General features: G+C 45.2%; 1 protein-coding gene across 1 annotated transcript; it reads right to left on the reverse strand.

The window, feature by feature from the left end:
* Positions 1-5,570: 5,570 nt before the first annotated feature.
* Positions 5,571-39,697, reverse strand: LOC142496738 (uncharacterized). The gene is made up of 9 exons (XM_075603602.1): positions 39,484-39,697; positions 26,863-27,045; positions 26,306-26,454; positions 20,850-20,945; positions 15,105-15,171; positions 13,819-13,976; positions 10,809-10,932; positions 9,517-9,624; positions 5,571-7,219 (listed from the first exon to the last, which is right to left on the reverse strand). The coding sequence occupies exons 1-9, from the start codon at positions 39,671-39,673 to the stop codon at positions 6,603-6,605; spliced, it is 1,692 nt and encodes a 563-aa protein (XP_075459717.1). The 5' UTR covers positions 39,674-39,697; the 3' UTR covers positions 5,571-6,602.
* Between the last annotated feature and the right edge of the window lie 32,392 nt (positions 39,698-72,089).

Consider the following 72,089-nt stretch of genomic DNA (forward strand, 5'->3'; position numbering starts at 1 on the left):
AGCCAATCGCTGAAGAGCTGCATAGCAGAAGCTGATATTGGAATCAGAATCCTGATTCGTTTCTGGGTGGGGTCTGCATAGCAGGCACTGATGAGAAACAGAAAAGACACAGCGCACAACGCTCATAGTGCATTAAATGATATATTAGCATATACAATAAGGTAAGGTGAGTAATGTGCGTACATCAAAATAATTGAACAAATGCAGTTAGGGATAATGTTACCCAACGCCTCAGGAAACCGGAACAAGTGTCCTCACAGGGGTTTTGGCGCTGGTACCTCGGATGCAGGATCCCAGTAGTTGAAAGGTAAGTAAAGAGTCTCTACACAGTTCTTTTACCCACAGGGCACGAGTCCAACGTCTGCTGCTGCCGCATGCAGTTGTTTGCCAGTCCACAGCTCCACGCCGGCTGGATTCTCTCACTCCCCTCCGTGCACAGCACTTCCGGGTCAATGACGTCACCGCGGGGGAGATGGCTGGTATTAGCGCCGTGTAGACTCGATCAGCTCGCGTAATGGGGTGATGGTTAGAGGTAGAGGTTAGGATTGCAGTTCTTGACCAGTCATCCAACGCGTTTCGAAACCCGTAGGTTTCTTCTTTTTTTTTTCCCTGAAGAAGAAACCTACGGGTTTCGAAACGCGTTGGATGACTGGTCAAGAACTGCAATCCTAACCTCTACCTCTAACCATCACCCCATTACGCGAGCTGATCGAGTCTACACGGCGCTAATACCAGCCATCTCCCCCGCGGTGACGTCATTGACCCGGAAGTGCTGTGCACGGAGGGGAGTGAGAGAATCCAGCCGGCGTGGAGCTGTGGACTGGCAAACAACTGCATGCGGCAGCAGCAGACGTTGGACTCGTGCCCTGTGGGTAAAAGAACTGTGTAGAGACTCTTTACTTACCTTTCAACTACTGGGATCCTGCATCCGAGGTACCAGCGCCAAAACCCCTGTGAGGACACTTGTTCCGGTTTCCTGAGGCGTTGGGTAACATTATCCCTAACTGCATTTGTTCAATTATTTTGATGTACGCACATTACTCACCTTACCTTATTGTATATGCTAATATATCATTTAATGCACTATGAGCGTTGTGCGCTGTGTCTTTTCTGTTTTTATCTGTTAGCTTAGGGGGTCCCTGAGCCCCCCCTCCATCGCAGCTGCAGACGCTCAAATTAAGGTCACGTTATTTTATCTAATCACATTTTATCACGTTATTTTACCAGTAGTTGCGCACCTTATTTTCTTTTCACTGATGAGAAACCAGCAGCAGCCAGGTCTGGATCAAACTCTGGAGTGGAGCCTGCGCACGATCCTCACAGGGTGTATCTCAGGTTGGAATCCATTAAGGTTGGAGGGAGAGGGGAGGGGAATGTTATATAAGGTGGATATTGGTCCCACCACACAGCTGGTTCCAATGGGGGGGAGGGGGACGGGAGTTGGATGTTAGAGGTATAGCAAGTAGTCTTTCTTGGAAAGGTGAGTTTTCAGGGAGTTTTTAAACATCTGAAAGCTGAGTTTTATGGTGCGTGGAAGGGTATTTCAAAAAGAGGGGGCAGCACATGAGGTCTTGCAGGCTGGAGTGAGAGGAGGTAAGAAGATAGGAAGAAAGGTGGTTGTTGTAGGCAGAACCTAGGGGGGTGTTTATGTATGTATTTGGGGATGGGGGCTGAGATGTAAGTGGTCAAAGATGACCCCTAGACAGCAGGCTTGAGGTCTTGATGAGATTGTGCTGTTATTGACAGTGAGGGAAAGTGTGGGTGTAGCAGTGGCAGTGGAAGGGGAAATGAGTATTAGTTCAGTTTTGGACATGTTACGCTTCAGAAAACGGTGCGACATCTAGGAGGAGACTGCAGAGAGAAAATAGGAGACACAGGACAGGAGAGAGGGGGAAAAGTCAGAAGAGGAGAGATACATTTGGGTATCACCGGCAAATAGAATATATTAAAAGACAAAATATTTTATTAATTCACCAAGAAAAGAGGTGTAGAGTGAGAATAGCAGAGGGCCATGGACAGAGCCATGTGAGACTCCAGCAGAAAGAGGGAGTGAAGAGGAGGAGACACCAGAGAAGAAAACACTGAAGGAGAGGTTTGAAAACTGGACATGAGCCAGGAGAGGGCTGCGTCACGGAGGCCAATGGAGTGGGGAATGTTCAGGAGAAGGGGGTGATCAACAGTGTCGAATGCAGCAGAGAGATCCAGGAGAATTAGTAGAGTGAAGTCACCCTTAGATTTAGCTGTGAGTAGGTAATTGGCCACTTTTGTTGATGCTGTCTCATGGAAGTGTAGAGGAAATCAGGGCCGGTCTTAGGGCAAGGCAGCAGCCTTTTGCCCTGCACCGGCAGCGGCTTATTCTCCCTTCTCTTCCTCCTCCTATCAGCACTGGGATCCAACTTCCCCCAACTTCTCTAATAGCGCGCCTGAGATCAGATGCATTCTAAGGAACTCTACCCCTCACTAATAGCGCGTCTGAGATCAGATGCATTCTAAGGAACTCTACCCCTCACTAATAGCGCGTCTGAGATCAGATGCATTGTACATTTTCTGTATTTGATACAATATGCAAATAACCTAAAAATTGCAGGAAACCATTTAGGAACCCCTGTTGAAAAACACTGGTGTATCCAAAAAAAATGATTAAAAAAGTGTATTTAAAGAAAAAATCCAAAATGCTTCCCTCTGAAGCAACCTATTGGCCATGTTATCAACCCCTATGAAGTGGTGACACTTGTTCAATCTCCATGCGTCGGATTTCAGAGAATATGTGTTACAACTCAAGTTAGCGCTTTGCCCAATTTAATTGTGCGGCTATGTTCTATCAAACGAGTTTTCAACTTTCATGTTGTTTGACCAACGTACATTAGTCCATGTGGGCATTTCAGGGAATAAATCAAAATGTTACTCATACATGGGATATTATCCCTAATCTTAATACTGTTCTCTTTGTGAGGATGGTAAACACTCTTCCCCACAATAACACCAATACAGATCGAACAATTATGACATTTGTAGCACCCAGGTGTTGATGTTTATCCCCTAAATTTGTTGAATGTTTATATACTATCATGGAAGGATTTCGTGAAGCGTCCGCTAAAGTCGTTTCAGTGGCAACAATATCCCAATTCTTGAGAATCGCTTTCTTATTATTCTAAATAGATAGACTATTGTGTTCAACATAGATTAATCTGATTTATGTTCAATGTGTTTATCCTCCAATAATTTATTCTGATCTAATTTCGTGGCTTTCTCGGGGGCTATATCCAAGAGATCTTTTTCATAACCTCTCTCCAGGAATTGTTTCTTGAATTTAATAAGTTCAATATCCCTCTACCTTGGATCACTCGAAATCCGAACAATCCTCCAAAATTGTGAGAGAGGCAAACATCTTTTGCATGCTGCGGGGTGGAAATTTGTGCCATACAGGTATGTATTGCAATTCGTAGATTTAACAAATATATTGGTGGAAAACTTGCCATTCTGTTTCTCTGCTTGTACATCTAGAAAATGGCTGGTCTCCTTGCTCCAATTTGTGGAAAATATGATTTTGGTAGGTAAACTGTTGAGATAATTAATACAATGAACATGTTTCCTCAGTTTGTGTCTAAATTAACAACACATCATCAATATACCTCCACAAGCAAAGTACATAATGATGAAGGGGATGGCTGTAAACAAATTCTCATAGTGCCCCATAAAAAGATTTGCGTACGAGGGAGCAAGATTGCTCCCCATCGCTGGTCATTAAATTTGGAGGAAAAAAGTTTTTCTCAAATGTAAAATACCGTCGTTTTTATGGAGCACTATGTCCAATAGTTGTAGTAAATATTCAGCGGGTGGGTCTCCCCTGTGATGTTTCGTTAATACATCAGCTATTGCTTCTCGACCTTATTCATGAGAAGTATTGGTACTGTATACAGTGATGTTCTATGAAGAGTGACCAAGAGGTAGTCATTACCTACAGTACTTCTTCCAATTGCTCCAGTTTATGTAAAAGATCTGATCTATCCTTAACATAAGAAGGTCATATTTGGACATGTTCCTTTAGGAAATCTCCACAAACTGAGAAAGTGGTTGACGTAGTGAAGATATAATACAGTAGGTCTCCTTGGTGGATGGGACAATGTTTTCTGTACTTTCGGTAATGTATATATAACTGGAATTCTGGGGTAATCTTGTCTCAAGAATTTAGCAGTTCCCTCATTAATCCAATTATTAGAGGTTTCCATGGCTATTATCATATTTATTTATTTCTTGAATCTGATCATAGGATCTGACTGTAATGGAAGATATGTGGTAACATCATTAAGTTGCCTGAAAATCTCTAATTTATCATCAGAATAATTCTGAACTATAATTGCCCCATCTTTATCTGCAGGCTTTATTATAAAAGACGTATCCTGTTGTAAGTTTTTAATTGCCATGAGTTCATCCTTATCAAGATTAGAGAAACGATCCCTGCTTGCACATTTTCTTAATTATATGTATTTTAACCATCCTCATGGTTTATCATTTGGGGCATAAATGTACTTTTTAAATGGCACTTAGGTTTTCAATACATCTCAGTTAACATGTTGGAAGTAGTCACAATAGATCCAAAAAGAGATTGAAGCAGCGCACAGCCAGACAGAGATGGGTTAGAGTTGATAAAAAATATTAATTGTCCCATGTGCATATGCCATGGATAAAACAGGGGCACTAGAACTAGTAACTGCAGCAACACAACCTGCTCTAGCCAGGTAGGAAGCTTGTTGAGAAGACCAGTTTTGTAGGCTCTGCCTTCTTATAAGTCAATGAGGTCAGGTGTTACAGTCAGCACAGCTGACTGATAAAGGGCTGCCTGAATTAAGCAATCCCTGTGCGTAGGTCCTGTCAGAAAATAGGGATGGTTGCGGCAACCTAAATCTTCGAGTGGTGTAGCCACAATCAAAACTACCGGGTCCCTTTGGATTTTGATCTCAAGTACGGTTTCTATGAGGGTAATGACCTGGGCTATGCCATTTTTAAGGCAGAAATTCTCCGCAACTCTAGGTAATATGTTTAAGGGGTTATTCAGAGCAGATCCAGAAAACTCCTGTTTCTGGAAAATTGTAGTGGTCATTTTCTAGTTCAGCGCAGGAGGAACAAAAATAATAATTTGGCATAATTGCTCCTTTATAACAGCCTGCTCCAAACTCAGTCGTGAAAGACACCAAACATGGCAGGTTTTCCTGGCAATTAATACATAACCAAACTAACTTTGTGCTAGTGAGCTAGAAAACTTGGCTTCTTGACAGCCCTTGTTGACAAGCCCAAAATGTTAACGCCTACTCTAGCCCCTTTGCTGGCAAAGAACAGGTTAATGCTCATTACATTAAAAGCCTCTCTGTAAAACCCAGAAATGTCTTGCATAGGATGGGCAATTGCTTTGCAGGAAGTGTGTGAATAACGGCCCTGCATGCAGCAGCTACAGCACCAGGTGAGTACGCTGTTGATTTTGCTGTCAGTATTGTCTTAGTGTTCCGAGTCTGGACACAATGAAGGAACATTGGCTTGGCAGGTTACATCTGATTTAATAAGCACAGAGAAGATCATTTTGATATTATTTTAATGATAATTTGTTAGTAAATCTGATAATCCCAAAACAGTGAAATAAAGTAACAGATAACGCAAGCCACAGAGGCCGGAATTTACTAAACAGCGCAAAACCGTAAGGCATCTTTTGGCCCACTCACTTCAATGGGCCACATGGGTTAGTACCGCTTAGGCCTTTACTAGTTTGAACCCATTAAGATGTAAAGGTGGTTGAGGTCAACTTCCTTACTGCCGGAAGGACCTGCAATACAATGCAAGGAGAATCAGTGTTGCAGGCTCCTCTGAGGGGTTGTGATATTATATATATATATATACAGTGTTCGACAAACCTATACATTTGCACGCCCCGGGCGAGTGGATTTAACATCGTGGCGAGCTCCTATTGGCCCAAGCAGGACACGTGTTTTGTTCGGCGAGTAGATTTTTTGGTGATTTGTCGACCACTGTGTATATATATGTATATATATATATATATATGTATATATATATATATATATATATATATATATTATCCAATGCAAAAATATAAATTGTGTGTTGAAAAAATAACTAGCTGTTATAGGAACAGTGTTGAGAGGTCACGTATGCCTCCCGCTTCCAACTCCTTGCTCTGTTAGTATTTCCCTGAAAGTATATTCAGAAATGCAACCATATAGTGGGATTCTGGAGGATTACTGCATTGCAAGGGGATTTAGATGTTTTAATATTTAAGCAAATAGGTTATATTAATTATTCAGCACAGTTTCTGTAGGTGTCTCTCAGGTGTAAGATGTGGCAATATTCCCTGCAGTGTAAAAGAATAGAGAGTACATCTGGGGAGCCGCTATAGTAGACCTCTTAAACTCTTCAGTGCTGGAGGGGTCAGATGCGCAGAGTAGCTGCGTGCTCCTGCAGCACTGAGGGGGTAAAGTTGAGGCGACGTACCTTCTGTAAGAGTCCCGCCGATGTATACTTTATGGAGACATTATCACTTAAGGGAAGGGATGGCCTATTTATACACGTGTTTTTCTGGTGATAGAGAGTTTGGGTCACCGACAGCTGTTATCTGGCTCCAGCATGACTCCCCCTGAAACGATCATGGGTGTATGTCCCCACCCTACCACATCCCCCCTGGGATGTGACAAATGGCACTGGCTCAGTGACTTGATGTCGTGAGCACTGAGTAAGTGGCTCCAAAGGTTGAGGTGACTCATCCATCCGTTGAAGCCATTGGAGAATAGTCCCAAGAGATCAGCACGATCTTTCCCCAGTAGGGTCACCCCTCCAGCTTTGATCTCATACCCCTGCTGGATTTTCTTCTCCTTTCCAGGCAGACCGCTCACCCACAACTCTGCAGCTCCACTACTGGAGTCCCAGCGCACGCAGTAATGCACCCAGTCTTCCGATGTGTGGTACAGGTCAAAGATCAGATTCATCCCTCCCACCCATAGCCCTATGTCAGCCCCCACACTCAGCACAAGCTCATTGTCCCTATCATGGGTAGAGTAGGAGAAGACAGTCTGGCTGCCCTGGTTCTTGGTTCTCACCCAGACGCAAAGGGTGAATTTATGCAGATGCAAGGACTTCAAAGGACGGACTTGTACGTGAGCAGCCGGGTGATCGCTGGAGAAGTAGTAGGAGGGGTAGGAGGGGAGCTCAGATGAGTCTGTTCGGCACAGGAGAAAAAGGGGTAAATCTTTGTTCAAGGAGGATGTATGTACAGTAACAGCAGAACAGCGGAAAGTCAAATGTGAGGTATAAAGATAGAGAAGCTTTATTAAGGATCCACTAGAGAAACCAAGAAGTGATTAATGAGGTTAGAGGTAGAAAAATAAATAAAAGAACAAAGAAAAATATCTACAGTATACACTGAACAAAGCAGAATGACAAAGGTAATGGAGAGCAATCCCATTGGAACAGCACAGTTTACATTGTCTATTGTAATTTTTTTAGGGCTTTGTAATCTAGCAATACAAGTGTAATAATACCAAATTTGTAGTGTAAGTGGTATGTACAGTGCTATATTTCCATATTATGAACCAATATATTTAATTGGGTTTGCCTATGTAGCAGTGCATGTTTGATTTATAATCTAATAGCTTTGTTATCTATATAGTATGCAGATTAAGTAATATACAGTATCTGCTAGGCAAGTCCCCTTCTATATAACATTGTTATTTGGTATCTTGAAAACGAATATATTTATTGTTAATATTGCTACACAGTAGCATGAAGGTTTTCATAGTGAATGCACCATACACGCATTCACTATGCATCTTCTCTACATATCATACAGCCCGGACAACGGTTAACCCGTGCTGCAGTCAAAGCGTGTAATTATATCATTCTAGGCACCACTGGCCTCATGCTGTTGAGGGAGAAGCATAAAGGGGTATAACCACACAGCTGTAATAAAAGTGTTACTCACGTTATTGATTTCATTATTACAACTCCAACATGCCTTCCTAGAGGGGGGCTGGACATGAAGGACTGTCCATGATACTTTATGAAGATCCTGATGGTCATGGCATGGACATTTGTCACTATGGAGGCCATTTATTAAACAGTGATAGTGCATATCATGGCACTATTAAAGTCATTGGGCGTTTCCGTGCTATTGGGCCCTGATCGGCACTATTGCAGTTTAATGAAGACTCCCTTATGCATGTTTTTTTTTTTTAAAACATCACAAGTCATTGTTTTCTGGACAATTGATTACGACTTATGGCTTCAAGGTCATCGTGTCCTCTGATCATTCTATTTTACATCACCCTGGTCTTCACACTTCACACACATCCCCTTCTACAGAGATGTGTTTAGCTTTCACTCGAATGCGCAAACCATACGAAATTAGCTTTTTTGTATTTGCAGAAACAGTTGCGAATCAGCCAGAGATGAGTCACCGCACGGTCCGAATTCCATAAACAAATACATGAATGACACTCACTCCCTGTAAGGAATCGGGGAGCGTGTCCCCCGCGTCGCACTCCCTCCTTATCTGCTGCCTCGCACAACTCCGCTATCCTTACAGTGCGCGCCCTCACGCAGGAGCTTTGTGGACATTGCGGAGTGTGGCTCTGCCCCCGGTTACGGTGCGCATCAGCGTCGCGCGGTGCGTACACGTGACACGTGTGCACGGCACCCCAGCTGCGCGTCAACAACCCTCACAACGCCCACCTGTCTCCTGCATCACTCCACCTATCCTTGCCTCTGCTGATGCCGCACCTCTACTCCTCCCCTCCCTCTCATTGGTCCTGCTCTCCCATATATGCTCAGCTGTGCCACTTGCACTTTGGCTGAGCACAGTTCCAGTTAGCGTTGTTCTCCCACTTCTTGGTTCCATGTCTTGCCTTGTCCCGTGTTCCTTGCCTTGTCTTCAGTTTGATCTCCAGTGTACCGACCTGGCTTTACCCTTGGACTCCACACTTCTGGCTTACCGACCCAGACTTACCTCTGACCTTCCGCATCTCTCCAATCCTGACCACGGTTTACGGACCTCTACGCTCCTACTGGCTCCAACCCCTGACCACGGCTATCGGACTCCGACCTTTCTACCGGCTCCTACCTCTGACCTCGGCAAGTATCAAGACTACTCTAACCTCTCCATCCCGACCCGACTGCCTGACCATCCACTCTCCAGACGTACCCCTGTGGCTGTGGGTGGCGTTTATACCCATTCCCACCTCTGTAACGGGGTCCCGCCTTGTTTGTGGTGACCACAGCGTTACACTCCCTTCAGAGAGAATGCTAATGCTAACTTGGATAAGCATAAGATTGAAATTAGCATCTCTCGCACAAATTGTGAATGAGCTGTGATTTGTTGGCGAAACAGTGAGTTCATGGTGGAAATGTGGAACTTCTGAGAAACGTTTAGCCCTTCTAAGTTCTGCAAACTGGCAACAAAATCACAAAAAAGTTCACAAATGCATTTTGGAAAGTTCTTGCATATCTTTACTCTCCTACCTCTCAGCTGCATACTGGAAGATCTTCCAGTGTCCACCTGCTTTTTCACATCCCGAATATCTGTCTCAATCTGTTTCAGCTGAGTGGTGATCTCCATCTGGCAGGTGTCTGAAAAGTAACATACCGAGAAGCGGCGCTCTTAAAGGCAACAACAGCAGCACTCCTTGTACTATGAGGTTTTAAAATACGCTTAAAACTGGGTGAATTTGCCATGGATTACATGTATGTGCCTTAAAAGGTAGCTATCATTTATAAAATAAGATCTCTTTTGAGCCAGTTAAAGCCTCATTCACAGCTAACTTTATAGCAGGAAAGTCCGAGATGTGTTAAGAGAACATCCACTAGAACGAGAAGGTTCTTGCACCACTGACTCTCCATGTCACTTTGGTGAAATCGATTAATATTCCTGTCTCAGGTTCCTAACTTAGACTATAAAACAGTGGTAGGCCACATATACTTTAGGCGATCAAAAGGACCATACATTACCCACGTAGGAGATTCTCCCCGACCCCTCCAGTCAGCTGCATAATGCCGTCGAGCTGGTGAATCCTGTCCTGCTTCTCTTCTTACACTGGGAACTGGTGATGAGCACAGGAGAGGAGCAGGACAATATTTATCAGCGCACTTTCATTAAGCACCTGAGGGAGCAGGGAGAAGCGATGATGTCATCAACATGCTCTGCTTCCTCTGCACTGGGGGGAGAGGGGACTGCCGGGGCCGCCAGCAGTTAGGGCCACAGGTTAGACCTCCAAGGGCCACATATGACCCCCAGCTGTCTGGTATCCACCAATGCTGCTAACGCTAAGGCTGCAGGCAGGGAGCTGGTGCTCGTCCGCGGTGACGTCACGCTCCCTGCTCAGCCGTGAGATTTGTGGGCGGCTAGGTACATGCACGGGGAGTCGTATCGGGGGGGCGCGGCAATTATATCACGGAGCTGGTTCGACCTCATTGGGCGAACCACTCGTGATGCGCCAGCGAGAGGCAAATTCAATTTTGCTTGCTTCGACAAGCAGCTAAGCGCCGAGCCAGCGCTCACTCACGCTGGCCGCACACATTGCTCTAATGTCTTTCATCGCGGCCAGCGTGAACGTGAGCGCCTGGTCAGCATCACCCTGGCCACAGCCTTAGTTTATCAAGTGGGAGAGTTTATTTTACAGTCCTTGTTTTCTAACTCCCTTGCAGTTGTGATCCCACTGCATCCACCTTCTGAAATATTTTGTCTGGTGCGTGGCCCAGAGCAGAATGCATCATCCAACCCTGCGTGTTTCATGCCCCACGTACTTTGCACTCACCTTTGGGTAGTTTTGGGTGGAAGGAGGCTTCTACAACACGGTCATTCAGTGACTGTGCGTGACGATAGTCATTACGTAATGTTTTGTTGTTCCAGTCCAGCAAAGTGTTTTCCAGCAAATTTATCTACAGAAAACATCAGCAATATTGGTGACAAACAGCACTAAGTGTAGTATTGCAGATATTGTTTCTGGTATTTCATAGAACCATGCTCTATTAAATGATACATAGTCTGGCTGCCAATAGGTGTGATGAAGGGGTCCAAGTGGCTTAAAAGAAGTAATAGTACGGTGCTTGATTTGGAAAAACTTCTACATTTATTAAACATCGGAACAAAGCTCTTTGGCCTGTAGTTTGCAAAGATTGCAGCATTATTTATGCTGTAAAATAGGAAGCGCAGATGTTCCATAGCATAAATTGGAATTTCTTTACAAATATAGCAGAATTGTACATTTGTATATAAAAAGTAAAGGTTCTCTATACCCCCTATTACCAGCACAGTTAGTCCACTAGTCCGATGATCATTTGCAGTACTGCCACATTATCTCCCTGTCATCCCGAGAAGCTGAGATAGAATTGTTATGGGGATACTGATACATAGGTCCCTATTCAATATGCTGTGAAGTTGTCTTGTGCTTATGAGGAAAGATGAAAGACATTAAAGCCCTATTTTCGGACTAAGCGCAGATTACTTCCGGCAGTGCTAGAATCCTAAACAGTGTGTGTGTGTATATACGGTATATATATTCTCTCTGTGTCCCCTTGTTTGTCTCTCTCTCAGCCCCCTTGTCTCTGTCTTTCTGTCTCTCTGTGTCCAGCTGTCTGTCTGTCTCTGCCCCCTTGTCTGTCTCTCTCCCTGTGCTCCTTTGTTCTACCCCCTGTGTCCACTTGTGCATCATTCTCTTTTTGCCCCTTGTCTCTCTCTCCCTCTCTCCCAATCTCCCTCTCTCCCTCTCTCCCTCTCTCCCTCTCTCCCTCTCTCTGTCTGTCTGTCTCTCTCTGCTCCATTTCTGTTTGTCTCTCTCCCTGTGCTTATTTGTTCTACCCCTGTACCCACTTGTATATCTTTCTCTCTGTGCCGTACAGTTCCAAAGTGCGGGGAAACAAGTTCAGGCGAGGAGCAGAATCTGGCTTGTGCAACCAACATAACATAGACAAACAAATTCTTCAAAGTGCAGGTCTCCTCTAGGACAGACATACAAAGTAGATCTGTGCTCACAAGTTCATAATGCAAGTCTCCATTTAGTGTGACACCCAAGAACAGTGGAAAGACAACATTTCAGGTCCCATATGGACCTTTCATCACCTTCCTCTACTTTGTATCTCTGTCCTAGAGGAGACCTGTACTTTGAAGAATTTTATTCATTCTCTCTGCCCCCTTGTCTTTCTCTCTCCCTGTGCCACCCTGTGTGTCTGTTTCTCTCCCTTTGCATTGTTGTTCGACCCCACTGTGCTTCCTTGTCTGTTTGTCTCTCTCTGTCTGTCTGTCTGTCTGTCTCTCTCTCGCTCTCTCTCTCTGTGTGCTCCCTTGTCTGTTTCTCTCCCCCTGTGCCCCTTGTCTGTCTCTCTTTCTCTGCCCCCTGTCTGTCTCTCTCTCTGCCGCTTTACGTGTCTGTCTCTCTCTTTGCCCCTTGCCTGTCTGTCTCTATCTATCTCTCCTTGCTCCTTGTTTGTTTATTTATTTCTGTGCCCCCTTGTCTGTCTCCTTCTGTCCAATTTTTTATTTGTCTCTATCAGTGCCTAACTTTCTCTCTATGTCCCCTTGTCTGTCTCTCTCCCTGTGCCCCCTTGTCTGTCTGTCTCCATGTGCACAGTTGTTCTACCACATTGTGCCCATTTGCCTGTCTCTCTCTTTGCCCCCATGTCTGTTTTCCCTTTCTCTCTCTGTGCCCCTTTGTCTGGCTCTCTGTCTGCTGTCTTTTCTGTTTGTCTCTCTGTGCCCACTTGTCTGTCTGTCTCTATTCTCCCTTGTTCCTATGTCTCTCTCTGTGCCCTCTTATCTGTCTCTCTGTGCCCTCTTATCTGTCTCTGTGCCCTCTTATCTGTCTCTCTGTGCCCTCTTATCTGTCTCTGTGCCCTCTTATCTGTCTCTCTGTGCCCTCTTATCTGTCTCTGTGCCCTCTTATCTGTCTCTCTGTGCCCTCTTATCTGTCTCTCTGTGCCAACTTATCTGTCCCTCTGTGCCCTCTTATCTGTCTCTCTGTCTCTGTGCCGTCTCTCTGTCTCTCTGTGCCGTCTCTCTGTCTCTCTGTGCCCTCTTATCTATCTCTCTGTCTCTCTGTGCCCTCTTATCTGTCTCTCTGTGCCCTCTTATCTGTCTCTCTGTCTCTCTGTGCCCTGTTATCTGTCTCTCTGTCTCTCTGTGCCCTCTTATCTATCTCTCTGTCTCTCTGTGCCCTCTTATCTGTCTCTCTGTCTCTCTGTCTCTCTGTGCCGTTTCTCTGTGCCGTCTCTCTGTCTCTCTGTGCCATCTCTCTGTCCCGTCTCTCTATCTCTGTCTCTCTGTGCCGTCTCTCTGTCTCTCTGTGCCGTCTCTCTGTCTCTCTGTGCCGTCTCTCTGTCTCTCTGTGCCGTCTCTCTGTCTCTCTGTGCCGCCTCTCTGTCTCTCTGTGCCGTCTCTCTGTCTCTCTGTGCCGCCTCTCTGTCTCTCTGTGCCGTCCTTCTGTCTGCCCTGTTTGTCTCGTTTGCTCTGTGTGGCACCCCCACCCACCCCCATTCCCCTCTGAAATCTATTATATGTTATCCTGCAGTGAATCTTGTTAACACATATTATTTTTGTTACATCGAAGAATAATGCAGATCCTTTTCTCACTTACTATGTAGAATGTGCAATCTCATTTTGGTGCCTAAACCTGTGGCACAAAGATAAAGACCTGAAGAAGGTCACACGGAGCTTTCACTGGGTTCACCTTGCTTGATAAGCTACAATGTTACCACAAGCCTACTCTTTATCCCTCACATCACAGTCTTGTCTCCCAAGGTATCTGGGGGCGCGATTTTATGAGATGTTACCTGGGTGTGAGATAGGGTGATCGGAGAATCAAATATCGTCCACAGCACGTTCTCTGTGCAGGGAGGGGTGGTGAGGGAGCCCTGGTAGCGATAGAAGTTATCCAGGTTTTCGGGGAGCATGGCCAGAACATCAAGGGTGTGCAACTCTGTCTCCTGTCCTGGGAAACCACATGGCAGTGACGTTAACACAAAAAGCATCATTCAAAGTTCGCTCTCTTATACTAGGACATACTTCAGCTTAACCATTTGGACTGTCATCCTTTTATTTTCTTATTAGTAATACAATACAGTATGATAGCTGTGTGCATGCAGAATTTATGATTCTATGTTACTGTAAGAATTTCAATTCAGTTACATTATTATATTGTAATTAGGTTTGTATCCGATGTATAAAAATAGGATGCCACGCATGATATTGTCAGATTTGCAATGGTTATTTTTATACATATTATAGCACACATATGATATAACATGATATGATTCAAATGGTTAATTAATATATTTTGTTGATTCAGTTACATTTGGATAGGATTTGATGTTATAATGGGGATTGCAGTGTTGTCTGAACAAGGGGGACCCTGTGGGTGAAAATTGAGTGAATATCGGCAACTGTGGTTGGGGCTGATGCAATTGTGGGAGTGTATGACATATTGGATTGACAGGAGTTCTAAGATCTTCACAGAAAACATGAAATATTTGGTAATAAACTTATATGGAGGGTGGGCAGTTCCTTATCAGATATGACATCAGTTTTAAGATGTAGAAATTTATCTTATCATAGAATTAGTAGAAGCAAGGGCGGACTAAGGGATATTGTCTGGATAAATATCCAGCAGTGTGTAGCTAGTGGAAGACCAAAGGATTACACCCAGAAAGATGATAGAGGGATTACACCGAGATGGAGGAGAGAAGAGTTTATACCAGGAAAACGAAGGAATCAGGTTTAACATCATGAGACCAAGATCAAACACAAGGATTCTACTCAGCAGTAAAATAATATGCAATCATCTTTTAAGATATCATAACTTATTTGAACGTCACCGCCATTTTGTACTATTTTTGTATGTGAGTATTTATCTTCAAAATAAATGTTTCTTTTTATGTGCTAACCCCAGAATGCTGAGTACAATTATGCTGGAGTAATCTATAGAAAGAAACAAAGGACATTGTAACTGTACAATATCATGTTGCAACCTTGAGGATAACTAACAGGATTCCTTTGATTTAATCAAGTAGCATGTATGCAATGAGATGTGTGTGGGGTACTGTACATAGTGAATTAGTACCTGCATAGCGGACCTTGCCCAGCTTAGAAATGAAGTGGCTGTAATACGTGTTCTCAAAATTCCCATCCTAGGAATGATGGAAAGGTGAAGATTTAGGAGGTTAGATTTTTGAAAACGACCCTTCCAAAAAAACAGAAGAAAATACAAACGTTTGTGATAACATTTTCATTTTAACTCCTTCGCTAGTAGTGAGTCCTACACAGAGCTGCCTTGGCATGCATTGCAGCAGAGGGGGTTATTGCTCTAATTATGAGCCAAACATATATATTTATCCAACTAAATACAAAGGAGAAACATAGCCCCAGCACACTTTACACAGAGACTTATTCAGATGAAGACCGGCCCCATTTGAGCACTGGCCACACAGAGTGTCGCAGGAACACAGGCGTTTAGGGGACCAATAATCCATAAGTATTCGCACCTGAGCACAGATGCCACACACTGTGGCATTGCACGTAAGTTGGAGCACATACACATGTAGCAAGCCTCACTGTCTCCAGCGACGAGGTCGGGTCCATGCTTCTACATCGAAACCTCACACAGTGTTAATCCTCCAGTGTCGGGGCAGCTACGGTCACGTAACCGCACCTTGCACTGGTGCCGGAAACCATTAGTCTTGCTACATCTGTAACCCCCAAGGCTCTCATGTCTGGATATAAGCATTGGGTCAGTGTATTATGGTAAAAGTGGTGCAGTTCAGGGGCAAAACATTCTGCACCTCCTCCTTATCCGTTCAATCGAGTACGAGTCTCGGACACTCTATGGATCAGTGTTCTCCATGTCTTCCGATCTCTCACGGCTTCTTTCAATTCTGCTATGTTCAGTTCAGTATCTTTCTTGATGGTATCAAGCCAGCGAGGTCTTGGGCGGCCTCTTCCTCTCTTGCCACCTACCATTCCAAGCATGGCATCCTTCTCAAGTGACTTGCTTCACATGATGTTACCAAAGTAGGAGAGCTTTTGCTTTGTTATCTTGGCCTCCAGTGAGATTTTCGGTTTGATCCATTCCAGAACTTCTTGTTTCCTTATTCTCGCTGTCCACGGACTGTGTAGCAGACATCTCCAGCACCACAGTTCAAATGCATCGATCTTTCGCCTATCTGCCTTTCCCAGAGTCCAGGTTTTGCAGCCATATGGTGCTATTGGGAAAACGATTGGTCAGTGCAATCTGCATTTGGTTGCCAGGCTGATGTCTTTAATCTTCCAGATGTTGTTCATACTGACCATCACATTTCTTCCAAGTGTCAGCCGTCTCTTGATCTCAGGGGTGCAGTAGCCGTCGCAATCAATTTTGAAGCCAAGAAATATGAAATCTTTAACCACTTCAATTTCTTCATTGTTGATTTTGATATTAACGTTCAGATTTTTTGCTGTTGTCATGATCTTTGTCTTCTTAATGTTCAGGTGCAGTCCAACCTTCTCACTTTCTTCTTTGACTTTCATGATCAGAAGTTTGAGATCCTTCTTTCTTTTCCGCTAGCAGGGTGGTATCTTCGGCATATCGGTTGTTGATGTTTCTGCCGCCTATTTTCACACCAATCTTGGGCTCATCTAGGCCTTCTCGCCGCATGACAGCTTCTGCATACATGTTGAAAACTGCTGGTGATAGGATGCATCCTTGGCGTGTGCCCTTTCCGATCTTGAACCAATCCGTGTCTTCGTATATCGTTCGGACTGTAGCTTCTTGATCTTGATAGTGTGATATTATGAGTTCGGTCAGGTGTGGTGGTGTGCCCATTTCCTTCAGGCAGGTCCAGAGCTGCTTGTGCTCAATTACATCGAACGCCTTCAAATAATCGATGAAACACATGTAGAGATCTTTCTGATTCTCTCTGTTTTTTTCCATAATCCATCAAAGGTTAGCAATGTGATCACGAGTGCCTCTGCTTTCCTGAAGCCAGCTTGCATATCTGGCATTTCCCCATCGACGGTTGTACTCAAGTGTTGTTGGATAATCTTCAGAAGGATTTTGCTTGCATGTGGTATCAAGGCTATGGTGCGGTAATTTGAGCAATCCTTCGTGTCACCCTTCTTCGGAATTGGGATGAATACTGCTCTTTTCCATTCTTTCGGCCACTCACACGTGCTCCATATGCGTTGACATAACACTGTTAATGCTCTCGCTGGTATGGGCTCTCTGCTGGTATGCCGTAGATTCCTGGGGCTTTTTCGGTTGGCTAATTGCTTCATTGGCCATACGACTTCTTCCTCGAGAACATCTGGCTCCAGTTCCAGTGTCTCATTCTCCTCCATCGGATGGTTCTGATGTTCACTTTCGTACAACCTCTCTGTGTATTCTTTCCACTGATCGCATATTGCTTGCTGGTCATTGTCATGATCGGGGTATGAGGGGTTAATGGGATCTGTGTATATGTTGATCTGCATCCCCCTGCTTCCGCAGAATTGTCCCTGGTCTTAGATTTATTTCCCCAGCAGTCTGTGTTATATTCCTGTATGTGTATAAATCATGTTGGGAGGGAAAGGGTTAAACATATTGTGTATATGGGGATCTGCATTTCCCCGCTGCAGCAGAATTAATTGCTATGTTATGTATTAACACGGAGGGAGGGGGAGAATTGTATTGGACAAAAAGCTTGCCAGATGACAGCTTTGATATGTAATTGTACAATCAAAGGAAGGTACTTGAAAGGTCCCCTGTGGAGAAGTTAGAGGTGAGAAAAGACGTGGATATCAATGGAGGTGACTCGCCTCATTGCATATGCAGCCAGATCTCACAGATGGATACAAACCATTGTGACCTGTTAAATATAACACCCTTTCAGGAACGGTCTCTGCCCAATAAGCATGTTGCCAGACAGAACGGCACCCAGGCCTGTGGCCATATTTTTTATAAATGGGCTGGCCAAGTAAGAACAGGGGAGGGGTGTATTAATGAGGGGCTGGGTAAACCCTGCTTCTCGCGTTACCTGTCACCCTGTGATTGGTACAAGGTAATTGTTCACCAATAACTGAAATGCCATGTTAGGAATGGGGGCCTGCACCTATATAGTTGCTTGCACCCCTTATTCCTGTGCTTGTCGTGATTGCAACAAATTAAGGAGCTGATATTCGGCTGAATATCTCCTTATCCAGCCCCAGTAAGTGTAAATATGTCTGTAATGTTATTTGCTTGATGTACAGTATTGTCTGTTCTGCTCATAGGAAATAAACTCATTCAGTTTACTATATCCTAATCTTGTTCAATCTGGCCCGGTTATTCTATATATTGTCTGTTCTCTCGTGACAGTTATGCAATTCCTGGCCATTGTTCCCACAAACTGTTGCCTTCCGAGCCTTGAATGTTGACCGTGCCCTCTTCACGTGGGTGTAGAGTTCTCGCGTATGACCTTTCCTGCTCGCTTCCTCCATCTTCTGGCACTGTTCATTCCAGTAGTTCTCATTGTCCCTTCTGGCCTCTCTTTGGAATTCAGCATTCAAGCTTCTGAAATCTTCTCTGTTCCCAGTAGATTTGGCCTTCCTTCTCTCTTCTGTGATGCTGATGGTCGAACCGGAACTCCACTAGGCTGCTTTTGATGCACAAGATATATAAAATAAAAAAATCTTCTTGATTTTAATGGGACTTCTTTGGTACATATGGAGCAGATTTGTTGTCACAGGACCACTTATGTCCCATCAATGTAAAGCTGCCTTTCCAATTTGTGTATCCATTATTTACACCTCCAACACGGAGGATGAGGATAGGGTTGTGCCGTTCCTAATAATTTAGAACCCTGAATGATTAACAAGTAATTATTTATTGACCAAAATAGAGGATATCAAACGGCACATGGCGTCCTGCACTTAATTAATGTTAGATCTGCTGTCTGCATCCTCATTTCAATAATATAAGGCGCAGGAAAGCTGTGACCAGTAAGACCAGACTGGTTTCTCTTCTTAAAGTTGTCCCCTGCACCCTTCTTGCTGTTCAGCTTTGTTTAAATTTCCTTACACTTTGGAGTATTGTAATTAATGTCTCTCTGTTGCAAAACTGGGACAACAACGAGTGCAAAAAAGGGGCACCAGATTTATCAAAGAAAATAATGCCCTTCATATATTTGGTGCAGTTTTTGCACTTACGCTCACATGATCAGGAAGTGACAAGGGGGCCATGGAGATAGCAGGACCAACTGGCACTGAAGGGGCTAAAGCAGGGGTGGCCAACTCCAGTCCACACGGCCACCAGCAGGTCAGGTTTTCAGGATATCCCTGCTTCAGCAAGGGTGACTCAACCTGAAAACCTGACAACCTGAAAACCTGACCTGTTGGTAGTCCATGAGGACTGAAGTTGGCCACCCCTGGGCTAAAGCTTCTCCGTCAAGGAGAAAACAGCTTAACAGCATATTAAACGGGCACAATGTTTTGTTTTACTCTTAATCCCTGTCTTTCTTTGCTAATTTCTGCCCATTGATTACATAGATACAATTCTAAGGAGAAATTACAAATCACTAAAGTGCTATTTTCTTGCTAGTTCTTCGTTTGTGGGTTTTTTCTCCAAATCTTTTTAGAAGTGGTTACATCTTTAAACTCTTTTCTGTCACGAGGGGATACAAGCAATTGCAATCTCCTGTGGCAGCAGTTAACAGAAGTGTCACGGACCAGTTAAAGGATCACCCGCCAGAAGCAGCAAAATGAGCAAATGGCAGTGGCATGTTTAATAGGTTAAATCAGGGGAGCGCAAACTTCTGATGCTGCTCCCCCGGTGCCCCCCTTACTTGTGTTCGTGCCCCCCTTACTTGCCTGTCGGCGTCAGCGGGGTCATGTGAAGTCACGTCATGTGACGCGTTGTCATGGCAATGGGTGTCAACGCGGGTCATGTGACGTCACATGGCCCCGCGGCATCATTTGACGCCACGTTGCCATGTCAACGCGTCATCTGAACCCGGCTGAACCACAATAAGTTCAGTTACAGAGGCCTCGCGATCCCCCGGCATTTAATTTAAATTTAATTTAAGGATGGGGATGGATGGCGGGGACGGATGGCAGCAGAGTGGGGCGAATGGTGGGGTGGGGACAGATGGCGTGGCGGATGGCGGCCAGGTGGGGACGGATGGCGGGTGGATGGCGGCCGGATGGGGACGGATGGCAGGATGGGGACAGATGGCGAGGCGGATGGCAGCTAGGTGGGGACGGATGGCGGTGTGGGGACAGATGGCGAGGCGGATGGCGGCAGGGTGGGGACGGATGGCAGGGTCGATGGAAGGGTAGGGGCAGATGGTGGGGTGGATAGCAGAGGGGGCGGATGGCAGAGGGGACGGATGGCGGCGGGGTGGGGAGAGCACGGAGAGCAGCAGAGGGGATGATAGTGGCGGGGTGGGGAGAGGACGGAGAGCAGCAGAGAGGGGATGGGTAGCGGCTGGGTGGGGAGAAGACGGAGAGCAGCAGAGAGGGGACGAGTGGCGGCGGGGTGGGGAGAGGACGGAGAGCAGCAGAGGGGACGGATGGCTGTTTGTGACATCACCCCGCCCCATAGCCAATGTGGGTGCGTGCCAGCGAGAGGTGTGGCCGGCCACCAACTAATCAGCAACCGCACAAATCCACAGACAAACAATTTTTCAGTTTTATATATATAGATAACAAGGAACTAGCATTGTCATCTCTCCTTTAAAGGCAGAGTCACTAACCCTAGGCCTCTCTTCCTCTTCCCGGTCTTCTAACCTCAATCACAACACCACAGCCTCACTCTTTTCCATCAGCTTCCCAGCCATTTCACTTTTCTCTGCCTGTGCCCCCATGGGTCATTACTTACTGTGTATAGGAATGCAAGCACTGCCAGCCCTTCCGGTTTGTCCTTGGCCTCCTCAAAGCTCTTGTACAAATCTGAGTTATAATGAACAATGTGCAGCTGTGGAGACAGGACAGACAGTGTCAGAGATACAGAGGTAAAGTTAAAGAGGCAATCCAAACAATATCCTACATGTGTGTGTTTTTAATAAATCAGTTCAGTAATATTAGATAATGCTTAATTCCTTTTTTGTTATTATTGTAGCCCCTCTCTTTTTTTATATACGTCAGACTGCACCTGATGCTGAGGCAGGGGTCTAAGTCGTTATACCTATGTTAGCTGTCACACATGCTTGAGGCCAGTAAAAGGGACACAGCACTTGAATGTATGTAACAGGTTTATATATAGGATATGTAGATATAGCAAACAGATAATCAGCAACCACGAGATGCTTAGGAACAGGATCACTACATACAAGGCACAATACAGATTATATAATTACAGTTCATCTAAGCGCTGTGCATGTATTTGTGTTATAGTTGTAGCCATGCCACCTGACCTACTCCTGGCAGTAAGCCCAGCTAGAATCAGACTGCATGGTAGTGCAGTAGTCAACATGGGGTTTTTGCCCTTCTTGGTGCTGCACTTGAGTGACAGTGGGAGGCGGTGACATCCGGCCTGAGCATGTCCAATCATGGGATGGACCTGGTGCCTTCCGTCTAGCAGTACTTAAGGGCAGTGCTGCCCCAAATTTAGTAGTGCATCTCCCCTTGAGAGAAGCAGGGATCACACAGGATTGCCTGGAGCTTTACCCTGTCCCTCTTCCCCTTGGGGGAGAGTGAGTGATACCCTATACCTCTGGTCCTGCTAGAGGGCCAGGGTAGAGCCAGGACAGCTGAAGGGGCCCTGACCTGTAGTGGTAGTCCAGGGGCTATCCTCAAGTTGACCATCCCAGATACTGCAGTGGGCAGAGATATGCCTTATTCCTGTACTGTCAGACCAAGAGAATAAACCGTTCCTGTTGTTATACTCCCGCCTAGTGTGTGATCTTACTGGGGGGAGAGGTGATGGTTCTACTTTAGAACATCACCTTCACCTCTCTGGAGCCTACAGCAGATGTAGGCGCTGCACTGCTAGAGAACCATGTGGGTAATGTACCCCAGAAACCTGATCCTGTGTCCCCACTAACACCGGCGGACAACTCAGCCCTCCTGTTACCAGCAGGTATGATGCACCACACGGCCAGTAATGGCAGAATCTCCCAGAGTGTGAGGGAAAGACCATTATATAGTCAACATAATAGGCCTCTAGGTACCCCATTGGAGCTTGTGTATTGTCACTATAGGTTGCAGACATGTACTTCGCAAAGATATGTAGTGTGGTAGCATTGTTGATGTTTCATTGGGGAATCCCCTCCGTCAGCGATCTATCTCTGGTCTTTGGCTCTCTGCAGCTGGATTCTCCGTTGATCAGTCCTCAAGTCTCCACGTGGAACACATGCAGGTCCCATCTCACAGAAGGCTCTGGATCGAGCCTCACACTCTCAGCTCCGCACAGATCTCCCCACTGTCATGGCAGCCCCCTCCCCTCTTAAAGCTCACTCTCCCTCATAGTCCCTCCTCCTTCACCAGCCTTGCTACTGACTTATCACAGTCACCTGTCCATGGAGAGGCACCTGCTAGGGCAGTGTCCATTTGTTGCTTGGCATACACAGGGGGTTACATTATAATTATTTAACTCTTAATGCCATTTTTTATGAGTTTGAATATACTGAGCACCCTTTGATTTATATAGAAGGTTTTAGCCCACCTCCCCAGAAGTGCAAGATCTTTGTAATACTTTCCTGATTGTGATCATTTGTTGCCAATATTCCCAGCAGTTTTAGCAGCAAACTGTAACAATAGATACAGTAATATTACCTTAGTTATATAAGAATACTGTACATTGTAGCTTAGTTACACTGACTAAAGGAATGATTGAAACTGAAAGGCAGCCATTTAGTGAACCCTGGGAAGCAGAATCTTTGCTAATCGATCACGGGAGAACAAATCAATCGTTAGCTTAGCTAATTCGTTTTGAATACAAGTAATCAAAGGCTACATATATTAAAACTAAAAAAAATCTTTTTACTTGCTGCTTGAATTGCCTTTTTAAAGCTGCAATACTACATCCCCCCTATTTTTCTTATTATTATTTTCATATGTAAAGAATGTGTCAATGTATAATTCTACATTCCTATTTAAGCTGGCAATACTGATATGATTAAAGTAAGTAAAGTTATCTATTGTTCCAGTTTACAGCGCAAACTGCTGGGAATATTGGCAACAAATTATCACAAACAGGAAAGTGTTTGGGAGGTGAGCTAAACCTGCTATAGAAATCAAAGAATGCTTTAAAACTCATTAAAAATGGCATTTAGAGACAGAGGTATTAGAAACAATAACGGGGTTGAAGAACTCCAAGGCCCCGGGACCAGATGGTCTATCCAATATTTACTATAAAAAATTAGCCCACATATTAGTTCCCCAATTACTAAAGATATTTTACAAAGCTCTTGAGGGAGAGCAGTTTCCTCAAACGATGCTGGAATCAAAAATAATATTAATACATAAAGAGGGAAAAGACCCCACCCAATGCAAAAGCTACAGACCGATATCCTAGTTCAATAACGATCTCAAAATATTTTCCAAAATATTAGCCACAAGATTGAATACGTATCTTCCGCAACTGATAGACGCAGACCAGGCTGGATTCATACGAGGTCGTCAGGCCGGGGATAATACACGAAGAACAATTGACTTAATCCAGATAGCCGAACACAATAAAACGCCTTCGATGCTACTATCTCTAGACGCCGAAAAGGCTTTTGATCGTATTGATTGGGGATATATGTTTGAGACACTTCGAGCATTTGGGGTAAAAGGCAAATTTATGAATGCTGTTACATCACTATACGGAGAACCCACAGCTAAAGTATCCTATATTAATATGCAGACTGAGAAAATCAACATAAGGAATGGCACAAGACAAGGCTGACCCCTGTCACCCCTATTGTTCGCATTGGCGATAGAACCGTTAGCAGCTCAAATCAGGGCGAACCCAGATATCGGGGGGATTAAGGTCAAACAAAAAGAATACAAACTAGCATTGTTCGCCGATGACATATTGTTAACCATTTCAAAACCCTTAACATCACTCCCAAACTTATTTAGTAACTTGTCAGAGTTCCAGAAACTATCGGGGTTTAAAATAAATAACGAAAAATCCGAAGCCCTAAATATAAATCTCCCTCAGGAACAACTAAAGCTAATAAAAATAAACTTTGATTTCGCGTGGAAGACACAGGCCATAAAGTACTTGGGAATATGGTTGACTAACACACCCGACACTATATATGAGACCAACTACCCATCACTAATAAAAACGCTGAAAAAAGAATTAGAAGAATGGTCCAGATATCATATATCATGGTTGGGTAGAATAACTGCCATCAAAATGAACTTATTGCCAAGAATATTGTACCTTTTCCACACACTTCCAGTACAGGTCAGACCCAGGGACATGCATGAGCTGCAGAAAGCTATCACAAAATTCATATGGAATAACAAAAAAGTGAGAATAAAGCTGCCCACATTATATAGATCCAAACAATCAGGAGGGCTAGCTTTGCCACACTTGTGGCAATATTATCAAGCGGCGCATGTAAGCCAACTGGTTCACTGGCATGCACATAAACAGAAGAAAAAGTGGGTGGAAATTGAGTCCGATGTGATGTCTGGGTCATCCATAGAAATGATACTGTGGTTAACAAAGAAAGAAAGACCAGCACTGATGGTGCCCCTGGAATCTATCACACACTCGCTAGCCATGTGGGATTCATTAAAACTTAAACATGGGCTATCCACCAACAAATCTCAGATGACACCACTATTTGACAATATTAGCTTTACCCCGGGCATGGAACCAACAGCGTTTAAAGACTGGTGCAAGGCAGATATCATAAGGGTAAAAGATCTATGGGCAAACAACGCTATTAAGACGTTTGAGGTAGTAAAGAGAGACTATGGCCTCCCTGATTCGGCCTTTTTTAGGTATCTTCAATTGAGGGATCACATACAGAAGACAGGTCCGTATAGCGACTTCACAACATTTGAGGATTTGTGCCTCATGGGGGAGGACAAAAAGGGCCTAATCTCTAAAGTATACAGCATACTTGCAGAAGGTAAACAGGAATTGGAGATAAAGCCCAAATTGAGGACGAGGTGGGAAGAAGAGCTGGGAGAACTAGATCAAGAGCAGTGGGATAACATATTTGAAGGAATAGCAAAGAGCTCCACATGTGTATTAATAAAAGAAAATGCATATAAAATGCTCCACCAATGGTACTACACCCCACTACGATTGTCCAAATTTTTTAGAAACACGTCCCCACTGTGTACACGGGGGTGTGGCCAGCAGGGATCGTTTATACATATGTGGTGGACGTGCCCAAAGGTAACAAAGCTATGGAGGGCCACACATTATATGGCGCAGACAATTCTTGGGTATGACTTCCCCCTAGACCCCTGGAAGGTACTGCTATGCAGACCAATTGAAAACATAGAAAAAACTGACGACAAACTCCTGACTCACATATATACAGCTGCCAGATGCGAAATAGCCAAAGCCTGGAAACAGGAACAGCAGCCGGCCATTCACGCAGTAAAAGCAAGATTATGGAGGATCTGTCTTATGGAAAAACTGACGGGGATACAAAACGACACAGTACAGAAATACATAGACGTCTGGGAACCGTGGAGAACCTATATAGGAAATAGATATCATTCGAGGGCTACTCTCCAGTCCTGAAAATCAAAAAATAGGTGAGGTAAAAACACACTAGCTAGGGAAATTAAAAAAAAAAAAAAATACATAACAATAAATAACAAGAGCTTCACTATTGAGACAACCCTGGTGTGATAGGAATCGTAATTGTATAAAATGCAGAGGTGAGCCTGGAGGGTATCCAGTATCCAGTTTCGGATACTCTACTGTACAAATGCATGGAGGTTAAGCTGGTATGACAACAAAAGAAATGAATATTCTAAAAGCAATGACATTTCCTTTCTTTTTCTTTTGAGTTAATTTTCTGTATTCACTACTTTAAACGCTGTAATAACAGTGATGTCATTATTGTCTCCCCATTGAATGTGTTATTCACTTGATACAACTGTATGTGATTCGCAAGTAACATGTTCCCCTTTTTGTGTTTTGTATCCCACTCCCCACTTTTCTTAACAAAACAAAAAAAAAACAAATAAAGAATAAGTTGAAAAAAAAATGGCATTTAGAGTTGAATAAATGTATTTATTTTTAAACCATCACTATTATCTAATACTACAGAGCTGATTTATTTAAAAAAATAAAAAAAAACATATAAGATTTGACAGGTTTTGATGCTTTATGGTAGAGCAAAGAGAAGGATGAGATGCAATACTCACCTCTGCAAAGTATCTCATCCCATCAATTGTGTGCTCAGAGCCACTGGTTTCCAAGTCAAGACCCCCCCAGTGCAAGTGCATTTGTACTGCAGTGTAGCAGCTAGAAAGCCCCTGCTGGATGCTCATGTTGAATGGAAGTTCTATCTGTACTGTATGTAGGAACAAACATACCACAAATCAACGCTGGACTAACAACAGATGGCTTATTCTCTCTGAGGTCAGTATACTGGGAACGGGATGTACATGTATATAACACAACTCGTAAGAGTCATTTTAGAAAGGACGCTCTGCACTGCAGCATAAGTAGTACATGCGATTTTACCTGGCGTCTTGCTAAAATCTATATTGCCAAAGTTTCTCCATGTTTAATAGAGACTCCAAGATACTTTATTGAAAAGGTTATTATTATTTTTTTACTTCCTGTTTAAGGGTCCCGGCCAAATAATGGACAAATAAAATCTCTAATTTTCCTTTCAGGCGCTTCTGAGAAGAGCATGTGTGTGTTTGCCAGTATGGAGTTGGTCTAATACAGTAACTTATTTAAGTTTTACACTTACCTGAGTGACCATTGTTGGTCATCTTGAAGTGACCTTGCAACGGTCCTTCGAAGCCACTGAGCTCCAAATGCCTAAGTTCTTGGCTATGTCGAACTTTTTTCCTCTGGATGTCTATGGGAGACTGGTGTTTTCCATCACATACTGGAAACTTTTTCCCCCAGTTGGCTTCATCCAACTCTCCCTCTGTAAACATGAAAAATGATTGTTCACCAAAAGAGCTAAGCAAATAAGGTAGAATTATATAATACAGTAGAGTCTCGGTTATCCGACTTTCGGTTAACCGACACTTCATTTTATCCGTCATCTGCGGCCCCCCTTCTTTTCACTTCCCAGGTTTACTGGCAGCAGCAGAAGAGGAGGACCAAGGACCACAAGGTCAGTGGATCGGTGCAGCAGAGGCGTTACACCGGTGGATGGCGGTGGCAGTGGCGGCAGCAGGAGAAGAGCATTGACACCATGTGAGCAGCACAGGAGAACGGCCGGGGAGGAGCTGCACTGTAGTAGTGGCAGACACCGGAAGTCAGTAATGACTTCCAGGTCGGACCACTTGGACACGCTCCTCTCCGGCTGTTCTCCTGTGCTGCTCACATGGTGTCAATGCTCATCTCCTGCTGCTTCCGCCGCCGCCATCCGCCATGTAACGCCTCTGCTGCACTGCTCCACTGACATGGTGGTCCTCGGTCCTCCTCTTCTTCCACCACCGCCGGTAAGCCTGGTAAGTGAGAAGAAGGGTGGGGCCACAGATGACGGATAAGACTTTCTGTATTATCCGTCATTTTCGGTTGTCCGACAAGGTATCAGTCCCATTTAGGTCGGATAACCGAGACTCTACTGTACCAATTTTTTGGTGCTCTTTATGTCTAACAGCGATAAGACATTCCATAATCTGAGACATAATCACCAAGGATGGTGCAATTTATCTAGGTATGCAGAGCACAATGTCAGGCTCCAATACAAAATCGTATGTGAGAGAGCACTATTTCCAACCAGGAGTCTCGCTTTCAGACCTATACATTCCATACAGCACTTAAAGGAAGTTTTAAAAACACATAGCAAATCTTCCTTCACTCTCTGGGAGGCACATAAATCTCGAAAAAGAAACAGAAAACAAATAAATACATTTACCCAGAAACTAGCCGAATTAGAATCTATCCACAAATTAAACAAATTAAATTAGAATCTATCCACAAATTAAAATTACAGGCAAATAATCTTAATTAGAGGCAAACTGAATCTTCTGCTAGTTACAAACGCAGAAAAGGGCATGAGATGGACTCAACAGAAGTTCTATAAATAAGAGGATAAGGCAGACAGAATTCTCGCCCGCAAAAAAAAAAAAAATGAAAGCCAAAATTCATAGTATTTACACAAAAAAGGCCTAATTTCCCATAACCCCAACATTATTTGTTATTATAACTGTTTCACCCCCGATTCCCAAAACACATCTTGATTAGATCACTTTCTAAAACCAGACCCACATAGGGAGTGCCTGGATTTTGACCCGAGGCCTCGTTCCAACACGAATTGACCTCCGTCGTCTATTGTGATCTTACAATCCCTCGTTTATCCCACCCAACATAACGCATTAAAAAAATATTATGCATCCCTTTACAATCTACCTGGCCCTGTTGGGGAATCAGCTTTAAGCTTTAGTAAGAGAGTACAAAAACTCAGAAACTTCCTAACAAAATGTAAACTCCCCACACTTGACTCAAATTATATCACAAATCTTGAAAAAACTATTGAATCACTTGAAATTCAGGAAGCAATCAAGTCCCTTAAAAACGGGAAGGCCCCTTGTCCAGATGGATTCTCTAACCTGTACTTAAAAAAAAAAGCTGTGTGTGCTGTGCACGCGCATAGTAAGTGAAACTTCTTTGTGTGTTGTCAGCAACATATAAAGTAACAATAATATTAGATGTTGTTATAGATGTTTGTTTTTGTGTTTTCGTAGCTCTAGTACGAGCACGATACTCACGCACTCTTTCTGTGTTAGTCTTAGCGATTTTTATTTTTGAGATTATTTTTTTGAGATTATTTTGAACGTAATTTTATTTCTGTGCTTAACTGAATTCCTCGTGTGTGTGTATGTGTATATATGTGTGTGTGTGTGTGTGTGTGTGTGTTTGTGAGTGACCGTGTGTGTGACAGGGTGTGTGACACAGGGGTGTGGGTGGGTGGTCTGCGCTCCGTGTCCTCTTCTCCTCGGCTGCCCATGTGCAATGCACTACCGAGCTCCAGAAGCCTCTGCACATGCGCGCCGGAGAACTGAGCGATGTCAGCCGCTTCTGCGCATGCGTGGCGTCCATCAGCGGCGCCATCACTACTGCACATGCGCGGCATATGTCAGCGGGCGTGTGGGGGGCGCGGCGACCGTTAGGAGCGTGACGTCATTTCCGTTTCACATTTTCATCTCCATGAAGGAGTTTTGTTCCATCAAAATTGACTAGGTGCCACTAAAGAAGTTTCACTTCAAAAATCTACTCAATACTCCTCCCACATCTAACCAAAATATTTCAAAAAATGCTTCCAGGCCTTCTCCCACCCATAGATATGTTACAAGCAAATATAGTCGTAATCCTGAAAGAGGGAAAGGACCCTCTATCATGGTCTAGTTACAGGCCAATCTCCCTTTTAGATACAAAATTAAAACTCTATGTCAAAATCCTAGCCACCAGCTTGATTACCATTCTCCCTAGACTAATACATCCGGACCAGATCAGCCTTGTTCCAGGCAGACGGGTCCTCGAGAACATGAGGAGAACCGTGAACCTCATACATGTAGCAAAATAAACAACGGGTCCCTCTCTTTTACTTTCACTCAATACTGAAAAGCATTTGATAGTCTGGACTGGCAGTTTATGGCAGCTACACTCTAACAAATGGGATTTACCCACATTTTTTTTTTTTAAGTATCAATACACTGTACTCTGCTCCAACAGCTACAGTCAGGGCCCACACCATTCAGTCTGACTCTTTCCTGATACTAAAAAGGCATTAGACAAGGCTATCCACTGTCCCCTCTACTTTTCAGCTTGGCTATAGAACCAGATTCGAGCGAACCCCGACATCTCGGGTATTGTAGAACAAAAGACGTTAAAATAGCTCTATTTAATAGAGAAAGGGAGGGGGGGAACGGGGTACCACCAAATTAACACCGGTAACATAGAAGAAACAAAAATCCAATAATACAAAAGTACCAAAAATACAACGACGCCGAACAGTCCCAACTCCAGATATCCTATAAAATTACCAACTCTGATAAGGGGAACATACTGTGCAGCCCTCCGTCCACAGTGTCTAAACAGTTCCTCTATTCCCCTAGAGTTCCTAGGGTTCCAGGCATCCCAGACCTTTTGGAATTTTCTTGAATTATGTCTCACATACGCTGTTAGTCTTTCCGTAGATTGCACTTTATTTATTCTCAAAATAATCTCTCTCCTGGAGGGAGGTAGATGTTTTTTCCAGGCCCCAGCAATCCCACGTCTAGCCGCGGTCAGAATATGCAACAATAATTTAGATTTATTTTCGTATAAATTATCTAGTGGTTTACCCAGAACAAATATAATTGGGTCTAGGGGGATCCTTATTCCAAAAGTCTCTCGCGTTAAATTCTGCACAACTCCCCAGAACCTCTGTATTTTGGGGCAAAACCACCAAATATGGCCCATATCTCCAATCCGTCAACAACCTCTCCAACAGAGATTCGTGGTCTTTGGGTAAATCTGCCTCAACTCCTGGGACGTCAAATACCACCTGAAAATAAAGATTTTCTTTGGATATTGTACATAATGATGCGTTTGTTGCATTTGTCCAGATAGTTTGACAATCCTCCCAAGAAATCTCCATCTGAAAATCCTGGGCCCTATGATCCATATACCGATGTGCACAGGGAGCTTTAAATTCACGAGAGCAAAGAAATTGGTAAATAGTTGATATAAATCCCCACTGATAATTTCTATTTCTGCATAATTTTCGAATACAGTGCACTCTGGGAAAGACCCACCTGGGGACAGCTGCCTAAGATAGTGAGAAACTCGCAAAAATCTGAACATCTCAGCTCCCGTCAAAGAGTATCTCTGACAAAAATCATTAAAATTGAATAATTTACCTCTCAGTAGCATATTTCCCACATCTCTAATATTATTAACCTTCCATAAATCAAAAATACGTGTGGACCAGCCCAGGCCAAAGTCCGGCTTGTCAAAAATAGAGGTACATCTCGAAGGAGCTGAGGCCAATTGATAGTTGGTTTTGTCTTATGCCAAATCTTAATGTAACATTTTATTACAGCCAAGTCAAAAAGGTCTGTTTTTGTTGGCTTATTATTCAATAAAAGAGCCGAGACTGCCCCTGAGTTAATAAATCTATTTTCTATATCTACCCATCGGTATTGACCTTCCTGGGAATGTCATCTTAACTCAGTGGTTCCCAAACTGTGCGCCGCGGCGCCCTGGTGCGCCGTGGCTTGGCTAGAGAGGTGCCGCGATCAGAGCCGCCAGCAGCGGGAAACAAGGGCTGCTAGCTCATTTTTAAAAAAATGAAAAAAAAACTCTGAACCCGGCGCCGGGTCTCCCTGTCTGCAGCGCCGGAAGTAAGAGAGGGAGGCCCGGCGCGCTGGAGGAGCAGCACCGGGAGACAGATGTCTCTCAGCAGCACTGCCGCTGACCCCCCCGCCCCCGAGGCCAAAACCGCCACCCCCCAGCACACAGCTCTTCCACTGCAGCAAGGGATTCTGGGAAATGACTTGCAAATGAGCACACTTTTTGCTTCAAAAAACATTTTATACATGGTTCCCTAGGCTTAAGCTTGCTGCATGGTCACAGCTTTGAGCACAGCCAGTGATAATGGGGAAAGGCGGGGTTGCAGACCTGCCTAAGACATGCAAATGAGCATACAGTTATATTTACATTTGCATATTTGCTTTGCTGTGGAGGGTTTTTGTCACTTTTTTTTACTCACCATAACTTAACTCAGTATGGTAAACCCCATCCTTTAGCTTCTGTGCATAGCCAGTTAACCAACCCCACACTGATGAGACCCATTAAGGTCGAAACAGCTGTCTGTGGGTGGGTTTTCTGGCTATGCATCTTAACCCTGGCTGTGGTTTAAGCTGTGACCATGCTGTGGATATATATATATATAAATATATATACATACACTTATTAAGTTTATGGTGGGTAAAAAAGTGACTAAAACCCTCCACACTAAAGCATAAAGCAACTGTAAATATTCCTGTATATTCATTTGCATGTCTTAGACAGGTCTGCAACCCTGTCTTTCACCATTATGACCCAGCACACAGCACTTCCACTGCAGCAAGGGATTCTGGGAAATGACATGCAAATGATCACACAGTGCCATTTTTTATCTCATGCTCACATTACATGAGCAACCCTTAGTCAATGCATGCTGCTTTAAACACAGCTTTTAAGCAAGGGCTTGGGAGATGCAAAGTCAGTAAACCCACTCACAGACATGTTTCAACCTTGATGGGTATCATCAGTGTGAGGTTGGCTTGCTGACATTTGCTTAAATGAGATAAGAGTCGGTAATCACCACACTTATTAAGGTTATGGTGGGTAAAAAAAGTGACTAAAACCCTCCACAGTAAAGCATAAAGCAACTGTAAATATTCCTGTATATTCATTTGCATGTCTTAGACAGGTCTCCAACCCTGTCTTTCACCATTATCACCCATATATATATATATAAATTAGGTTGGTTTTTTTTGTATGCATTTGGTAGGGAGGTTGTATATATTTGGGGGGTGGGGATTTTTTTGTATGTATTCGAGGTGGGAAGTTTTTTGGTATATATCTTTTGGGGGGAAGACGGAATGAGTGAGCGTGGGGTAATTGACGGAGGGAGAGGAGAGAGGGGGTGAGTGAGGAAAATAGGGAGTAAGAGTGAGAAGCAGGGGAGAGAAATACATGTGAGGAGGGAGGGTGAGACGGAAAGGAGAGAAATTCATGGGATGGGGGCTCATGAGGTGTGAATGGGGGGGGGCGGCGGTGGGCAATACCGCTGACACGGGGGGGGGTTGCTTAAAATGTTTGTCCCGGGCCCCACGATTTCTGTTGGCGGCAGGGGGTACTGGCATCCCGGGCCCTGTTGTCAGGGGGCCCGGGCCCCCTGCGCGGCCGTGCACCTCGCCCGGTCTCCATGGGGTGACAGGATTTAGCGCGCTCGTGATGCGCCAGGAAGCATGTTGGCACGCTGCCAGGATTTTTTTGGGGCCCGCAGCAAGCTCTATGCGAGCTTGCAAAGCGAGGCCCACCTCTTCCTGCATGGAGCACATGGTGAGTACTGCTCCATGCCTTTCTTGCTTCCCCCTTGCCCCACCCCCTTGCTCCCCCTGTTCCGATTTCCCCCCCCTGCTCCGATTTCCCCCCCTGCTCCGATTCCCCCCCCCCTGCTCCGATTTTTCCCCCCCTGCTCCGATTTCCCCCCCCCTGCTCCGATTTCCCCCCCCCCCCCCGCTCTGATTTTCCCCCCTCTGCTCCGATTTTCCCCCTCCCCGTTCCGATTTTCACCCCTGGCTCAGATTCCCCCCCCCCTGCTCCAATTCACCCCCTTGCTCCGATTCACCCCCCCGTTCTGATTTCCCCTGTGTGTATGTGAGTGTCTGAGTGTGTGTGTGTGTGTGTGTGTGTGTGTGTGTGTGTGTGTGTGTGTGTGTGTGTGTGTGTGTGTGTGTGTGTGTGTGTGTGTGTGTGTGTGTGTGTGTGTGTGTGTGTGTGTGTCTGTGTCTGTGTCTGTGTCTGTGTCTGTGTCTGTGTCTGTGTCTGTGTGTCTGTGTATTACCAGGAAGAATGATTTATAGAAATCTGTCTCTGGTTTTAAATATATATTGCCATGCTCAGTAGCACTCTTCTGTGACACTTATATGCTTATATATATGTGTGTTGTGGTTAATTTCGGGGTTTAATATGAGCTTGCAGGTATCCTGTATGTTTTACAATTCTTGTTCAGCTGGTCTTAGCTGATTGGAAGGTGGCACTTCCTATCTTGTTGAAGCTCACCCCCTCCCACATTTAAATGGTTAAAAGCTCACTCCATAGCATCTTCCACTCTATGGGGTACTTGCTTGCTTGCAGTATGATTGTGACAAATCTAATACAGAGTGCTTTTCCTGGTAATGTACAGGTTAATAAAAGCTTCAATCAGACTTAGAACTATGCAACTAATTTTGACAGATTTATTATAAATTATTCTTCCTGGTAATGCAGAGGTTATTAAGAATTTATATTAGTGTTAGGGACCCTTGAGATGTGGTCTGCCGTGTAGTGGCTCAGGGGCTTACAACACTTTGGCCAAAATGTGAAACTAAAAGACCATTTTATTTAATAGATATCTATACATTTATATTTAGGCACTGTACCGTGTATAAGTTTCACTGGATGTGCACTGAGCTCTGTCTCTGTTTCATGTTCTGTCTCTGGTTTTAAATCCTGATCTCATCATTAAGTTGGAACAATTCTTCTTCCATTGAACCCTCGCTCTGCAGGGATTCTTCAAGTTTGTTTTTGTTTGTTCTGTCAAAGAACTCAACCCTGCTTTAAATTCAGCCAGAGCCACTTGAAACACCCCTTGCATCTCTTTAAATAGGACTTTTAAGGCTTTTAGGGCGATTTGAGTATTTTCTTCTGTTTCTTGTTTGTCTTCTTTGTCTTTAAAAGTTTCCCTTTTTGTTGTTGCAGTTCCTCCTGTGCCTGTGGGAGCGCATGCACGTGCAAGCCAGACCGTTATTTTAAGGGTGATTAAATCTACACTGACAAATTGGTAAAAAAAAATAGAAATTGTATTGTTCCTGAGCCCGTGTGAGGACTGCACACTTCGTAAGTCTGTCAATTACAGCACGAGCTTCCAATGTCGCTTCCCACAATGCTTTGCATTGTGGGGCATGAATTTAGGAGCTCCCACAGTAATTGACAGCTATACCACCTACAGTGGCGACCGCCTTTAGCCTCCTGCGGCCGTTTCAGCGCAACTTTTAAAACCGAGGGCAGATGCAGTGTTTGATGCGGCATGTTCTGGTATTTAAAGCCGCGGCCGCGTGCATTGTATTAGCGCTGTCTCGGCATGAATGCGGCATGAACGCGGTGAAGTGCGTGGCATTCGAAAAAAATACCCAAACAAAATCGGAGATGTTGGAGAATAAAAGGGGCCGTGACAGTATATTCAATCAAGAGAATACATGATTGAGAAGAAATAAAATGACGCTTTAAGTATTTATTATTCACATAGAGATAAAAAGAAATATTCTCACTTACAATTAAGTAAGGACTAGTGAGCTTCCTAGCTATTCACAGCCCTGGGTATAGTGAAACTGTCTGGCGGGTCTGTTCAGCGTCATGTGCAACAACCTCTCAACGCGTTTCGTGAAGATTCACGCTTCTTCAGGAGTATGATGTATACTGACTGTGGGTGCGTCTATCTTAATAGAGTCATCCTAGCGACGTATAACCAATCACAGTGCAGCTCCGATTTAATGGTAACATTCATATGTCAAAATAGAAGAGCATATTACACATGGATTTCTTATATTATATTACTTGCTTCAAATGCTTTATATTATGATACAGATAATAACATTTCTAACATAACTTACAGTATAAATTTAAAGCTATATAAGCACCTATTTTCATAAAAATATATGATCAGGTATGTACTGTATATATAGATCCACATTGTAGATAACAATCTTCATAGAAATATACAAAAACTTGAGTTCAGGGGAAGAATGAATTGAGATAATGAGAAGATAGAGAAAAATCTAAAGAATCTTACCCCAAAAATTATTGTTATAGATCAAAAATAATACATTAATTTTCAAAAAATAATACTTTAATGTTCAAAAAATAATACATTCATTTAAAAAAAATACATTCATTTTCAAAAATGCTTCCGTGAATTAATACATTTTTTTGAATTAATACATTTTAAATGACTAACTAAATGCAATAACTGCATGTACTAATATATATATATAAAACAAATATTATATTTAAATGTATTAAATATATACCTAATTAAATAAATGAATTAATGAAAATATATTCTAGCATTGTGTATTCACCTTACTGAAAATTAAATATTACATGATACTTTATCCAAAAATTGTACAATCTATGTCAATCTATATTAATCAGTGTAAATACTTTATTTAATCAAAAAGTCTAATACTGTATTATAAAAATGATACAATATCAAAATTGTCATTTAAACCATTAGGTGTTAAAGTGCGAAGTGTAAATATCATGTGCGTTTCTCTACGATTCGATAGATTCTCCCTGTTCCCTCCTCTCACTCTCAATGTCACAGTTTCAATCCCCCTACCTGTGTATTTTAAAAGCCTAAAATCTTTGTTTGTGTGTTTGTTTGTTTGAGGGCAAAGTGCTTCAACACACAGAGTCTCCAAACCTCCAAATATGTTTCTTTTATACTTATTTTTAATGGTCTTGCTTTGCGTCCCACATACTGGAAGCCACACACTTGCATTACTTTCACAGTTGATAACCACTTTTATTTTAAAAGATTCCCCAGTAGTAAATTAGCTAAATGTATCTGCAGTCATACATCTCCCTAAAGCAGTGTTTTTCAACCAGGGTTCCTAGGAGCCCTTGGGTTCCCCGGCCATCCCTAAACGGTTCCATGTAATTTTCAGGTCATTTTAAAATTGTACCAAATACAGAAGAATTTACAATTCACCTTTCAGTCGCGCTATTAGAGAGAGTTGGGGTTCCTTATAATGCATCTGATCTCAGACGCGCTATTAGAGAGGGTTGGGGTTCCTTACAATGCATCTGATCTCAGACACGCTATTAAAGAGGGTTGGGGTTCCTTATAATGCATCTGATCTCAGGCGCGCTATTAGAGAGGGTTGCGGTTCCTTACAATGCATCTGATCTCAGACGCTCTATTAGAGAGGGTTGGGGTTCCTTACAATGCATCTGATCTCAGACGCCCTATTAGAGAGGGTTGGGGTTCCTCAGACGTAGGGTTCCTTAACCAAAAAATGATTGGAAAACACTGCCCTAAAGATACAAGTTGTCTCAAACCTATTTGCCCTTTTACAGATTATTTGTGGCACCTAAAGTAAAATCTGATTTAATAAAGGGTCATGCAAAAGGATACTCCAACATAACATTTTTGGGATTTGAGGATCAAAAGTTGTTTGAAAAGTCATATTTGAATAATTACTTCTAATCTTAGAATTATTTATTTTCTTCTTAGTTTTGTTTAAAAGAAGACTCTTCCGCTCTATTTCTTGAACTTTTCCTAGTGCATTGGATACAAGTTTCTTATTGCATCCTCTTTCTAAGAATCTATCATAAATCAATTGTGATTGAGTGGTGACATTTTTATTTCAAGTGCGGTTCCTTTATTAATTTCTAAAATTGCCGCAGCGTGGTACAATGGGGGAGGGGGTACAGAGTGATATCAATTACATAAACTGAATGGCCTGCAAATACAAATAAGGGCAAACATTCACAAACAGATACAGAAGGTAATGAGGGCCCTGCTCGTGAGAGCTTACTATCTAGAGGGTATAAGAGGCATTGCTGAAACAAAAGGTAAAGTGACTGCTCATTGTGGGACGGAGTATGTCTCAGGGTGGAGTATGGGCCAGCGGCACAGCTGGGTCTATTAAGGTTTGGGGGGGTGAATTCAAGGGGGTGTTAGATCGCGTGGAGTTTGATCCAGCTGCACATCTCGTACCAATAGGGTTGCGGGGAAGGGGTGGATATTAGAAGTATGCCAGATAGGCTTCCTTAAAAAGGTGAGTTTTCAGAGAGTTTGGGGATTTCTGAATGCTGGGGGAGAGTCTGATGGTGCGTGGTAGGGAATTCCAGAGAAACGTGGTAGCACGGGAGAAGTCTTGTAGGCGGGAGTGAGAGGTGGTAATAAGGCAGGAGGGGAGGTGGATATTGTTGGCAGAACAGGGGGGGGGGGTTAGGGATATATTTGGGGATGAGGGCTCAGATGTAAGGAGGGGCAGCATAGTTGAGAGCTTTGGAAGTCAGAACTAGGGTTTTCAATTCAATTCTAGAGGACATGGGAAGCCAGTGAAGGGATTTACAGTGGAGCATCAGAATTGATGGATTGAAGTTGGGACAGGCGGAAGAGGGGAATGCCAACTAAGAGAAGTTGGCAGTAGTCACGGCAGGCAGGGTAAGTGAGTGAATTAGGATTTTAGTAGTATCATGAGTGAAAAAAGGGTGTATCCTAGTAATATTTCAGAGGTGGAGGTGGCAGGACTTAGTGAGGGCTGGAATGTGAGGAATGAAGAAAAGTCAAAGATGACCACTAGGCAGCAGGTTTTGTGTGTTGATAGGATTGTGGTATTATTGGCAGTGAGGGAGAGTTTGGGTGATGGGGTGACAGTGGAAGGGGGAAAGATTTTGTTCTGTTCTGGATATGTTAAGGTTGAAGTAATGGTGGGACATCCAGAAGGAGATTGCAGAGAGACAGTTGGGGACAAGGGACAGGAGAGAGGGGGAGAGGTCAGAGGAGGAGAGGTAGATTTGGGTGTTATCAGCATGAAGATAATACTGAAACCCAAAAGAATGTATTAGTTCGCCAAGAGAAGGGTTATAGAGTGAGAACCCTGACAGAAAGAGGGAGTGAAGAGGAGAAAACACCAGAGAAGATAACTCTGAAAGAGTAGTTGAATATGTAGAGTTTCAACCAGGAGAGGGCTGTGTCACAGAAGCCAATGGAGTGTAAGTTGTACAGGAGAAGGGGGTGATCAACAGTGTCAAAGGCAGCAGAGAAATTACCCTTAGACTTAGCTGTAAATAGGTCGTTGGTCACTTTTGTTAGGGCTGTTTCAGTCGAGTGTAGAGGGTGGAAACCCCTCTAAATATTATATTATTACTGTTTGTTGTGGTCACTGGATGCCAACAAATATGTATTTTGGTTTGCTGGTTTAAAATAGGTTTTTAGCAGCAACTGAACAATTAGTATGTTCAACCGCAATAAGTTGGTCCAGAAATTCGATCTCTACGCTGCTAAACTATACTATACAGGGATATACCAAATAAGTATACATGGGAAGGATGTTGATCCAGGGATTAATCCGATTGCCAATTCTTGGAGTTAGGAAGGAATTAATTTTTCTCCTTAATGGGGTTTTTTTGTTTGCCTTCCTCTGGATCAATAAGTATAGATATAGGATAAAGTATCTGTTGTCTAAATTTAGCATAGGTTGAACTTGATGGACCTATGTCTTTTTTCAACCTCATCTACTATGTAACTATGTAACTATGTAACTACCCATGCAGTCTGCAAACACTTAGGTGCAGTTTGGAGCCTTATTAAGCGTATTCACCCCATAGGGTCTGTACTTCCTGGAATTAGTTCAACAGTCTTGTGAGCAATAAGATTTATTAATTAGGGTTCCGCAAAACAACTATTTCCTAGCAAGGGGTGCACAGTATAAAAAAGGTCGGGTTATTAATATGCACATGACCAGGAGTTGTTGGCACATATGTTATCACCAACTCATCACTTCGAATCATAAGAAACTGCCCTGAAAGTCATAATTTAAAACTTTGGGATCAAGTATAACCCTCGGAGGCTGAAGTTTCCAATTCCATACCTTCCTCCTCTTACCTTGGTAAGTCCACTCAGAGAGATGTGAGTTGGTTATATGGCAGCTGTGAGCAAGCAGCAGAAGCAGATGCAGGCACAGTTGCTGAGGTCTCCCCATGGCTGATGCGGTGTGTGTTTCACGAGACATGTGCTCTGCCTTTTGATCAAGAGCTCCAAATGTGTAAATAATAATTTTAAAAGGCTGCTCCATGAAACGTCATCCTCCCTCCCACTATACACACAGACTCCTTTCAGCCCCCCCTGCTCTGCTTTTATCTATCACAAAAGGTAACAGAGCTCAGTTGGACTCTAGCATTGAAAAGGTTTTTATTGATTACCAGATAGGAATCTGCCACGTTTTATCTGCCTAGTTTGTGTCATTGCCGTGTGTATGTTTGTACAGTATGTCACCCCTGATCCGACACGTTTGCCACAGTAAGTAGCTTTACAAAAGTCCCAGATTTGAAAAAAAGACTTGCATTTATTAAACATTGGGGCAAAGCTGTGTGGATTATATTTTAGAAAGATGCATGCAGTAAGAATTTAACGGGGGAGAGACTTTCTAAAATACATCCCCTTTCTTTAAAAGAAAATTGGTAATTAAAAAGTAGCGGTAACACCGGTAATCAGTACTGTAACGACAGGGGCTGCATGGCACCTGAAGACAGGTCCTTCTCTATCTTGAAGGTAAGGTGCGTCACCTTAGTCAATAAATCCATGGATCGAATTATTTTGTTCCAGCATTTATTCAGAGACAGATATACGGCACAGCATCAATTCATCTTAGCATCTGTAAGAAATTGTCTTTTTTTAATATCGTTTTATTAGGGTGTTTCCTGAGACACTTCAAAACATTTCATTGTAGCATGTTGTATTTACATGTACATACAGTAGATCATCACAATAATGTTACATAGTTCAATACATATTTGCGATACCCATTTTTCTTCTTTTTTTCCCCGAACTTATAACTGGTCTTGATCCAATATCTCGATCATTTAACTCAATACCTGGTTTCATAGCTTGCTTGTGACTCCCGCCCTTTCTTTTGAATATCGTATTTGTATTTGACTTAGACTAGGCTCTTCGTATTTAATCTGTTCTGTTATGTTGTGTTGTGTTATGTTGTGTTGTCTTTAGTTGCAGAACGTTCCCCTTATTTTCTGTTTCCTTTATTAGGATTTCCATCCGTTTCACTTTACAGGCTTATCTCGGGTGTTTTATTCTGTTCTAGCTGGGGAAAGGAGTTTATAATCATCTTCCATTTTAGGTCAAATTTGTCAAACTGATTATCTCCTACTTGTTCGGTAGATATTCTGCCTACCGTGATCAGTTTGACCAAGAGGGATTTTATAAGCTCTATGTTAGGTGCTTGGGAATCCAACCACTTGATCATAATGGCTTTTCTGGCTACCAGGAGAATCATCTCTGTTGGGAGAATAGCCCCCCTATTTTGGTTGATCTTAATTATTCAAGGTTCAGTGTTGGCAAATATCATGGGGAGGCGGTGTCTTACCCAGCTAATTTTCATCACTTCTTTAATATTTTGTAGAACCTGTGTCCAGAACTCTTTCATTTTTTTGCATGTCCAGAGATAGTGTTTGAGGTTAGCTTTGGGGAGGTTACATTTGGGGCATTTCGTTATGTGTGCTTCTACATTCGTAATATGTCTGATGAAGGTTATATATGCCCTATGCATTATCTTGAATTGCATTTCTCTCCAGTTTTCTGATGTAATTATTTTGCACGTCCTGACATACCCAATCGTTAGATCTTCCATCGTCTGAATGTCTTGGAAGTCTTGTTGCCATGCTTCTAGATTTTTTTTGTTATTTTTCTCAATGTCTTGGTCTCTAATTAATTTATATATGTCAGCTAGCGAGTATCTGGTATCTGTGTCTTGATTGAAGTACGTGTCTATTGCATTGTTTCTAATATGTGTTTTATGTAGTCTTGGCGTTTTCTCCCATAGTTTAGTAGTTGTATGTAATGGAATACCTGGGTTTACGGTATATTATATGTTGAAATTAGCTCCCTATATGACATAAACCCTTTCTTCTCCTTATTTATAATGTCTCCTAGGTTTCTTATTCTTTTCTTTTCCCAGCTGCTAAAATGGCTATGTGCCTTTCCCAGGGGGAACATCTGATTTCCCTGTACAGGTAGGAATCTGGAAATTGTGTAAGACAATTTAAACTTTTTCCTAATTATTCGCCATGTAACCACTGTATCCCTGATTTAATACGTTGGATTTGATCACTTGGGGCTTTTTATTCCAGTTTGTGTGTAATAGTTCTGCCAGTGAGAACTCACCCGCAAAATATTTTTCTAATTCTGGGGAGGAGTAATAGTCTTTCCCTTGGGTCCAATCCACCACATGCCTTAGCATGCAGGCAAGGTTTATAGTCTCATATATTTGGTATGTTATTTCCTCCCCTTTCTTTGGCCATCTGTAGTTTTATCAGCACTATTCTCATTTTTTTTCCTTGCCAAAGGAATTTGTTCATCCCCTTATTCAGTTCATTAACATCGTATGTTTGATTAGCAGTGGGAGTGTTTGGAGGGGATATAGTAGCCTTGCGAATTATATCATTTTTATGCCCCATGCTCTGCCAAAAAATGACAGTGGAAATGTCATCCAAGATCTCATCTCTTCCAGGATTGTTTTAACTTGATGTTATTTTTGTATAATTACACGAGATCTGATTCTAGGTAAATTCCTAGGTATTTAATAGGGGCCCGTGATGGAGCGGCCTTGTCGGTATGGTCAGAGAAGAGCTTACACACCACTTTCTTGCGATGAAAAGCGCTTTATTTCCCTTACAAGAGAAGCAGGTCGTAGTTGCACAGAGAATAAAGCAATGAAAGTAAATAGCATAAGTCTGAAAACAAAAACAATAGTCCTTAATTCCAGGTACAGAACAGGGAGTTCAGGCTCTCCCCTCAGCCAGGCTCTCCCCTCAGCCAGGCTCCCCCCCCCCCCCCCCCGCCTCCCCCAGCCAGGCTCTCCCCTCAGCCAGGCTCTCCCCTCAGCCAGGCTCTCCCCTCAGCCAGGCTCTCTGCAACCTGTTTCCTCACAGGTTCAGAGACAAAATGACAGCTTGGAAGAAATCTGCTGTCTTCTTTTAACCCCCCCCCCCCCCCCCTTTCCAATCAGCTAGCAAACCTGCCAGCTAGGGTTCTTTTGGCCTGCTAAAGTGAGAGCGTTTAACCTCTTGTATACTCCCTCACAGGGCCTTTGTTACTTTTATTGGTAGGCTGTTGTTTTTTGTGGTTCTGTCTGGCCTGTTTATGCACATGAGCTCAGTTTTGGATACATTTATTTTAAATCCAGCAAAGGAGCCGAACCTTGTAATAGTCTCGAGAATTTTCTCTAATGATCTATTGGGGTTAGATAGGAATAGAAGAATATCGTCCGTGAACATTGCTCATTTTAAATTGTTTTTTCCCATCTTTATTCCCTCAAATTCTGTTAGCTGTCACAGAAAGTGGGCTAGAGGCTCTATGGCAAGATTAAAAAGTAAGGGGGACAGTGGGCATCCTTGTCTCATGCCTCTGTGTAGTGCGAAGGATTCAGCAAGGCATCCAGCCGCGATAGTTCTAGCCTTAGGTTTGTTATATAGGGTCTTTATTACATCATTAAACTTCCCTTTAAATCCAAATTTTTCCAAGGTGTATATTACACGATCCCAATGTATGTTATCAAATGCTTTCTCGGCATCAATGGCCATCAGGGCTGAGTATTTTATTTATTTGTGCCCACTTTATTACGGAGATGACCTTTCTTATATTCTTCACTGCGTATTTGCCTTTGATAAATCCCGATTGGTCTGCGTGTATAATTTTGGGTAGTATCTGGGCCAATCTGTCTGCCATTATTTTGGTAAAGAGTTGAATGTCCTGATTGATCATGGAAATTGGTCTATATGACTCATGTAGTGTTCTTCCCGGGTTTATGAATTATTTTAATATGGGCCATTTCGCTAGAGGGCAGTGGTCCATTTTTCTCTAGTATTTTTTGGAATGTTTTCTCTAGCGGGACACTTAAATCTTCTCTAAGTATTTTGAAGTATTCTCCCGAGAGCCCGTCAGGGCCCGGGGCTTTGAAGTTTTTCAGGTTCCTACTTGCTCTTGTGACTTCCTCGGGTGTAATTGGAGAATTGATAAATTCCAATTGCTCTCCACTAATTATTGGTAGTTTTATTTCTTTGAAGAATTTTTCTCTTTCCTCTATATTGATATTTCCCTTGCTATACAGTTTTTCGTAATATTCTTTGAAGATGTTACTGATTTGCTCTGCTATAATTGTGATTTGGCCTCTTGTGCCTGCCATTTTGGTGATGGGTTTTATATTGTTGAAGCCTCTCATGAGGTTTCCCAATAGTCTGCTCGTTTTATTCCCATATTTAAAGAATTATATTTCCCTGGCTATTTTATTTTTTTTCAATTCTTGCTTGTCTAGCCAAATCTCGCAATCTGCTTTTTTCTGGGAGAAGTTCTCCCTGTTTTCTTGTGTGTCTTTAGTGAGTTTTCTTTGGCGATTTATATGCTTTGCTTAATTCTGTGCTAACAAGGTTGAACCTCCTGTTGGCTTCCTTTTTGTAATTATTGACAAATGAAATGATGTGCCCTCTCATTACTGCCTTGGATGCCTTCCAGAACAGCACTGTGTTATCTCTGTGTTTCATTATTAGTTTCGTAATCCTTCCAGCTTTTGATTTGGAATTCCTTAAAATTATTATTTTGGGCAAGGTAATTGGGAAACCTCCAGATATTTGTGTCACGGTAGTGCTGCCCGCAGACCAGACCCGTCCCAAGGCTGAGGTGGGAAGTATAATACCACGCACCCGCAGCAGAGGAGCGTGTCCGAAGTGTGGTAGTAGTTGCCAGGCCAGGTGTGTTTAGTAAGGGGACCAAAGGTACTTGCCGTGTCCGGAGGTAGAATAATCGTGGTGATTGCCGTAGCCGGGGGTCGAGGGTGCCAGAGGTCCGGGAGGTAGAGGAGCGAGCCAAGATTGAAGGGCGAAGAGAGACTGCGTCGTGAGGAGTAAGCCGGGGTCCAGAGCCAGAGGAGGAGTAGAAAGCCAAGCCGGGTCAAACCTGAAGTACACGAAGAACAAGAGCACACACAAGCCCAACTAGCAGAAGCTATGCAGAGCAATGATTCCCAGGGAGAACAGGGGTAATATACGTGGAGGGACCAATCAGGGAAGGAGGCGGAGCGGGGGGGTGCCGTGGAGCGCCTTGTGACTGGTGCAGGCTGTGATCCTTGCCTGTGATCAGCTGTGGAGTGTGAGAGCCGGAGCGGGGCTGCAGCTGTACACGGGGGGGCGTGGCCAGAAGGCCGGAGGCGTGAATAAATTACTGCCGGAGGCGCGCGCTGTGTAAGATCCTCCTGCGCGTGCCCCGACAAGATGGCGGACGCAAGGACCGGCGTTGGGCGAGATCGCCGAGTCCCATACTGAGGACACGTCAGCGGGGAGCGAGGGGCGACAGCAACGACCTCTGAGGCAGGTAAGGAGGTGTTGCGTGAGTCCTGCTTCCTGACAATTTGGGCCTTTCACAGAAATACCCAAAACAATCTCAATTAGTACCAGGTCATGGCAAAATAATCTCACTGATTTCCGTTTTAGAGATTTTATTTAGCATCCCTTCGCCCACTAGGATTGCATCTATTCTAGAGAAGGTGGAGTGTACTCCTGAATAGAATGAGTATTCCCTCTCTATTAGGTTGTAGGTTCTCCAGGCTTCCACCATTTTTAATGTATCTTTTATGAGTGTCATGTTTTGTGTTTGGATATTTACTAATGGGGTCTTTCCTCTGCTTCCTGATCTATCTAAATATGTATCTTGTATTGAATTCCAGTCTCCTCTCATCACCGTGTTTTTGCATTTATAGCTTAGTAATCTTTGGGTTAGGTCTTTAAAATATTGAGGATCATGATCGTTAGGGCCATAAATATATATAGGGCTATAAATATTTCCCAATATATATTCCATCCCCATGCTACTGACTCTGGCAATCAGGAGTCTTCCTTCTGTGTCCGCTTCTGTGGCTATTATTTCTATTGGGGTGTTTTTCTTAATTAATGTGGCCACCCCCGCTTTCTTGTGAATAGCTGGAGAGAATATACACTGTCCCACCCAGTCTCTCTTCAATGTAGCTGATTCTTTAGCATCTAAGTGGGTTTCTTGCAATAGCGCTATATCTACCCTCCTTTTTCTTTAGGTAGTTCAGAATTTTCCTACGTTTGATGGGGTTGTTAAGGCCTTTTACGTTCCATGTCACTATTTTTACTGGCGTTTGTATTTTGTGTTGGAGATGTACAGTATTTGTGCGCTTTTACCTTTTTCCATGACGCTTTTAGTGTCCTATGTTTGTTGGTTCTTTTCCCTTTCCGAGCCTCAGACAGCTTATCCACTTTCTGGGAGTCACAGCTATGCTTTAACACAGGCCTGCACAACTCGTAAAGTGAGAAGGGCCGATCTGCTCCGAGGCAAAAAAAATTGGGCCGCACGGGTAAAATCATCATCATCACCATCATCATCTCTCCTCCAGCACCTCATCATTATCATCATCATCATCCTCATATCTCCCCCAGCACCCCTCATCATCATACTCATATCTCCCCCAGCACCCTTCATCATCATCATATCTCCCCCAGAACCCCTCACTATCAACCTTTGCGATACTCGCCATCTATCTCTCAAACCCCCATCTCTCCCCCTCACCCACACACATAATACTCCCCCTCCACATCAAACACACAATACCCCCCTGCACAGCACACACATCACACCCCCCTGCACCTCACATCCCTCTCCCACCTTGCACCTCTCATCGCTCTCCCCCCTTGCACCTCACATCCCTCTCCCCCTTGCACCGCACATCACTCTCCCCCCTTGCACCTTACATCACTCTCCCCCTTGCACCTCAAATCACCCCCCTTGCACCTCAAATCACCCCCCTTGCACCTCAAATCACCCCCCATGCACCTCAAATCACCCCCCATACACCTCAAATCACCCACCCTTGTAAATCAAATCACCCCCCATGCACCTCAAATCACCCCCCATGAACCTCAAATCACCCAGCATACACCTCAAATCACCCCCTTGTGCCTCAAATCACCCCCCGTGTGCCTCCAATGACCCCCCCTGCACCTCAAATCACCCCCCATGCACCTCAAATCACCCCCCTTGCACCTCAAATCCCCCCCATGCACCTCAAATCACTCCCCATGCACTTCAAATCACTCCCCATGCACTTCAAATCACTCCCCATGCACTTCAAATCACCCCCCATACACTTCAAATCACCCCCCTTGTGCCTCAAATCACCCTCCGTGCGCCTCCAATGACGCCCCCTGCACCTCAAATCACCCCCCATGCAACTCAAATCACCCCCCTTGCACCTCAAATCACCCCCCATGCACCTCAAATCACCCCCCATGCACCTCAAATCACCCACCCTTGTACCTCAAATCACCCACCCTTGTACCTCAAATCACCCCCCATGCACCTCAAATCACCCCCCATACACCTCAAATCACCCCCTTGCACCTCAAATCACCCCCCTTGCACCTCCAATGACCCCCCCTGCACCTCAAATCACCCCATGCACCTCAAATCACCCCCCTTGCACCTCAAATCACCCCCTTGCACCTCAAATCACCCCCCATGCACCTCAAATCACCCCCCATGCACCTCAAATCACCACCCCTTGTACCTCAAATCACCCCCTTTGCACCTCCAATGACACCCCCCTGCACCTCCAATCACCCCCCTGCACCTCCCATCACCCATCACCCTCCCCCCCTTGCACCTCCCATCACCCATCACCCTCCCCCCCTGCACCTCACATCACAAATTACCCTCTCCCCCCCCTGCACCTCACATCACCCACAGGGCCGCCAACAGAAATCATGGGGCCCAGGACAAATGAAAGGAGCAGGGCCCCCCCCCGAACCCATAGCGCACCTACCACGAAAAAATATCTTTTAGCGCGCAACTTTTACTTAACTGTTTTCATATTGTGATACAGAAAAAAACATTACAATGCAACCTACAGTATTTATTTTTATATTTTCAACAAAAGACCTGTTGACTCCCTGCCTGGGTGAGTGAGTGAGTGACTGGGTGGGTGACAGTGACTGGGTGGGATACAGTGACTGGGTGGGAGACAGTGACTGGGTGGGTGGGAGACAGTGACTGGGTGACAGTGAGTGAGTGGGAGACTGACTGAGTGGGAGACAGTGACTGGGTGGGTGACAGTGACTGAGTGACAGTGACTGGGTGGGAGACAGTGACTGGGTGGGTGACAGTGACTGTGTGGGTGACTGTGACTGGGTGGGTGACAATGACTGGGTGGGTGACAGTGACTGGGTGGGTAACAGTGACTGGGTGGATAACAGTGACTAGGTGGGTGACAGTGACTGGGTGGGAGACAGTGACTGGGTGGGAGACAGTGACTGGGTGGGAGACAGTGACTGGGTGAGAGACAGTGACTGGGTGAGAGACAGTGACTGGGTGGGAGACAGTGACTGGGTGGGAGACAGTGACTGGGTGGGAGACAGTGACTGGGTGGAAGACAGTGACTGGGTGGGAGACAGTGACTTGGTGGGAGACAGTAACTGGGTGGGAGGGAGACAGTGACTGGGTGACAGTGACTGGGTGACAGTGACTGGGTGGGTGGGTGACAGTGACTGGGTGGGTGGGAGACAGTGACTGGGTGGCAGTGACTGGGTGACAGTGAGTGGGAGAGAGTGAGTGGGAGACAGTGAATGGGTGGGAGACAGTGACTGGGTGGGTGGGAGACAGTGACTGGGTGACAGTGAGTGGGAGAGAGTGAGTGGGAGACAGTGACTGGGTGGGAGACAGTGACTGGGTGGGTGACAGTGACTGGGTGACAGTGACTGGGTGGGAGACAGTGACTGGGTGGGTGACAGTGACTGGGTGGGTGACAGTGACTGGGTGGGTGACAGTGACTGGGTGGGTGACAGTGACTGGGTGACAGTGACTGGGTGGGAGACAGTGACTGGGTGGGAGACAGTGACTGGGTGGGAGACAGTGACTGGGTGGGTGGGAGACAGTGACTGGGTGGGTGGGAGACAGTGACTGGGTGGGTGGGAGACAGTGACTGGGTGGGTGGGAGACAGTGACTGGGTGGGAGACAGTGACTGGGTGGGAGACAGTGACTGGGTGGGAGACAGTGACTGGGTGGGTGGGAGGCAGTGACTGGGTGGGTGGGTGGGTGGGTGGGTGGGAGACAGTGACTGGGTGGGAGACAGTGACTGGGTGGGAAACAGTGACTGGGAGGGTGGGAGACAGTGACTGGGTGGGTGACTAACAGTGACTGGGTGACAGTGACTGGGTGGGAGACAGTGACTGGGTGGGAGACAGTGACTGGGTGGGAGACAGTGACTGGGTGGGAAACAGTGACTGGGCGGGTGACAGTGACTGGGTGGGTGGGAGACAGTGACTGGGTGGGAGACAGTGTCTGGGTGGGTGACAGTGACTGGGTGGGTGGGAGACAGTGACTGGGTGACAGTGAGTGGGAGAGAGTGAGTGGGAGACAGTGACTGGGTGGGAGACAGTGACTGGGTGGGTGACAGTGACTGGGTGACAGTGACTGGGTGGGAGACAGTGACTGGGTGGGAGACAGTGACTGGGTGGGTGACAGTGACTGGGTGACAGTGACTGGGTGGGAGACACTGACTGGGTGGGTGACAGTGACTGGGTGGGTGACAGTGACTGGGTGACAGTGACTGGGTGGGAGACAGTGACTGGGTGGGAGACAGTGACTGGGTGGGAGACAGTGACTGGGTGGGAGACAGTGACTGGGTGGGTGGGAGACAGTGACTGGGTGGGTGGGAGACAGTGACTGGGTGGGTGGGAGACAGTGACTGGGTGGGTGGGAGACAGTGACTGGGTGGGAGACAGTGACTGGGTGGGAGACAGTGACTGGGTGGGAGACAGTGACTGGGTGGGTGGGAGGCAGTGACTTGGGAGACAGTGACTGGGTGGGAGACAGTGACTGGGTGGGAAACAGTGACTGGGAGGGTGGGAGACAGTGACTGGGTGGGTGACTAACAGTGACTGGGTGACAGTGACTGGGTGGGAGACAGTGACTGGGTGGGAGACAGTGACTGGGTGGGAGACAGTGACTGGGTGGGAGACAGTGACTGGGCGGGTGACAGTGACTGGGTGGGTGGGAGACAGTGACTGGGTGGGAGACAGTGACTGGGTGGGTGACAGTGACTGGGTGGGTGGGAGACAGTGACTGGGTGGGAGACAGTGACTGGGTGACAGTGACAGTGACTGGGTGGGAGACAGTAACTGGGTGGGTGGGAGAGAGTGAGTGGGAGAGAGTGAGTGGGAGAGAGTGAGTGGGTGAGAGTGAGTGGGAGACAGTGACTGGGTGACAGTGACTGGGTGACAGTGACTGGGTGACAGTGACTGAGTGACAGTGACTGGGTGACAGTGACTGTGTGACAGTGACTGTGTGACAGTGACTGTGTGACAGTGACTTGGTGACAGTGACTTGTGAACAGTGACTTGGTGACAGTGACTGGGTGGCAGTGACTTGGTGACAGTGACTGGGTGGCAGTGACTGGGTGGGTGACAGTGACTGGGTGGGAGACAGTGACTGGGTGGGTGGGAGACAGTGACTGAGTGCTTGACAGTGACTGGGTGCTTGACAGTGACTAGGTGCTTGACAGTGACTGGGTGGGAGACAGTGACTGGGTGGGTGACAGTGACTGGGTGGGAGACAGTGACTGGGTGGGAGACAGTGACTGGGTGGGAGACAGTGACTGGGTGGGAGACAGTGACTGGGTGGGAGACAGTGACTGGGTGGGAGACAGTGACTGGGTGGGTGGGAGACAGTGACTGGATGACAGTGACTGGGTAGGTGGGAGACAGTGACTGGGTGGGAGACAGTGACTGGGTTGGAGACAGTGACTGGGTGGGAGACAGTGACTGGGTGACAGTGAGTGAGAGAGAGTGAGTGGGAGACTGACTGGGTGGGAGACAGTGACTGGGTGGGTGACAGTGACTGGGTGGGTGACAATGACTGGGTGGTTGACAGTGACTGGGTGGGTAACAGTGACTGGGTGGGTAACAGTGACTGGGTGGGTGACAGTGACTGGGTGGGAGACAGTGACTGGGTGAGAGACAGTGACTGGGTGGGAGACAGTGACTGGGTGGGAGACAGTGACTGGGTGGGAGACAGTGACTGGGTGGGAGACAGTGACTGGGTGGGAGACAGTAACTGGGTGGGAGGGAGACAGTGTCTGGGTGACAGTGACTGGGTGACAGTGACTGGGTGGGAGACAGTGACTGGGTGGGAGACAGTGACTGGGTGGGAGACAGTGACTGGGTGGGAGACAGTGACTGGGTGGGAGACAGTGACTGGGTGGGAGACAGTGACTGGGTGGAAGGGAGACAGTGACTGGGTGACAGTGAGTGGGAGAGAGTGAGTGGGAGACAGTGACTGGGTGGGAGACAGTGACTGGGTGGGAGACAGTGACTGGGTGGGAGACAGTGACTGGGTGGGTGGGAGACAGTGACTGGATGACAGTGACAGTGTGGGTGACAGTGAGTGGGTGGGTGGGAGACAGTGACTGGGTGGGAGACAGTGACTGAGTGGGAGAGAGTGAGTGGGAGAGAGTGAGTGGGAGAGAGTGAGTGGGAGAGAGTGAGTGGGAGAGAGTGACTGGGTGACAGTGACTGGGTGACATTGACTGGATGACAGTGACAGTGACTGGGTGACAGTGACTGGGTGGGAGACAGTGACTGGGTGGGAGACAGTGACTGGGTGGGAGACAGTGACTGGGTGGGAGACAGTGACTGGGTGGGAGAGAGTGAGTGGGAGAGAGTGGCTGGGTGAGAGTGACTGGGTGACAGCGACTGGGTGACAGCGACTGGGTGACAGCGACTGGGTGACAGTGACTGGGTGGGAGACAGTGACTGGGTGACAGTGACTGGGTGGGAGACAGTGACTGGGTGGGTGGGAGACAGTGACTGGGTGACAGTGACTGGGTGACAGTGACTGGGTGACAGTGACTGGGTGACAGTGACTGGGTGACAGTGACTGGGTGACGGTGACTGGGTGGGAGACAGTGACTGGGTGGGAGACAGTGACTGGGTGGGAGACAGTGACTGGGTGGGAGACAGTGACTGGGTGGGAGACAGTGACTGGGTGGGAGACAGTGACTGGGTGGGATACAGTGACTGGGTGGGAGACAGTGACTGGGTGGGAGAGAGTGAGTGGGAGAGAGCGACTGGGTGACAGCGACTGGGTGACAGCGACTGGGTGACAGTGACTGGATGACAGTGACTGGGTGACAGTGACTGGGTGGGAGACAGTGACTGGGTGGGAGACAGTGTCTGAGTGGGAGAGAGTGAGTGGGAGAGAGTGACTGGGTGACAGTGACTGGGTGACAATGACTGGGTGACAGTGACTGGGTGACAGTGACTGGGTGGGAGACAGTGACTGGGTGGGAGACAGTGACTGGGTGACAGTGACAGTGACTGGGTGGGAGACAGTGACTGGGTGGGTGGGAGACAGTGACTGGGTGACAGTGACTGGGTGACAGTGACTGGGTGACAGTGACTGGGTGACGGTGACTGGGTGACGGTGACTGGGTGACGGTGACTGGGTGACGGTGACTGGGTGACAGTGACTGGGTGACGGTGACTGGGTGACAGTGACTGGGTGGGAGACAGTGACTGGGTGGGAGACAGTGACTGAGTGGGAGAGAGTGAGTGGGAGAGAGTGGCTGGGTGAGAGTGACTGGGTGACAGTGACTGGGTGACAGTTACTGGGTGACAGTGACAGTGACTGGGTGACAGTGACAAGGTGGGAGACAGTGACTGGGTGGGAGACAGTGACTGGGTGGGAGACAGTGACTGGGTGGGAGACAGTGACTGAGTGGGAGAGAGTGAGTGTGAGAGAGTGACTGGGTGACAGTGACTGGGTGACAGTGACTGGGTGGGAGACAGTGACTGGGTGACAGTGACAGTGACTGGGTGGGAGACAGTGACTGGGTGGGTGGGAGACAGTGACTGGGTGGGAGAGAGTGAGTGGGAGAGAGTGAGTGGGAGAGAGTGAGTGGGAGAGAGTGAGTGGGAGACAGTGACTGGGTGACAGTGACTGGGTGACAGTGACTGGGTGACAGTGACTGGGTGACAGTGACTGGGTGACGGTGACTGGGTGACGGTGACTGGGTGACGGTGACTGGGTGACAGTGACTGGGTGACAGTGACTTGGTGACAGTGACTGGGTGACAGGGTGACAGTGACTGGGTGACAGTGACTGGGTGAAAGTGACTGGGTGACAGTGACTTGGCGACAGTGACTTGTGAACAGTGACTTGGTGACAGTGACTGGGTGACAGTGACTGGGTGGGTAACAGTGACTGGCTGGGTGGGAGACAGTGACTGGTTGGGAGACAGTGACTGGGTGGGAGACAGTGACTGGGTGGGAGACAGTGACTGGGTGGGAGACAGTGACTGGGTGGGAGACAGTGACTGAGTGTGAGACAGTGACTAGGTGACAGTGACTGGGTGACAGTGACTGGGTGACAGTGACTGGGAGACAGTGACTAGGTGGGAGACAGTGACTGGGTGGGAGACAGTGACTGGGTGGGAGACAGTGACTGGGTGGGAGACAGTGACTGGGTGGGAGAGAGTGAGTGGGAGAGAGTGACTGGGTGACGGTGACTGGGTGACGGTGACTGGGTGACGGTGACTCGGTGACGGTGACTGGGTGACGGTGATAGTGACTGGGTGACAGTGACTGGGTGACAGTGACTGGGTGACAGTGACTGGGTGACAGTGACTGGGTGACAGTGACTGGGTGGGTGACAGTGACTGGGTGGGTGTGTGACAGTGACTGGGTGACAGGGTGGCAGTGACTGGGTGACAGTGACTGGGTGACAGGGTGACAGTGACTAGGTGACAGTGACTGAGTGACAGTGACTGGGTTACAGTGACTGGGTGACAGTGACTGGGTGACAGGGTGACAGTGACTGGGTGACAGAGTGACAGTGACTGGGTGGGTGACAGTGACTGGGTGGGTGACAGTGACTGGGTGACAGGGTGACAGTGACTGGGTGACAGTGACTGGGTGACAGTGACTGGGTGACAGTGACTGGGTGACAGTGACTTGGTGACAGTGACTTGTGAACAGTGACTGGGTGACAGTGACTGGGTGACAGTGACTGGGTGAGTGGGTGACAGTGACTGGGTGGGTGGCTGACAGTGACTGGGTGGGTGACAAGGACTGGGTGGGTGACAGTGACTGGGTGACAGGGTGACAGTGACTGGGTGACAGGGTGACAGTGACAGGGTGTCAGTGACCGGGTGACAGGGACTGGGTGACTGGGTGACAGTGACTGGGTGATAGTGACTGAGTGGGTGACAGTGACTGAGTGGGAGAGAGTGACTGGGTTACAGTGGCTGGGTGGGTGACAGTGACTGGGTGGGCGACAGTGACTGTGTGGGTGGGAGGGTGACAGTGACTTGGTGACAGGGTGACAGTGACTGGGTAACAGGGTGACAGTGACAGGGTGACTGAGTGGGTGACAGTGACTGAGTGGGTGACAGTGACTGAGTGGGAGAGTGACTGGGTGGGTGACAGTGACTGGGTGGGTGACAGTGACTGGGTGGGAGAGAGTGACTGGGTGGGTGACAGTGACTGGGTGACAGGGTGACAGTGACTGGGTGACAGGGTGACTGGGTGGGTGACAGTGACTGGGTGGGTGACAGTGACTGGGTGACATGGACTGGGTGACAGGGTGACAGTGACTGGGTGTGGGGGGGGGGGCACGGGAGGTGAGCTCGTGGGGGGGCCACGGGAGGTTAGCTCGGGGGGACGCGGGAAGTTGGCCGCGGGGGGAAGCGGTGGGAAGCAGGCCGCAGGAGGAGCTGGCTGTTACGTCCCCCTTCGTCCAACGTTGGGAGCGGGGGGGGTAGAGAGCAGGGGGGGGAGCGGGGGGGCGGTAGGGAGCAGGGGGGGAGCGGGCCCGCACAGGAGCTGGCTGTTACTTCCCCCTCCGTCCCATGTTGGGAGCGGGGGGGGGGGGGAGGGAGCAGGGGGGGAGCGGGCCCACACAGGAGCTGGCTGTTACTTCCCCCTCCGTCCCACGTTGGGAGCGGGGGGGGGGGGGGAGAGCGGGCCCTGCACATGTGTGCTGGGACCGCGGGGAATCGCTGCCATTTTTTTTTTATTATTTCATTAATTAACTGCCGGCCGGAGTCATCGCGGGCCACACAGAGAGGCCAGGCGGGCCACACAGAGGGGCCAGGCGGGCCACACAGAGAGGCCAGGCGGGCCACACAGAGGGGCCAGGCGGGCCACACAGAGGGGCCAGGCGGGCCACACAGAGGGGCCAGGCGGGCCACACAGAGAGGCCAGGCGGGCCACACAGAGGGGCCAGGCGGGCCGCACAGAGAGGCCAGGCGGGCCGCACAGAGGGGCCAGGCGGGCCGCACAGAGAGGCCAGGCGGGCCGCACAGAGAGGCCAGGCGGGCCGCACAGAGGGGCCAGGCGGGCCGCACAGAGAGGCCAGGCGGGCCGCACAGAGAGGCCAGGCGGGCCGCACAGAGAGGCCAGGCGGGCCGCACAGAGAGGCCAGGCGGGCCGCACAGAGAGGCCAGGCGGCCCGCACAGAGAGGCCAGGCGGGCCGCACAGAGAGGCCAGGCGGGCCGCACAGAGAGGCCAGGCGGGCCGCACAGAGAGGCCAGGCGGGCCACATGTTGTGCAGGCCTGATTTAACATCTTAACTATAACTTGGACAAAATTATTAACATTAATAACAACATTTTTAACTTTTGTTAACTTTTTTCCATAGGAGCGGTTCACACTCTCGGATTTCAGAGGTCGGCAGCAAATATTACTTCCAACTTCCGCGCTCCTTTTAGGGGGGCATTCTACCTTATCATATGTCCTGGAACAGGATCGTTTCTTTTCTGTGTACCACTGCTGCTCTCTGCCTGCCAGCTCTATAAACTCACCAATTTATTGCATCTACACTTAGATCTGTTTTTCGGGGGGGGGGGGGGGGTTGTCTGAATCTCTCCCATGCTCCCCCTGGATTTTGAAGAATACTTGCATCCTTTTGGGACCATCGAAGACCGACCCTACCAGATGTTCACCTATTCACCGTGTATTATATAAAGTCACATATATTTTGGCACTTGGATCACTACAGTCATCACATTGGTTGTATTGGGAGCGCCTGTATAATACAGTGAGGGTACAGCAGTAGAGATGAACAAACCTTTCGCACACGTTACCCTTTTCAGTTTGCTCAAAAAGTTCACAACAAGTTTGCCTAATGTTAAAAGTCAGTGGGCCTTGCATGTTCAAATCATTTTGTTTACTTTTGCACTGAAAATGAGAAAGAAATGTTTTTTTTAAAAAGCAGAGTAGCGTATTTTGAACAATTTGTGCTGTTTTGCTAAGAGATGAATGGAAATATTTTGAAGGTCTTCTATTTTTTTGGGAACGTTCAATGTAAACTGCAGCGAAGCGGATCTCAGCGGGTCCACGGGTTTTCTAATAAACAGTCCTAGAAAATAGGTGTTTAGATCATGTTTACAGACAGCACTGCCAATTATCTTTTAGCATTGGAATGTCAAGTACCAGATAATTTCAGGGTAAATGTTTTTCTTGAGCCAGTACCAGGTATTTGGGAACAGCACAGAGCTAAACACAAACAAAAGTGTTGATGAATGGAAGGACTTGACAAACCCATTGTAGGTGATGCGTGCAGCGGTGACGATAGGAGACAATTTGGGTCAATAAATGCAGGCTTTTATTTTGCCAAAGTGCAATAAACAAAAGCACAGGATTTTCATCAGCTATGGCAGTGGTGCACAAATGGGGGGGTACCCCTAAGGGGGATGCGAGACTTTTTTGGGGGCGCGCAGTTCACTTGCCCGGCTTCCGTGTCCTCCCGTCTCCATGGCAACGCTGCGTCAAATGACGTCGCCGCGCCATGTGACGTCACATGACCCCGCTGAGTCATTTGTTGGCCGCTGCCATGGAGATGCGGCGTCAAATGAAGCTGTGGGTCACGTGACGTGACCCCGAGGCATCATTTCATGCCGCAGGGGAGGCGCGACTGAGGGGAGGGTAAGCAGGGGGGGCGCAGTAAGTTTGTGCACCCTTGAGCTAAGGTTCAGTAAAAAGGCAAGTCAGCAATATACAGGATAGGGCTATCCTAGGCCAAAATTCAGTTCCCTCAGCATATTGAAGTCTATATACGTCTATAGACGTCTGTATAGATCTGGAGTCCCTTGACATAAAGGACACAGGGATATGGCCTGTACACCCTGGTGTCCCCAGGGGCCAAGGACTCGCACGTGTGGTCTATATGCAGACCAGGGAGCAATAGTTAAACGATTCTCTTTCCTGCCTTTTAAACTCCGCTGGGCCTTCCTCCAAGCAGGGATTAACCACTGCCTAACCAACACCCAACAGCTCTAGCTATTACAAACAGCCTGGCCCCAATACACCAATATTATATGAAAACTAAGTATTGCCGACATCTATCCCATTTTACTTCAGAAAATGTTACAGAGAAAAATCATTTCACTATCTGCTTCTGTGCTACAAAGCAAGGTTGTTCAACTGGAGGCCTTCAGGTCAAATGCGGCCAGCAAAATGCCTTGCTGTGGCCCTTGGACTCTGCCCCTGCTAATTTCATACTAGCTGCTTGTCACGGGAGACCAGGTTTATTGCACACCTTTACCAGGATCATTCATTGAGAAAAACAAGATAATGAAATAAATTGTCATTTATTCACAGTAATAGGCATACACACAGTGAAACACAAAATACAGACGGAAAGCACACTTACTGGGGGTCTGGGGTTGAAAACTAGACCGTTCTAGGTGCAGGGAACTCTAAATAAGAGTTTTTACCCTGACCGGGACCTAGCCCGAAATCCTCTGGTTCCCAAATCGGCGTGAAGTTCCACACGCCACCGCTCCCTTCTTTTCTGAGAACTCGGACTCTTTTTGACTGATACTACTAAAACTCCTGGAACTAAAATCGGCTTGTAGTTCCAGCCGCAACCGCTACGTTAGATTATTAGAACTTGGGCGCTAAAAAAGGGACTTAGTCTCTGGCGGGCAGACTTTTCAGCTTGAAATCGAAGCTGGTTGCTCTGCTATTCTCGCAAGAGCATCTTTGAAAAGCCTTGAAACTCTAACCTACTACAGCCAATCAGCGTGTGGGAACTTTCTCAGTAGCCAATCAGACCCAAGCCGGTCTAGAAAACCGGGTCAGCGGTAAATCTGAAATTGCCAAAGAACATCCGCAAGATTGCCACCTCCGTCCCTGGCAACTCAATGCCACCCGCTGTGTCAGGCTCCTCCAGGTCTGGCAGAACAAATGGCAGCCTGGAAGACTGACATTGTTCCCAGGACGTGAGTACTTGAGCCCTTCCCTGCATCCCAAATGGCGTTCACACCTCTGGCATCCTCTGGTTGCTTTCAACTCCGATGTCCACTAGACTTAGTGGCGCCAACTTGGTAGCCCTGACAGTCTCTGCGGGCATCGGTTCCGAAAGTCCCAGCTCATATCGGTGCACAACAGTACATAACAGCACTATTACAATATTAATAAAATATACCTTAATACTTGTCTTAGTCTCTGGGTATGGGAAATAGAATAGAAAGACTGCTCTGAGATTCCCCTCACAACTTTATCTACAGTTGGAGCCCCCAAGGACCCCAATACAGGTTCTGGGCTACCTAGAAATTAACTGGGGTATCCCCCTTAACCAAGGGACCCCTTTTACTTACAGGGACATGTTTCATCCTTTTGCCTCATTTACCTTTCTGGGCTGTGCTGAAGCAGGGAACCCTAGCGGTGAGTCGTGCAAGTGTTTTCAAGGGGAGATATTGCTGGGACAATGTGCCTACATGTATCCGAGAATCAGGCATGATTCCCAGGTACATTTTTTTAGGGGAACCGACAACTCCGGACCCCAACTACCTAGGCACATTCTGACAACAATTTCTCCGCAAACCCCCCCTTGAAACTCGTGCCTAGCAATCCCTGCTCGCTGGCATGCCCGGAAAGGTAAAAACACCGAAAATCTTTATTGTCACAAATGATAGGTTATGCATATACAGTTACTGGGTTCAAGAGCTGACTCTTCTTGAACCCTTATTTTGGATCAGGGGTAAACAAACCAAGGCTTGACCTTTTATTAAGAGCATGGTTAACCCCTCACCATCACATAGCTTAAGCAGCAACATTCAGTTTTTCACACTGAACTGACTTGTAAGTTAAGGTCATGTAAATATAGTACGGATGTTTAGAAATGCTTGCAAAATGTTGAAATGTAATAACTTTTCAGTCTTTCAATGTACCTAATAGGATATTCCTACAAGCTTGCGGCCCATCTACTTAACGTTTTCTCATCTGGCCGCTTTGGAGAACTTCTGTAGTTGACGATCCCTGCTATAAAGGACCAAGGACAGAGGCAAAGATCAGTAAACTGGAGAGGGTATCCTTCTGCAAAGGTCGTTTATGTTGTTAACTCAATTGAACTGTTTGTTTTGCGAGCTCCCACAGTTACCAGTTTCCAGTGGTTGGACATCTGCAGCGACTGTTTATTTTTTATTTAATTTAATAGTTGGCCATTTATTTTCTTTATTGTAGATGTATTTGATACTAGTATCTTGGTTAGAGTATCTGGGTTGAACACATTTTAAAGGAGCAATCCAAGCAATATCCTACAGTACATGGGTTCTTATTAATAAATTAGTTCTATAGTATTTGATAACACTCCATTTTTTATTATTCAACTCAATGCCATTTGTAATGAGTTGTAATATACTGAGCTTCCTTTGATTTCTTCAGCAGGTTTTAGTCTACTTCCCCAGCAGTGCAAGATATTTGCAACACTTTCCTGTTTGTGATCATTTGTTGCAAATGTTCCCACCATTTTGATCTGCAAACTGTAACAATAGGCAATGGTACAGGGATATATTGTAGTGGCTGAGTTACACTGACTGGTGGATTGATTGAAACTGAGAGGCAGCACCAAGTGCACCAAGGTAAGCAGGCTTTATGCTGATCGATTACGGGAGAACTAATTGATCGGCAGCGTAGGTAATTCGTTTTCAATAAAGAAAATGAAAGGCGGCATATATTAAAGCAAAAAAAGTATTTATTTTCTTTAAGTGCAGCTTAGGTTGCCTTTTTAATCACGTATCCTAGTTGACTCAATACAGGCGTACCCCGCATTAACGTACGCAATGGGTCCAGAGCATGTTTGTAAAGCGGAAATGTACTTAAAGCGAAGCACTACCTTTTCCCACTTATCGATGCTTCAGTACAGGTAGGGAGCCGGTATTGCTGTTCAGGACGTGCTGACAGGCGCATGCGCGAGCTGCCGTTTGCCTATTGGGCGAGGGGAATCAGCGCGTCACTACTACGGCGGTCTGTAGGGCAGAATAAGTGTCCGTGCTTGCGAAGAGAGCGTACGGACACAGGGGTATGGGGCTTTTGTAAATATGTCCTTACTCGCGAGTGTACTTAAAGTGAGTTTCCTTAAACCGGGGTCTGCCTGTATATAAATGTTAGTAAACACATGCTTATAGTGAATTCTCTTTTGTTTCATTCTCTTTTGTTTGCTACTGGAACGTCAAAGGGTGTTAGGCTTTTCTCCCTTTTAATTATAGGTAGGAGCCAAAGCCATAACCAGGATGCATAGAAAAGTATATATGAGGAAGCATGGACACTACCAAAACTTAAACATCATTATTTTTTACTTACAAAATCTAATTTGTAAAGAAAAAAAAAATGAAAACGATATACCTATAAAACCATTTGTTTGAAGTATTCCCAGAGCTTCCTATGGTGTCTATCACATGAATTAAACCCTACCTTCTGTTTTTTATTCCACTTAGAAGTTAGGCTTTTAAACCCAACTGTGCTGAAAAGCTGTGTAATGCGGCAGGCATAATAAGCTTTTAGGGGTCCCATGTTAAAATGGATGAGAAGTAAAGAGTGTCACACTGTGCTCATTTGTATGTCATTATCCAGAATCCCTGACTGCAGTGGAAGCACTGTATGCTAATGGGGAACGGCAGAGTTACAGACCTAGGAAATGGACAGGTTGGGCGATGCACAGCGTCTCAATAGGAACTGAATGACGGAGGCTGGAGCGCTCAAAGGCTCAAAAAATCTTTAATGAATCCTCCGCAGCATAGTATCACACAAAGGTATGTGAGAGAGGCCTCTGACGCGTTTCACGCATGTGTGCGCTTTGACAAAAATGGCATATTTCAAGGACCATACGATTTCTATTTTGATAGCTTACCTGCAAAATGTTTGTACATCTTCATAGAACCTTTGAAGAGGAAAACAGTCCAACAGACAAAGCACCAGTCTAGCGTCTGGTTGCGAGCATTTGGTGCAGTTGCTGTTTGGCGCTAGTTTAATTGTATATCTCAGATTTGGGATGGTGTATGCGCAGTTATATAGTGCATTTCCTAGTAGATTGTTGATGGGTAAAATGGTTACCATGATACTTTTACTCTCTCACTTAACATGATCCCGTCTGAATGTTTGTTGGTTATGGTTATATCCATAATCTTTTCCTTATACAATTAAGTTTGAGGTGGATAATTTAATTCATGTTGAGGATTTACATAGTTACATAGTAGATGAGGTTGATAAAAGACATATGTCCATCGAGTTCAACCTATGTTTCATTTAGACGACTGAGACACTCTTCTAATATTTATAATCACACTACATTGAGCCCAAGGAAGGCAAACGTAAAATCCCAATGAAACACACTCCAATTATATCCCATCAAAATAAATTATTTCCTGACTCCTGTATTGGAAATTAGATTTCTCCCTGGGTCAACATATTTCCTATGTTTCCTTATTTGGTATATCCCTGTATGACTTTCCTTCTAAAAAGATGTCTAAACTTCTCTTAGATGCATCAATTGTATCTGCCACCACAGTTTCCATTGGTAGTAAATTATTCATTGTAACTGCCCTTACTGTAAAGAACCCTTTCCTTTGTTGCTGGTGAAATTTTCTTTCCTCTTGTCATGAACAGCACACCTGTGAGTACATGACTTGTGACAAGGGTTAATACACACAGGTATCTGGCTGATCCACTTTTCACCTTCACATGGTCCCTCAAATAAATAATTTCTACCCTCAATCTGTCACAATATATATCTTTACTCGCTGCCACCACCAAAGAGATATCAAGATTTTCTAGCAGAGTCTTTGGTCCCTGTTTACTAAGCAAAATATGAACTTAACACACAATCACTTGTAGCAAAATGTGTCCGAAAATGCAAAGTTCAATCAGAGCCCAAAGCATTACTAATTATATTTTAGATTTAATATACAAAATAGCACAGTGCTTAGGTTACAGAAAAAGATTATTACAAGAACATACGGTACAATAAATGCGGACAGTTTCTTAAAATAAAAGGAGTCAAATAGATTATCTAATTCCGTTACTGCCATAGACGAACACAACCTCTAAATTGAATTCCCAAATTATAATCCCAAATGCTGGGTTTATATGTTAAACTTCCTGCATGTAACACAGCACAAGCCCACCTTCTGGGTGTGTCCTTAACCCCTCTCATAAATCTGCACCAAGGGACATTTTGATGACTTGGGAGAAAAAAAACAGCTTTCTTTTGATTTAAAAAATGCCTGAATATATCAAATGTCCCATATCTGTAGTCCTATAATACTTAGAAGAACTCCATCTTCACTGTTGTGTCTCACAACAAACTAACTAAATAAACTCCCTACAAGCGCTAACCTAAACCAAACAATGTGAGGTGCAATTAAACTAAATAAAGATAATGAAGTGAAACATTGCATGTTAAGTGAACCAGTGAAATGTGCTAACAATTAACTGGACGAGAAGAGCTGCCAAGGGGAACCTCCTAAAACAGATACTCCCAGGACCTGTTGGACAAATGCAACAAACACAAAATATGCGTTCCCCGGCGCTATAAAATGGACATAAGTCCAAAATACCATAGTCTAAATGTCAGTCCATAAATGCTGGATAGACTCCGGATTCAGATGTTAGATGCTCCAAGGTAAGTCTTTGACAAATGGAAGTGTCCTTGTAGGGTATCTCTGTAGGTTGTCCTTGGAAATAAACAAAGGACACACCAATTGCGCAGTACCTAAAACAAGGACACTTATCTAAAACTTAAAAAAATAACCCTTCTTACAAGAAATCAATCTTGCTCAGGCAGGGGATAGAACCTGTGGTTGTGCCACCTCTTCACCTCGATCATTCACGGACCCCACGTGGTCTGACTGGATGGTTCCCCTCCAGCTGGTACTCGGGGCTCACGGAGCACGCCAATGACAGTGACACCCGATGAAGAAGGGAAAAGGCACAGCCTAGTGTAATACGTAACTACACTTTTATTCACATTAAAAAGCAAAACAACCCACACTTACAATGTGGCTGTGGTAACTGATCAACTCACGAATGCCGTCCGTCCGGGCACTTCGGGTAGGATCCAGGTTGCGGACGGCATTCGTGAGTTAATCAGTTACCACAGCCACATTGTAAGTGTGGGTGGTTTTGTTTTTTAATGTTAATTGAAGTGTAGTTAGTGTAGAAACAATTGAACCCAAATTCCTGTCCTCCCTGATAGTAGGAGGAGACCTAAATATGGTTCTTAACTCTGAGGTAGATAGATCTTCTGCCCCAGGACAGTCTCACAACCTTCATATTCAGAAAACAGCAAAAAAATTCAGAGATATAATAAAAGACTTTTCACTGACAGACGTCTGGAGAGCACAACATCAGGGTCAGAGAGATTACACCTTCTATTCTCCCCCTCATCAGACCTACTCTAGAATAGATTATCTATTTGCTCAGACTGAACTAGCGGAAGCAGACAAGACATTAAAAATATCTAAATCTCCTGGCCCTGATGGATTCATCAACATTATGAAAAGTTTTTGCCTATACTCTCTCTATATCTACTTGCAATGTACAACTCATTCCTAGAGGGAAAACCAGTTCCCGCAACTATGTCACCCGCTAATCTGGCCAATGTCAGGAATCTGCAGTCATATCAGGCTGTGCTTTCATCTGCTGGGCTCTTTTAGAAGCGGAAGGTTCCTTTTAGGCTTCCACGTAATCCAGGTAGATAAGTCCCAAGCTCCGTTTAGGATAGCTGGTAGAGGGACAGTCTCACCGATCAGGGTCAGCTCTGCCTCCCACGCCAGCTTCACTTAACCAGCAAAGTGATAGAATACTAAGGGTACTAGTAGATCAATAAAAGTATAATTCCAACTAGTTTTGTAGCAACTATAAAGGCCACTTCATCTGGGGTTTGTGTTGGGTAGACAAGCTTCGGACAACACTCGGAACATAAAAATTTAGTGGACCCATCCACCACTTTTCTTAAAGAAAATTCAAATAAAGAACAAGTTAAAAAAAAAAATGTAGTGGACCAAGTTCATCTCACTGGAACCAGAGCTATTCTTCTAAGTCTCGATGCAGAGAAGGCATTTGACAGAATAGACTGGGTGTTCTTAGATAAAACATTTTAGAAATTTGGATTTAATTAAAGACTCGTTTTTAGAGGGATTGCGAGCATTATATCAAAACCTGACGGCTTTGGTTAAATTCCCAGGTAATGGGCCACACCCACTAAGAATTAAAAATGACACAAGACAAGGATGTCCATTGTCCCCTCTTCTTTTCGCCCTGACGATTGAACCCCTAGCTGCAAATATAAGAGCAAATAAAAATATCCAGGGTAGGAAAATTGGAAAAACGCAGATTATATTATTTTAATATTATGTTAACATTAACCAGCCCTCAGACCTCCCTGCCCAATCTGCAAAAAGACCTGTTGGCTTTTGAGAGAATCTCGGGGTATAAAATCAATAATGATAAGTCAGAAGCTCTAAATTTGAATCTTCCGGACCCTGAGGTTAAGCTGTTAAAGCTGGATTTTAAACTACAGATGGCGTTCCTCTCATATTAAATATTTTGGAGTAAATAGGACCAGACACTACCACTCTCTATACCAAAGCAATTATCCTTCACTATTTGATAAGATTAAAAAAGATTTGACAAGCTGGGAAGGTCTCCAGGTGTCTTGGATTGGAAGAATAGTTTCTGTCAAAATTAATATACTTCCAAGATTATTACTGTATATTACTTCCAGACACTTCCGGTGAGGATACCTGGATCAGAATGAAAAAATCTACAAAATAAAATATTCCAATATATCTGGCAGGGCAAAAGGCCCAAGACTGCTAGATCAGTCATGCTAACAACGAAGATAAGGGTTTGGTTGTCCCAGACATCTTAAAGTATTACCAAGATGCTCAATTACGACAAGTGGTAGTGTGGAATGCCGACCCAGCACATTATTGCTGGTTGGCTATTGAATCTCAGTACGCCAGAATGTCTTCTCAGCAAATGTCACTGTGGGTCCCGGAAAAAAAAGATCTACAGACAAAACTGTGGGTGCTGGGTTCAATGGGGTGCACATGGGATGTATGGAACAATTAATATCAACCATCTTACAACTTATCCCACTTTTTAATAATCCAAATTTCCCCACAGGATGTCTGAAGGAAATCTAATTTCCTCGCCAATGCTTCAGAACCAAAAGGAACCTATTCTCTGCAGAGAAAATCTGAAGCCAAACTGAAGGAAAATCCGTTATTTCCTTCCCCTGGCTTCAGAACCAAAAGGAACCTATTCTCTGCAAAGAAAACTGAAGCCTTGTGGCTGGACACAATCTGCACCGTTTGCAGCAGACTTCCCCGGAGAAGTTTTCACGCCCTGCCACTGTTATCTTCGATTTTTGATGAACTTTTCAGGCCTGGTTGACGAACGAAATGAAACGTAACGCATGCCAGGTTTCAAATCCTTTGTCCCAATTTATTACTCATAGGGTAATGACTTTTATACAGACAAAAAAAGATATTGGTTAGAGGCGTAACATAGGCGTGACATAGGCGTATACTAGGTGTGTCTTGGGCGTAGCTTTGATTAGAGGCGTGATTTAGGGCAGGACATATTAGTGGCATGACTTTAGGGACGTGTCTTTTCCCAATACAAGCAATTGTCTGAATACATAGCTTATTCATTGTCTGTTATCAAAAGAGACCTTGAGTCTTTAGCAACTATATTACACTATTTTGCTTCTTGCAGAGAACCAGTTTATTATATTCTACTAAAACACCAGGAAATTGACATCACAAAAGTATCTAGTAATATCCTGACCAGAAAGAAAGGAAATGCAATTTTGGCAGAAACTGAGTGCATTTAGGAATTATATTTCAGCAAAAGTCTGACTACAGAATCTTAACTAGTTATGACCATACAAAATGGAAGCTTAACATGAGTGCAGATTTTGGCCTGACATACTGGTCCTAACAATGTCATACTAAACAATTTAACCAATTCAAAGAGAAAATCATTAAGACTATTGCCGACTTATTACATAATGGAAATTTCTTAGTTTCCATGAGCTACAAACCAAATACCAGACTCCAGAATTCTCTATGTTTAAATACTTACAGATTCTGCAATTTCTGCCAAAAATCTCCCCAAAATTAGAATTTCCACCTCTCAAATTTTGAAGCACGGTGTAGAAGAGGTACCTATCAAAAAGGCATGATAACAAAAATATATGCGGGTATGGAGTCCACAGTGGACTCGCTCGATCATAATTACATGCTCAAATGGGTGGCCGATCTGAACGTAGAAATTGATAGAGATGACTGGGAGGATATTTGGGAGTTTGCCACAAAGACCTCTATCTGTACCACAATCAAAGAGAATATTTACAAAATCCTATTTCATTGGTATCTTACACCGAGTCGTCTGAATCAGATCTATCCGGCAGAATCAGATTTGTGCTGGAGGGGCTGTGGGAAGAGAGGTGACATGGTTCACATAAGGGGTCATGTCCAGAGATTCAGAAATATTGAGCCAGGATTCAAACTATCATTAAAGATGTAACAGACCTCTCTATTCCTGTTGAGCCATTGACTTTTCTCATGGCAAAACCAGTTGAGGATATAAGCCGGCCCATGAGATGACTAGTCTCATTTATGCTAATGGCTGCTAGGAGCGCCGTGGCGGCATCCTGGAAGAAAGTAGTGCCCCCCCTCAAGGCGAACTGTAGAAAGAAGAATAACCGAGGTGATGCTGATGGAAAAAATGACAGCCTTCCTGAAACATTCAACCGACGAATACCATAAAACATGGGGCCCATGGCTGGAAGTCAATTCATTAATTAGTTGTAATATGCCAAACACTAAATAAAAATCATTAAAAACAGATGTCTGAGGTGGTCGTGGGGGGAGGGGAAGGGGGGACTTACAACCCCCCCCCCATCCCCCTCTTTACCTCCACCCATCTCCTCCCCCCCTCCCTCCTCTTTCCCCTCCAGTCCCTCCTTGTCGTTTCTTTCTGTTGATGCTCCCATTCTCTACTTCTTTCTTCCCCCAACATACAGAAGTACATATATTACCCAGTAAGAGTCGAACCATCAACGTGGCCCGAATTAGGCCGGATCTAAGGTCTAAATTATCTGCAACTTAAGTGTAACCAGAGTAGTGCTTTTCTAAGAATGTTTTCAATTTCTACTTAATAATACTACTATTCAGTAGAGGGTAATGTTTATACAGTCATACTGTTGGATATATTATGTCTATTATGTCTATTACTTGTACTATGTGGAATACTAATAAAAACATTCTGAAGGAAAAAAAAGGTCTACAACCACATCGGCTGAGTTAATTGTAGTGAATTGTCTTAAACTGTACATATTGGGCCCTGTTTACCATTGCTGGAGAAGAGCGTATACTGTATCCCTCCAAGGGAGTGAAGATTAACTCTTCTCCAGTATGGGGGAGACAGATTCCCAGCATTTTGAATAAGGGGCATGGTTGGCATTGTGCACTTGTGAATAAGACTCTAGCCACTTTACAGCAGTTCTACCTTTCACTACAAGGCAACATTTCTTTGTGCAGATGTTGAGATTTTGTAAGCTGATTTAATCACCTTGAACTGTTGGGTCAACCTGATCTGTGTCCTGTAGGTCAGTCACCTGACCAGCTTCTCGAAATAACAAGTGGGCTGTCAAATTCTCTGCGGGTTGTGCAGATCAGCTCACTCATTTCTGAAATGGCAGCAAATACCACATTGCAGTTTCCAGTTGTGAAATGTTATTTCAGTTCTCTGAAATTTAACCCAATTTAAAAGGGTTATGTGTCAAGATCTCCCAGGTGTTAAGCAGAAGAAAAAAACAGCTCTAGATTTGTCATAAAAAGAACACATTTCATTTAAAGGAATAAAATGCTTTTTGATCAATCTGGTTCTATTTCTTGCCCCAGGTTTAAGTTGGTTTTCATGAAATAGAGTAGATGTGATGCTCCTAATTGTGACCAGTCCTGTAATGGATATCCAGTAGTTTATAAATCCACAATGGGTTAATCCAAACTATGGTGGAGTGCCCCCAATAGGGTTAATTAACAACTGGTGGGACAAAAGTGGAGTCAGCCAGACACTCACAGGATTAGAAATAATCACACCCAACCAGTGCTTATATATTTAACTATATAGCATTCTATGTTTATACCTTTGAAACATTATGGTATGTCAAATGGTATAGTATTTAAGATTACTACAATACTGTATAATATATCTATTCCCTAGTAAATATCTAAATATCTTTCCATCTGCCCAGTTACTACTGTTACGTAGGGTTGCTGCTAGCATTGTAACAAGCTATTTGTTTTTTATTATAGTTCGCTCTTTAATAACCATTTGTATAAAATTGTTCGTTTAATAAAGATTTAGTTTTGTAAAAAAATTCTTTTAGATTCTGTCAGGCTACTGAATATGGCATCACACCGGCGCGACCACGTTCTGTGTTGCGAGCCGATGACGTCACTCAGTGGGCTGAAGCGTGTAGTGCTATTCAGGTCGTTTATCCCTTGCCCGCACTGCCCGACCTGTAGCTGCGCGCGCACCACTCTCGCGAGTCTTCACAGATACAGGCGACTGGATTAGCCGCCTTGACTCTGCGAGACGCGGGAAGGTGACGCGGCATACTATTGGCTCAGAAGCAGTTCGGGTAAGTATAAATTAGCAACGTTAATACACTGTTGTCACCTTGATAAAGTACCTTGAGTACGAAACGCGTAGGTGCGTTTACCTGTCCGTTTTTTGTGTAGATTCAGCATGCAATAAACTTATTACCATTTTTTCACCTCTGGAGTGGCCTGGCTGTTTCCTTTTCCTGCATGAACATTACAGGACCCCCTGGCTGTGCGCTATCAACGCTCTCTATTCTTAAGTTTGTTTTCAGCTAAAAGGCATTAATACATAAGTCAGTAAGGGGCCATAGATCAAGGCAGATCTGGTGCAATTCCATGGCAACAAATGCACCTCATGTATGAAATAAAAATCGCTTTGCAATCAATATTATCAGGGACCCTAACAGAGAGGGACAGCCAGACTTGTATTCCCATGTCAGGTAAATGATGACCCCCATCCATGGTGCTCTCACGTCTGTGTTCATTGTGCCCTGCCTCTAAGGGGCCTCTCAAACTCCAGCCACTCTAGACCCATGGTTTCTAACCTTTTTTGGTTAAGGAACCCTATAATTATCTTGTGAATCTATGCAGAACCCCAACCCTCTCTAATAGCGCGTCTGAGATCAGATGCATTGTAAGGAACCCCAACCCTCTCTAATAGCGCGTCTGAGATCAGAGGCATTGTAAGGAACCCCAACCCTCTCTAATAGCGTGTCTGAGATCAGCTGCATTGTAAGGAACCCCAACCCTCTCTAAAAGCGCGTCTGAGATCATATGCATTGTAAGAAACCCCGTCCCTCTCTAACAGCGTGTCTGAGATCAGATGCATTGTAAGAAACCCCAACCCTCTCTAACAGCGCGTCTGAGATCAGATGCATTATAGATCCTTCTGTATTTGGTACAATTTTCAAATTACTTGAATATTGCAGGGAACCCTTTAGGGATGCGCGGGGAACCCTGGTTGAAAAACATAGCTCTAGACTGGTTCTGGAGGCCTAACCCACAAACATCTAATTGTGTGTGGGGAAAGAATCGTGGGGGCAGGAGGAAGAATTGTGTGTGGGGGGATGGAAGAATTGTGGGCGCTGGAGAATTGAGTGTGTGGGGGGAGAATTGAGTGTGTGTGTGTGGGTGTCACGGGAGACTAGTCTTATTAGCACCTTTTTATACAGGGATAATTTGATTGAGCAAGACAAAGAGTAAAATAAATTGTAATTTATTCCAGGATTAGACATACACACAATGTACCACAATTTGCACTGAAAACACACTTACTGGGAACGGGGCTAACTAAATAAATCTTCCTTCGAACGAAATGTTAACAACCGATGTCTGTAGGAGCCATTTCCAATGTCCGGGAGGTACTCACGAAAGTCCTAGAAAGCAATTTGGCATGCAATACCAGCCGCGACGTCCCTGAAAAGCAGGACTTAGAAAATTTCTTGAGTAAAAATCTCTGAAGCCGGCTCGCGTCTATTTCTCACAGAGCATCTTTTTCGTAACTTGAATTTGCCGCTGTTGGTTTGGCGCTTGGAATCTGAGGTCCTGATTGTCTGCAAGGTTTCTTATAGGTTTTAGAGTCCCATTCAGAAACTACTACAACCAATCAGCATGTGGGAATTCTCCTGCCAGCCTATCACAGATTTGCCGGTATACTGAAGCCGGGTGGGTACCGATTTGGATCTTGCCAAGGGGCATGTACCAACCTGGCACCTCTGCTTCTTAGCATATCGAGCCCACCCGCTGTCCAGGCTCCGCAGAGTCTGGGGCAGGGCAAATGGTCACCGGATAGCCCTTTGTTAGACCAGGACGGAAGTACTCAAGTATAACTAGAGTACACCTCCTGTTCTAACACCTTGGCATCCCTGAGGCTTTCAACTCCGGGTCCCGAGCAGACTCAGTGGCGCCAAGCTTGGTAGCTATCTGGTCTCTCGGAACCGCGGACTTGGAAATCCCACAATCACATATATATTGGTACAAGCATCTACATTTATTAAATAAAACCTTTAATAAAATACAATTTGCTTATGTGTCTTGTGTTTTAACGGGTCTGAGTCTTCTGGGCTGGTGTCAGGGATAGAATAAGAATATATGTTCCCTACTCTTACAGCCTTATCCCTGGCACACAGCAAAACCCTGACTTTAACTTTATTCACACAATAAAACCCTTGCAACTTTATGACATAGCTGGGGCACCCCCTGAATCCCTATACCAGTGACGAAGTTGAGACATTAGGGGGTCTGACGTAAACAGCATAAGGGTCAAAGCAGCCATTTTGTCTGACTATTTTTGTCCGCCATCTTGTTATTGTTCTAGTCCTTGTTTGTCATTTATGTTGTAATGTGCTATGTTTGTGTCATCCATTTTGTCTTCTGTCTGTATGAAAGCTGCGTGAAAGTTATAGTGGGTTAAAAGATTTTTCGTTCTCAGTGTTTACCAGCTCTGGCCAGCCCAGCTGCAGAAGAAGGGAGGGGGCATACAGCCTTGAGGAGTGAGATTAGAATTAGAGAATATTTCTCACATTTAAGAGCCAGGTAAAGTCTTGAGAAGTGAGATCAGAATTAGAACCGACTTCTCAGCATTCGAGTGTCTGGTGGACTCAGAGATAGAAATCATTTCTCACATTCAACCCCTTAAAGAATGTATGTATCATTTCATTTTTTTGTTATGTATTACAAGATTATGTCATTGTAGTTGACGCACACTTACATCATTTGTTATGTATTACAAACTTACATCAGTTTTAGCATTGTTATGTATTACAAAATGATGTCATACTTAGTGACGCGCAAGCCCCCCCATAAAGGGGCAGAGCTTTAGTTTTAAGGGTATAAATGTATCTCATACCGTATTATCTGGGAGAGAGCTTTTTGTTTTGAAGCGGTCTCCGCTGTGTGCACCTGAAATAAACTCATTTGATAACTGAATTTTTGTTGTAACATTTTTACAGCTTTAACACCAGGTTTAGGGTGACGTGGGCATCCCACCTTATGCTAGGGACCCCGGGACCGTTCTGGGGATACCTTTATCCCCAATGCCCTTTTTACTGTTCCTGTTTGGGCTGAAGCAGGGAACCCTGGTGGTGAGTCGCAAGAACGTTTCCAGGGTAGGATTTTGCCGGAGCACTGTGCTTCAATGTGACCAAGAATCTTACCTGATTCCCGGGTACATCTTTGGGGTATCCCGTAACTCAGGAACCCCGCTACATAGCCACAATCTGATCGAAGTTTCTCCGCACCCCCCCCCCCCCCCCTCAAACTCACAGCCTCGCAAGCTCCGCTGCCCAGCACCCCTGGAAAGGCAAAAACACAAAAATACTGAAGTGTCGCATAATTTATACACAGTTTCAGTGATTCATATACAACAGTTGTGTCCAAGAGCTGACACTCTAGGACCTTTACACACAGATCAGGGGTAACCAAGTGGGCTTAACTGTTATTATTGAGCCTGGTTACCCCCTCACCATCACAGTGGGGGAGAGGAGGAATTAGAGGGGCGAAGAATAATT

Source organism: Ascaphus truei, chromosome 6, assembly GCF_040206685.1.
Source record: "Ascaphus truei isolate aAscTru1 chromosome 6, aAscTru1.hap1, whole genome shotgun sequence".
Taxonomy (NCBI): Eukaryota; Metazoa; Chordata; class Amphibia; order Anura; family Ascaphidae; genus Ascaphus; species Ascaphus truei.

Bases quoted from the DNA above. Each gene is read 5' to 3' on its own strand.
- LOC142496738 (XM_075603602.1), bottom strand. From the start codon at position 39,673: ATGGAGCAGCCTTTTAAAATTATTATTTACACATTTGGAGCTCTTGAT. The intron at 15,172-20,849 runs GTAAGTAATGAC...CATCATTCCTAG, and splicing joins TGCTTGCATTCCTATACACA to GATGGGAATTTTGAGAACAC. The intron at 9,625-10,808 runs GTGAGTGCAAAG...GTTACTTTTCAG, and splicing joins CCACCCAAAACTACCCAAAG to ACACCTGCCAGATGGAGATC.